Source organism: Aquarana catesbeiana, linkage group LG11, assembly GCF_042186555.1.
Source record: "Aquarana catesbeiana isolate 2022-GZ linkage group LG11, ASM4218655v1, whole genome shotgun sequence".
Taxonomy (NCBI): Eukaryota; Metazoa; Chordata; class Amphibia; order Anura; family Ranidae; genus Aquarana; species Aquarana catesbeiana.
In genome coordinates this window covers 218,015,049-218,087,137 of record NC_133334.1, presented here as the reverse complement: position 1 = coordinate 218,087,137, position 72,089 = coordinate 218,015,049, and the positions used below count along the sequence as shown (strand labels likewise).

Sequence of the window (72,089 nt, the reverse complement as noted above, 5' to 3'; positions counted from 1 at the left end):
AGTGAGGACACCTCCGTGTTTGCAAGCCGCTTACCTTACAGCTGTAAGGTGTACAGCCTGTGTTGCAAATGACCCGCAGGTGTAGACGTTCCGTGTATAAGGTAGTGACAATGATGAACATGCCAAGCGAAATATAAAGAATAAAAAATATACAGCATGTAAAATAACTCTGCGATGACCACAGTGGAGGGGGGGCAAGACACACACGGGGGGAGGTTGCACTCACTTCAGGTTGCATACAGTACGTATGATGTTCAGATGGACTTCCAACAGTACAGCCTCTCTAGACACCTTTACCAATATCATAAAAAATTATTTAACAACCTTGACAATAACACGATTCAATTCATTCCTGAATAAAGCAGGTTTACTAGTTATGTAATGCAGAAACAATATGGACGCATAAACGTGGTACACTCCTCCCAGATGGTCTAAAAGAGAGTATTTATGCATTACAAAAATGTGTGTTTTGTTTATATATTGTGCTAAATATACATTATGGCTTCATGTTATTATTGATACATGGCCAGTTCTGTTATCTGGCCAATTTTGTTGCCCATGCACTGATCAATACTTAGGATATTTAGGTCTTTCAGTTTAGTTGATATCACAGTAGGGTCTATCAGTTTATCTGTGATATACCACTAGAGGGCAACATTTCAGTAGTTGTGCTAAGACAAATGCATGTTGTGATCGTGATGCAATGTTTAAACTTTGTATCACTGTCATAATATCTAGATACAGCTAGTATTGAAAGCTAGTATAATGATACATAAGATAATATAAATGTATGACCTTTTTTTGAACAGTGAATAAGAGGTGATTCAACGAATCCCAACCACGACACTACCTGCTTGGAGTTTGCATGTTCTCCCTGTGCCTGCGTGGGTTTCCTCCGGGTACTCCGGTTTCCTCCCACACTCCAAAGACATGCTGGTAGGTTAATTGGATCCTGTCTAAATTGTCCCTAGTATGTATGAATGTGAGTTAGGGACCTTAGATTGTAAGCCCCTTGAGGGTAGGGACTGATGTGACTGTACAATGTATATGTAAAGCGCTGCGTAAATTGACGGCGCTATATAAGTACCTGAAATAAATAAAAATAAATAAATAATATACTAATACAGTGGAACCTCGGATTGCGAGTAATCTGGTTAACAAGCGTTTTACAATACGAGCAATTATTTTAAAAAGATCCTAACTCGGTTTGCAAGTGTTGTCTCACAAAACAAGCAGGATTCAAACTTCTGCGGTGCGCAGTACCGCATTTGGCCAAAGGCGGGGGGGGTGCCGGAGACACTTGTAGCCATTTGGAAATACTCGAAAACTCTCGGAAATACTCGAAAAGACTTGGAAATACTCAGTTCCTGAGTGTTTCTGAGCCTTTCCGAGGGTTTCCGAGTGCATCCGAGCAGTGTCCGAGTATTTCAGAGTCTCTCCGGCGCCCCCCCCCCACCTCTGGCCACATGCAGTATTGCATGCAATAGAAGTCAACGTGGAACAAATTATCTTAGTTTCCATTGACTTCTATGGGGAAACTTGCTTTGACATGCGAGTGCTTTAGATTACAAGTATTCTCCTGGAACGGATTATGCTTGTATTCCAAGGTTCCACTGTATGTTATTTTAAATGAACACATGATTAAAACTTATTGTAAATTCAATACTATTCTTTGAGAATATACCCCAATATAGTTACTATACGCTGTTTATGATCAATTATTATATTTTTTATACATAAAATTATTATAATGGAAATGATTTAACATACATAATATATTAACAATTTTTTTTAAATGAACGTTACTTATGTAATTTGAGAAACCTGTTTTATTTTTTTTATTCAAGATTTTTTTTAAATGTTGTTATATTTGGATATAAATTGTAGCTCCATCACAAGGTGTACAGATTTTGTAGGCATATCTTTATGCTTTTATGCTACAATATTTTATACTGTATTTTTGCTCTTTGTTTATTGTTTAGTGTGAAGTGAACCTGTGTCAGTCTGGCAACTGTGAAGTTAACCACTTCAATTCCAGGCACCTTCCTGCCCAGGACAATTTTCAGCTTTCAGCGCTGTCGCACTTTGAATGACAATTGCGCGGTCATGCAACACTGTACCCAAACATTTTCTTCCCACAAATAGAGCTTTCTTTTGGTGGTATTTGATCACCTCTGAGGTTTTTATTTTTTGCTAAACAAACTAAAAAAGACCAAAAATTTTGTAAGAAAAAAAGTTTTTCTTAGTTTCTGTTATAACATTTTTTTTCCCCTTCACTGATGGGCAGTGATGAGGCGGCACTGTTGAGTTGGCACTGATAAGGTGGCACTGATGGGCACTGATGAGGAGGCACTGATATGTAGAATTGATGGGCACTGATAGGCAGCATTGATGGGCACCAATAGGCGGCATTGATGGGCACTTATAGGCGGCACTGATGGGCACTGACAGGCGGGACTGACAGGCAGCACTGATGGGCACTGACAGGCAGCTGTGATGGTCGCTGACAGGCGGCTTTGATGGTCACTGACAGGCGGCACTGATTGGCACTGACAGGTGCCACTGACAGGTGGCACTGATGGGCAGCACTGATGATGAGGTACTAATGATGTACTGACAGGTGTTACTGCTGGGCACTGATTGGCACTGTAATGGGCACTGATTGGCACTGTGGTGGGCTCTCATTGGCACTGTGGTGGAGACTGGCAGACTTTATTATTGGGGCACTGCTGGGCACTGATTGGCAGCTGATTGGCACATCTGATGGGGCTGTGCTGATAATCAATGTGCTGATTATCAGCACAGACCCCCCCGACAGAAAGAGCCAACGATCAGCTCTCCCTGTCAGCGCGAACTGAGGAATGCCGTTTACCGCCACTTCCTGGTTCACGTGATGATCAGCTGTGATTGGTCACCGCTGATCACATGGTAAGAAGCCTCTGACCTCTGTGTGTGCGAGCCGGCATGTTATCCTGCTAGACGTCATATTATGCCCAGTCAGGATAACAGAACCACTTCCTGGCTGTCAATCTGCAATCTGCCAGGCAGGAAGTGGTTAAAGGTTATATTACCCCAACATTTCATATTTATGATATGTGCTGTACCCTGTACTTGTTAGAAAAAGTATCCTGTTCTCTTTGTATTGCTTCCTTTGTGTGAAATTTCTGGTGTTCCTGCCAGTCCCTCTGTTTTCCTAATAAAAACTGACCATGCTAGGCATGAAAGAACAGCACGATCAGTTTTCTGGCTGTGCTCAGAACTCAGCCTGCTCTCCTGCAATGATTAGACTGGTGTGATACTGCACCATTGAAGTCTGATGTTTTTATTTTAGGGACCATTACATGTTAAAATTGTTTTTCAGGGTTCCTGGAAGCTCTTCCATCGATTTGACAAATGCATACTGATCTCCAGTCTCTTGGGGGTTTAAATATTTGGTGAGTTACTGATCAGGAAGCTGATTCTGTGGTTTCATTCCTAGCACTGCAATCCTTGTACATTTAAAATCCATTAAATATTTGCTAAAGCCTGATATACAGCATCCTTCTTGTACCCATCTTCAGGCATCTACCTTTCTAGTGCTGATTAATCCTGGTTTGCTTAAAAGGATTGTAACATAATACATATATATATATATATACACACACCCACACAGTATCTCACAAAATTGAGTACACCCCTCACATTTTTGTAAATATTTTATTATATCTTTTCATGTGACAACACTGAAGAAATTACACTTTGCTACAATGTAAAGTAGTGAGTGTACAGCTTGTATAACAGTGTAAATTTGCTGTCCCCTCAAAATGACTCAACACACAGCCATTAATGTCTAAACCACTGGCAATAAGAGTGAGTACACCCTACTTTACATTGTGGGCAAAGTGTCCATTCTTCAGTGTTGTCACATGAAAAGATATAATAAAATATTTACAAAAATGTTAAAGGTGTACTCACTTTTGTGAGATACTGTATATATACAGTGGGGACGGAAAGTATTCAGACCCCCTTAAATTTTTCACTCTTTGTTATATTGCAGCCATTTGCTAAAATCATTTAAATTCCTTTTTTTTTTCCTCATTAATGTACACACAGCACCCCATATTGACAGAAAAACACAGAATTGTTGACATTTCTGCAGATTTATTAAAAAATAAAAACTGAAATATAACATGGTCCTAAGTATTCAGACCCTTTGCTCAGTATTTAGTAGAAGCACCCTTTTGATCTAATACAGCCATGAGTCTTTTTGGGAAAGATGCAACAAATTTTTCACACCTGTATTTGGGAATCCTCTGCCATTCCTCCTTGCAGATCCTCTCCAGTTCTGTCAGGTTGGATGGTAAACATTGGTGGACAACCATTTTTAGGTTTCTCCAGAGATGCTCAATTGGGTTTAAGTCAGGGCTCTGGCTGGGCCATTCAAGAACAGTCACGGAGTTGTTGTGAAGCCACTCCTTCGTTATTTTAGCTGTGTGCTTAGGGTCATTGTCTTGTTGGAAGGTAAACCTTTGGCCCCCTGTCTGCAGAGAAGGGTGGATGGAGGGCGCGTGATCAATTGCTCACATCAAAGTGGGTATAATTTATTCAAATATAATGAAAATAAAAACAAATAAATAATAACAATACTATGTTTCATGCAAACAGGTAACAAAATATGCACAGGCTGCAGCCTCTCCTCCATCCAGCCCGTGAGACAGGTCCACCCCACAGCCTCACATCAACAATTCAAAGGAGAACACACATACTGTTAACATACCACATAGAACGTTTGAATGTGGATTGGTATGGAGCTCAGAAAAACTAACTATTCATCACAGGCTACACCTCCCAACTAGCCATTCCTTTTTATGTACACATGTTGGCCTACTGGCCTATACAGACTGTTCTCTGGTTCTCAAGGCTCTGATAAAGAGGTTATCCTCGAAACGTGTCAGCCGATTTTAAACAAACACTCACCTTAACATGGGCTTGTGTGACTTGTAACCCATTTTTTCCTTTTATTGCATATTTTGTTACCTGTTTGCATGAAATGTAGTATTGTTATTGTTTATTTGTTTTTATTTTCATTATATTTGAATAAATTATACACATTTTGAGGTGAGCAATTGATCACACGCCCTCCATCCACCCTTTTCCATATAGTCTTACTCTGACCCCCCCCCCGGGGTCAGTTTGGGCAGCGGGACACGCAACACCATCCCTTCCAGTTCCTTGCAATACTACCAATCTACACCTAACACACCCTCTCAAGCGCAGGAGTAATCTTTCCTTGTCCATATTTTGCATCGGCCAAGTCTGAGGTCCTGAGCACTCTGGAGAAGGTTTTCGTCCAGGATATCCCTGTACTTGGCCGCATTCATCTTTCCCTCGATTGCAACCCGTCGTCCTGTCCCTGCAGCTGAAAAACACCCCCACAGCATGATGCTGCCACCACCATGCTTCACTGTTGGGACTATATTGGACAGGTGATGAGCAGTGCCTGGTTTTCTCCACACATACCGCTTAGAATTAAGGCCAAAAAGTTCTATCTTGGTCTCATCAGACCAGAGAATCTTATTTCTCACCATCTTGGAGTCCTTCAGGTGTTTTTTTAGCAAACTCCATGCAAGCTTTCTTGCACTGAGGAAAGGCTTAGTCGGGCCACTCTGCCATAAAGCTAAAAAGTGGAGGGCTGCAGTGATGGTTAAAAATAAGTAATAGGTGACTGCGCTTAGGATCCTTACTAGGTATGCAGCCTCCCCTAATGTAGCTCCCCAAAGAGGTCTATAAGTATATGAGTGTAGTGAAAGGGGGTGATGGCGCTCCCTAGTTTGCGTATAGGTGGCCAGTTAGTCGTGTGTGCCTGAAATGGTGTGGTATACCAAACAATAGTGAATAAATAATAGTATATGTGCAGACTAATATCACACCACAAATGAATATAGTGATCAAATATGCTCCAAGTACATACCCAGTGCTTAATAGTGATATACCAATCAGAAAGTCAGCAATAACCAAAAAATAATAACCACACAAAGAAGGCATACATAAACATGGTTGTCTGCTGTAAGTGAAGTGAGCACTGAGCAAGCCCACTTAAATACCGTGATTTTCACTGGCGTGGTTAATATGAAAAAGTGTATAAAAGTGAATAAACAAATAATAGTCCATATGCTTAAATTTTCACTCACAAGTAAGTGGCTCACATATGGTGGCTTAGGTGTTTGTGAAGAAACTTAGTAGGTATATAAGAAATATACACAAAATAAATATATATATAGAAAAGAGCGTTCATAAATAAATGTGCAGCTGGTAGTCCATATAATATGATTAAATCTTCACTCAGAATGAGTAGCACAAAAATGGTGACTTTAGGTGTTTTCAGAAAATCCTCTTGTGACTTTGTGCTCCCCCTCCAAGGTCCCTAATCACCGGATCCACTCACCCCCACAGGGGTAATACACTTGTAGTTGTAACCACTGCGGTCGCTCCACCACCTTAGTTGTTCTGGTGCCTAGGATATCCTTTCTCCATATGTGGTATGATCTGTAGTAGGTTCCTCATAGAGGAAGAGAGATGTGGGCTTCCATAGTGTAGTAAATATTTAAAAAAAACAATTATATAAACAACAACTGGATACAAAAAATGTATTAAGGTATTAAAAATTAAAAAAGTTTAAAAATAGTCCTGGAGAGGCTAGTAAATATCACCAGAGGGCCGCCCACCAGGCTGTGGTATAATAATAGCCGGCTAATGGTGAGTATATAAGCCTATTTAGTGCAGCGAACGCTGGTAACCTGCATTGAAGACAGCATCACCTGCGTTCCACCTGCAACTACACCAGGAAATGACGTAGCGTGCGTGGCGCCCTCGTACGCGTTTCGTCATAGACGTCCTCAGCGACGGTGCCAGCATGCTACGCACCACGTCATTAAATGGGAGAGCCGCCATGTCTGTCCCGTCCTGCAATCCTGGGGTGGCCAATCGCAATATAGGAAGAGGCGGGGTTTTGGAAACAATTTCAGTGCTGTGTCTGCAATGATAGCTCAGTGGGGGATAGCAAACATGCACTGAATTATACTACATAATTTAAATGGACGCCATGGCAGGCTCTCGGCAAGCAATATATATACATTAATGAACCACATGTGACATTAACGGAATTATGGTATACTATACAGGACCTGAGGGTCTCCCATTAAGTAATATATTATAATGTTGCAATGCGGATATTACCTAGTAAACCTCTGCGTTGTGTTTATACATGGCAGCTAGTGCCAGATATAATGGGCATACTGATGCTTATAATTTACCAAAAACCCAGACTCAAACCTGCATATCCGATGTAAATCCTACATACAGGATTCCTTTCTATACTGTGTATCTTGATAAATATAAGATAAAAATAAGAATAAATACAAACAAATGTTAAAATAAAATTAAAATAACATCAAAAATATGCGCCCACATGTATGTAAGTAGCGCCCAGTACCCCTCAAACACCTAGATACAAGGTAGCTACTAGGAACAGATTCTCGCCCCTAAGGGAAAATAGGGAGACGTACTATGGGAGAGACTATAGGGATCTCATAGACTCACAACCAAATAGGAACTTCAGACACCCTAGGGATTTTCCCAGGAGAGGTCCCCGAGACAGACCCCCAGGAGGATGGAGGGCCCGAGGAGCCTACAGGAACCCTGGATGGAGAGGTATGCAAAGAAGCAGAGTAGGACCCCGAGGAGGACAATACAGGACAAGGGAGGAACAACAACCAGAACCTCATCAGTACTATACGGAACTAGGATACCCAAGGGAAGACTGGGACAGACATCCCGAAAGAGAGAGGGGGTACACTCAGAGACTCGAAGAAAGAAGAAATCAACCAGGGGCAATAGAGGAGGGAAGAAGAAAATGAAGAAGAGAACACTAGGAAAGGGCATTTTCAACCTCAGTGATGTTGTATTCACTGAGGAGGAGAGGAAAATCCTAGACTTAGGACTCAAATTTGCCCCTGAAAAATCACTAAAAAAAAACCCCTAGACAAATTTGAAACATATATTGATCTTAAAAAATTTATGAGGAAGCTCAATCTGAAAAAACACTTTTCAACGAATAAGAATCCTAATACAAATGAGGAATCACCATATGTGCAAACCACATTAAAAAACAACTCTACCTTCAACCCCCCAACCTTAGGGAACCAATGTCTGGGAGCTTTCCAAAAAATGATTGAGGATGACCTGAGGAAATTAGAGAAACGGAGAAGTCATAAGACCAAAAATGTCTGGAATACTAAGGAGAGGTAAAAGGAGAGAAGTCGTAATTCGGCCCGCGGATAAAGGAGGTGGACTGGTGATCCTCAATAAAAGAGATTATGAAGAAGAGATGGATAACTTGCTTCGGGTGGAGAACACTTACAATAAACTTAAAAAGAACCCTAAAGGTATATATGAGAAGAAGTTGAAAGCGTATGTCAAGAAAGGAAAAGATATGGGTATTCTTAATAGCAAAGAAGCTGAATACTTGGTATCCAACTCCACAAAAACCCCAGTTATTTACTATACACCTAAAATTCATAAGAGACTTGATAAGCCACCTGGAAGGCCTATTATTAGTGACATTAATTCAGTCTTTTCTAGGTTATAGGTATAGGGAAATCCTATTTATGAGATAGTGCTCAACTCCTAGAAGAATTAGAGCTAATAAATGGAGCTGAGGATTATTTATTAGCCACTATAGACGTAAATTCTTTATACACAAGTATTGTGCAGCAGGATGGAATACTGAGTGTAGAAAAAGCCCTTCATGTGCTCACGTCCATGAAACAAGAACAGATTAATTTTATCCTTGAAGGCCTACAGCTTGCCATGACATGCAACTATTTTTAGTACAACCAAGAGTACTATGTCCAAACAAAAGGAGTTGCAATGGGCGCACGATATGCTCCAAGTGTAGCTAACCTACTTATGACCATGTGGGAAGAAGAGTATATCTATGCTAGGAAAATCCCTCAACTAAAGTTGTACCGCAAATACATAGACGATCTGATTATACTGTGGGAAGGCACACCGGACACGTTTGAAGATTTCCTGCAGAATTTAACCGGTTCAATACAGGGCATTTTCACCCCCTTCCTTCCCAGACCAATTTTTAGTTTTCAGCGCTGTCGCACTTTAAACCACACTTGTGCGGTCGTACGACGCTGTACCCAAACAAAATTGGTGCTCTAATTCTTCTAGGAGTTGAGCACTATCTCGTAAATAAGATTTCCCTATACAGACAAGAGGTTTGAGAAATTTGTCTAGGTATTCACCTAACCTAGAAAAGACTGAATTAATGCCACTAATAATAGGCCTTCCGGGTGGCTTATCAAGTATCTTATGAATTTTAGGTGTATAGTAAATAACTGGAGTTTTTGTGGAGTTGGATACCAAGTATTCAGCTTCTTTGCTATTAAGAATACCCATATCTTTTCCTTTCTTGACATACGCTTTCAACTTCTTCTCATATATACCTTTAGGGTTCTTTTTAAGTTTATTGTAAGTGTTCTCCGCCCAGTGCAAGTTATCCATCTCTTCTTCATAATCTCTTTTATTGAGGATCACCAGTCCACCTCCTTTATCCGCGGGCCGAATTACGACTTCTCTCCTTTTACCCAAAGATTTAATAGTATTCCAGACATTTTTGGTTTTATGACTTCTCCGTTTCTCTAATTTCCTCAGGTCATCCTCAACCATTTTTTGGAAAGCTCCCAGACATTGGTTCCCTAAGGTTGGGGGGTTGAAGGTAGAGTTGTTTTTTAATGTGGTTTGCACATACGGTGATTCTTCATTTGTATTAGGATTCTTATTCGTTGAAAAGTGTTTTTTCGGATTGAGCTTCCTCATAAATTTTTTAAGATCAATATATGTTTCAAATTTGTCTAGGGGTTTTTTTTTAGTGATTTTTCAGGGGCAAATTTGAGTCCTAAGTCTAGGATTTTCCTCTCCTCCTCAGTGAATACAACATCACTGAGGTTGAAAATGCCCTTTCCTAGTGTTCTCTTCTTCATTTTCTTCTTCCCTCCTCTATTGCCCCTGGTTGATTTCTTCTTTCTTCGAGTCTCTGAGTGTACCCCCTCTCTCTTTCGGGATGTCTGTCCCAGTCTTCCCTTGGGTATCTTAGTTCCGTATAGTACTGATGAGGTTCTGGTTGTTGTTCCTCCCTCGTCCTGTATGGTCCTCCTCGGGGTCCTCCTCTGCTTCTTTGCATACCTCTCCATCCAGGGTTCCTGTAGGCTCCTCGGGCCCTCCATCCTCCTGGGGGTCTGTCTCGGGGACCTCTCCTGGGAAAATCCCTAGGGTGTCTGAAGTTCCTATTTGGTTGTGAGTCTATGAGATCCCTATAGTCTCTCCCATAGTACGTCTCCCTATTTTCCCTTAGGGGCGAGAATCTGTTCCTAGTAGCTACATTGTATCTAGGTGTTTGAGGGGTACTGGGCGCTACTTACATACATGTGGGTGCATATTTTTGATGTTATTTTAATTTTATTTTAACATTTGTTTGTATTTATTCTTATTTTTATCTTATATTTATCAAGATACACAGTATAGAAAGGAATCCTGTATGTAGGATTTACATCGGATATGCAGGTTTGAGTCTGGGTTTTTGGTAAATTATAAGCATCAGTATGCCCATTATATCTGGCACTAGCTGCCATGTATAAACACAACGCAGAGGTTTACTAGGTAATATCCGCATTGCAACATTATAATATATTACTTAATGGGAGACCCTCAGGTCCTGTATAGTAAACCATAATTCCGTTAATGTCACATGTGGTTCATTAATGTATATATATTGCTTGCCGAGAGCCTGCCATGGCGTCCATTTAAATTATGTAGTATAATTCAGTGCATGTTTGCTATCCCCCACTGAGCTATCATTGCGGACACAGCACTGAAATTGTTTCCAAAACCCCGCCTCTTCCTATATTGCGATTGGCCACCCCAGGATTGCAGGACGGGACAGACATGGCGGCTCTCCCATTTAATGACTTGGTGCGTAGCGTGCTGGCACCGTCGCTGAGGACGTCTATGACGAAACGCGTACGAGGGCGCCACGCCATTAAGTAATATATTATAATGTTGCAATGCGGATATTACCTAGTAAACCTCTGCGTTGTGTTTATACATGGCAGCTAGTGCCAGATATAATGGGCATACTGATGCTTACAATTTACCAATAATTTACGTCATTTCCTGGTGTAGTTGCAGGTGGAACGCAGGTGGAATGCAGGGCGGTGATGCTGCCTTCAATGCAGGTTACCAGCGTTCGCTGCACTAAATAGGCTTATATGCTCACCATTAGCCGGCTATTATTATACCACAGCCTGGTGGGCGGCCCTCTGGTGATATTTACTAGCCTCTCCAGGACTATTTTTAAAATTTTTAAATTTTTAATACCTTAATACATTTTTTGTATTTAGTTGTTGTTTATATAATTGATTTTTTTAAAATAAAATAATTAATTTATTACACTATGGAAACCCACATCTCTCTTCCTCTATGAGGAACCTACTACAGATCATACCACATAGTACCTGGAGAAAGGAAGGATATCCTAGGCACCAGAACAGCTAAGGTGGTGGAGCGACCACAGTGGTTACAACTACAAGCGTATTACCCCTGTGGGGGTGAGTGGATCCGGTGAGTAGGGACCCTGGAGGGGGAGCACAAAGTCACGAGAGGATTTTCTGAAAACACCTAAAGTCACCATTTTAGTGCTACTCATTCTGAGTGAAGATTTAATCATATTATATGGACTACCAGCTGCACATTTATTTGTGAACACTCTTTTCTATATATATATTTATTTTGTGTATATTTCTTATATACCTACTAAGTTTCTTCACAAACACCTAAGTCACTATATGTGAGCCACTTACTTGTGAGTGAAGATTTAAGCATATGGACTATTATTTGTTTATTCACTTTTAGACACTTTTTCATATTAACCACGCCAGTGAAAATCACGGTATTTAAGTGGGCTTGCTCAGTGCTCACTTCACTTACAGCAGACAACCATGTTTATGTATGCCTTCTTTGTGTGGTTATTATTTTTTGGTTATTGCTGACTTTCTGATTGGTATATCACTATTAAGCACTGGGTATGTACTTGGAGCATATTTGATCACTATATTCATTTGTGGTGTGATATTAGTCTGCGCATATACTATTATTTATGCAGTGATGGTTGACTTTCTACAACTTTCTCCCATCTCCCGACTGCATCTCTGGAGCTCAGCCACAGTGATCTTTGGGTTCTTCTTTACCTCTCTCACCAAGGCTCTTCTCCCCCGATAGCTCAGTTTGGCCGGACGGCCAGCTCTAGGAAGGTTTCTGGTCGTCCCAAACGTCTTCCATTTAAGGATTATGGAGGCCACTGTGCTCTTAGGAACCTTAAGTGCAGCAGAAATGTTTCTTGTACCCCTGGCCAGATCTGTGCCTTGCCACAATTCTGTCTCTGAGCTCTTCAGGCAGTTCCTTTGACCTCATGATTTTCATTTGCTCTGACATGCTCTGTGAGCTGTAAGGTCTTATATAGACAGGTGTGTGGCTTTCCTAATCAAGTCCAATCAGTATAATCAAACACAGCTGGACTCAAATGAAGGTGTAGAACCATCTCAAGGATGATCAGAAGAAATGGACAGCACCTGAGTTAAATATACGAGTGTCACAGCAAAGGGTCTGAATACTTGGGACCATGTGATATTTCAGTTTTTCTTTTTTAATAAATCTGCAAAAATGTCAACAATTCTGTGTTTTTCTGTCAATATTGGGTGCTGTGTGTACATTAATGAGGAAAAAAATGAACTTAAATGATTTTAGCAAATGGCTGCAATATAACAAAGAGTGAAAAATTTAGGGGGGTCTGAATACTTTCCTTCCCCACTGTGTGTGTGTATATATATATATATATATATATATATATATATATATATATATAAAACTGGTGGTAACACTGCGCCAACCCAATGTGAAAAAAACCCAAAGCTGCTACACACAAATATGACCAATATTCAAAGTGAACTAAAGTAAAAAATGTAGCGCTAAAACAAAACAGAAACAAAATGTGAACATATGAATAGAATTCAGTGACCAGTGGATACTGCCCACTGGAACATAACAAGAACAAAAAAACAGATTAAATGTGAATAAAGTTCAATAACTCATGAATGTTATCTACTAAGACATGAGTATGGATAAGTGAAATAGTAGAGTCCCCTAGTGCAATAAATATGAAATCCAGTATGAGTGAAGAATCTTCTGGTATGTGATTCATCAACATGGAAATCTTGAGGTGGAAGTAGATAAAATACTCTTACCAGAACAGGTGGATTTGAATGTCAGTGACACCAAACCCCAATCCTCCACTTCTGGGGTCTCCTGCCTACGCTCCTGCCCCCATATGTCTGAATAGATCTCTTGGATGTTGATTCCACAAGATGACAAAAAAAGCGAGGCAGCATCCAGAAGTCCCAGTATTAGAAGATTCTTGGTTTTCTATAGGATAAAAAGTTTGTACACAAAATTCAGCTACATTTTGTGCTTTTTGAAATGGTAAGGTCACTTTGAATCTCAGACCACACCATAGACTCAGCAGTGTACAAGCTTTCCTGTCTGGATTTAACCATTGCTGTCCAGAACCACTGTGGTCAATGATGAGCTACCAGAGTGTAAGGTTTGTATCTACCAGGACAAAGGCCTTCTCAATCATTTACTCATCCTGACAGCATTGAAACAAGAACCAGCAGAAGTGTTGCTCAGACTCTTCCAAAAAATAAAAAGTCGTTTATTCAGTACAAATGGATTTACATATACAGTCGGATTCAGTACAAATGGATTTACATATATAGTCAGGTCCATAAATATTGGGACATTGACACAATTCAATTTTTTTTGGCTCTATACACCACCACAATGGATTTGAAATAAAACAAACAAGATGTGCTTTAACTGCAGACTTTCAGCTTTAATTTGCGGATATTTACATCCAAATCAGGTGAATGGTGTAGGAATTACAACAGTTTGTATATGTGCCTCCCACTTTTTAAGGGACCAAAAGTAATGGGACAATTGGCTGCTCAGCTGTTCCATGGTTAGGTGTGTGTTATTCCTTCATTATCCCATTTACAAGGAGCAGATAAAAAGGTCCAGAGTTCATTTCAAGTGTGCTATTTGCATTTGGAATCTGTTGCTGTCAACTCTCAATATGAGATCCAAAGAGCTGTCACTATCAGTGAAGCAAGCCATCATTAGGCTGAAAAAACAAAACAAACCCATCAGAGAGATAGCAAAACATTAGGTGTGGCCAAATCAACTGTTTGGAACATCCTTAAAAAGAAAGAACGCACGGTGAGCTCATCAACACCAAAAGACCCAGAAGACCACGGAAAACAACAGTGGTGGATGACTGAAGAATTCTTTCCCTGGTGAAGAAAACTCCCTTCACAACAGTTGGCCAGATCAAGAACACTCTCTAGGAGGTAGGTGTATGTGTGTCAAAGTCAACAATCAAGAGAAGACTTCACCAGAGTGAATACAGAGGGTTCACCGCAAGATGTAAACCATTGGTGAGCCTCAAAAACAGGAAGGCCAGATTAGAGTTTGCCAAACAACATCTAAAAAAGCCTTCACAGTTCTGGAACAACATCCTACGGACAGATGAGACCAAGATCAACTTGTACCAGAGTGATGGAAAGAGAAGAGTATGGCGAAGGAAAGGAACTGCTCATGATCCAAAGCATACCACCTCATCAGTGAAGGATGGTGGTGGTAGTGTCATGGCATGGGCATGTATGGCTGCCAATGGAACTGGTTCTCTTGTATTTATTGATGATGTGAATGCTGACAAAAGCAGCAGGATGAATTCTGAAGTGTTTTGGGCAATATTATCCGCTCATATTCAGCAAAATGCTTCAGAACTCATTGGACGGCGCTTCACAGTGCAGATGGACAATGACCCGAAGCATACTGCGAAAGCAACCGAAGAGTTTTTTAAGGGAAAGAAGTGGAATGTTATGCAATGGCCAAGTCAATCACCTGACCTGAATCCGACTGAGCATGCATTTCACTTGCTAAAGACAAAACTGAAGGGAAAATGCCCCAAGAACAAGCACGAACTGCAGACAGTTGCAGTAGAGGCCTGGCAGAGCATTACCAGGGATGAAACCCAGCGTCTGGTGATGTCTATGCGTTCCAGACTTCAGGCTGTAATTGACTGCAAAGGATTTCAGAAATCATGAAGGGCCCCTCTGACCCCCAGCTGGGGCCCTTCCCTCCGAGCCGATGGCGTAAATGCCAAGGTCCAGTCGCAAGTGTGACATTTGTGATCCTGGTAGTTCTGCCACTGGCGTCTGTTTTTTTTTATTTTTATTGTATTTCTCTACCATTTATTTATTTATTGTTTTACAATATTATTTTTAAAAAATATTTTAATTTTTTTTTCAAGAGTTGGGGGGCTTTGGTGAGATATCAGGAGTCTAAGCAGACATCTGATGTTTCACCTTTGAGAACGAGAAGGGAGATTGAGAACAATTGCACAGAATGAATGGACAGGAATAGCTCTGTATAGAGCTGCCCCTTTATTCGCAACCTGAAGCATAGTAAGTACAGTTTACTATGTTTCAGTTTTGAATGGATTGAGTCCGTGATCGGTATGGATCACTGACTCTCCATGCAGATACCCTACAGCAGCTGGCAGGAGAGGGGAGGGGGAACTCTGCTTAGCTGTGGGGACAAGGGGAGGGGCCAGGAGAGAGCACGGAGGGCCAGGAAAAAGGGGGCTGGAGAGCACACAGGGGGGCAGCAGAAAGAAGCTGCATAGGAGGAGTGGTGGGGGCGGCCGCATATAGAGGAACTGATCTTTCCATTTCCCCCACTTCTCATCTCCTTTCAGCAGCTACAGGAGGAAAATGGAGAGATCAGTTTCTCTGTATCAGTGTTTCTCAACATTTTACCAGTCAAGGCGTAACATATTGCCTCTTCACTGCCTGTCAAATGCCTCTGAAAAGCAATGCAGAATGGTATTTTCTTGTTGGTATTATGAACCCACCCTAAAAAAATCTGTTCTGATCGCAAAGAAAAAGGGGGTCAGGATTACAAGTAATGTGTATACATACACGCATGTAAACACACACGTACACAAATACACACACATATACATATAAATACATGCGCACATACAAACATACATGCACACACTTAAACGCACACACATGAGCAAACACAGAAACATGCACACACACATATAAACCTATACACATGCACACACACACACATGCGCACAAACATGTAAACATATACACATGCGCACAAATAAAGGCACACACATATAAAACACACACACACATGCAGACACACACATGCACACACCCAAACATGCAGACACACACATATAAACACATACACATGCATACAAACATATATAGATTGTCTTTTTAAAAATCTGCAGCTGCAGCACTGTACCTTCACTCTCCATGCCGGGTACTGCACTGTAGGGGGAGGCAGAGAGCACAGCACACACTGTGCTAGACACGTCTCCCTTACTTTCACTTTCATGGTAATTACAGTGTGACCGAGCTCCTGCACTGCCGATTTACGCATCAGCTGAGGATCGGGGAGCTCGGTCCCATATGCAGCCACCGCTCAGGGAGAGGGGGGCACACGGGCCCCCTGCAGCATGGGGCCCAGTCGCAATGGCGACTTTTGTGACCCCTATACTTCCACCCCTGCAACCAAATATTAAAAAGTGAAAGTTTGATGGATGATTGTTAATCTGCCCCATTACTTTTGGTCCCTTAAAAAGTAGGAGGCACATTTACAAACCGTTGTAATTCCTACACCGTTCACCTGATTTGGATGTAAATACCCTCAAATTAAAGCTGAACGTCTGCAGTTAAAGCACATCTTGTTCGTTTCATTTCAAATCCATTGTGGTGGTGTATAGAGCCAAAAAAATTAGAAATGTGTTGATGTCCCAATATTTATGGACCTGACTGTAGCTGTTGAGATTTCAGTTTATGACAGCCACACTTAAAACGAGATCTACCATCCTATCACTGAGTAGTAAAAGCACCTACAAGAATCAGGATCTTCCCTTCAATGTGAATATATCAGGAGGACCCTCATACAGAGCCCTAACACCAGACCCTAGTTTTACTCACAAGTTACGACAGACTAAAGTCTGGTACCCACTAGTAGTATTTTTTTTCGTTCATCCCAGCAGGGCTGAATGAAAACAAAAAACTGACAGCTCAAGAGAAGCCGCTGTACTAACTATCCAACATCGATTTCCCCTGCTGTGCTATTGGGTTCTGACAGAGGGGCAGCCTCCCCTAGAACACTCCTGTCAGAGCTCTAAGCCATTGGCTGAGAGCGCTGATCGGCAGACCTTTTTCAATCATGCCTCTTCGACAGAAGCCGGCCGAACAGCCGCCTTTTGTTGGACCAACTGCTTCTATTGAACTGGCCGATGCTGCCTGACATTTGGCCCATGTGTACTAGGCTTAACAGTAAAACTGATTTTCATGTTTTCAGATTGTAAAGAGTTCAGAAATGTCTTCTTTACCTGTGTATGTAGTAATTGTGTAAATAGGGCCCTGGGCAAGGTAGCAGTTTTGGCTCATCCATTCCTTCTATTGACATTGTCAAGAATTGCAATAGGCACAGAGAATCCACTCAATTTGAACTGTTTGTACTGTCATATTCATCTCATCAGACACCAACTGCAAACAAGTGCATTCTCCATTGTGAAATGACAGGCAGGTGCACAGCTTGGACCAATTGCACTACGCCCATAGTTTACTACAGGAGAATTAAGGTTGTAGTTGAGCTCGCTGGACATCCACCAGGCCCTAGGTTCCTGTCTAGGTTGGCCTATGGATGATCTGTCTCTGGGCAATCCTTTAGTAACTTTTTATTGTTTTTCATTGAGCCCACGGATGTGCCCCCATAGAAAGTGGCTTCCTTTGGTGGCACACTGAAAAGAGGAGAAACTATGGGTGCTGGCAAGGAACCCAGGAAGAGGGTGACCGGGGGGTGCTGCATGTTATGCTTACCTGCAGAGAGCAGGTAAGTATAACATGATTGTTTTGTTTTTTTAATTTAGCCTTTACAATCACTTTGAATTAAAGTTTTGGCCTCTTCTCCTATATCAATCTGCTGGGGTAGGGCAGAACTGTCAGGTAGGCTGCACAGGGCCCGTAAATTTCGAGTAGCCACCCTGATTATACATACACAAGAAGCAGACATGCTGTTAGCTTTTAGCAATATGTATTAGTATGTGTTTCCTGCCAGGAGATCCTGTCAGTAACATCACGTCTTGTTTTGGGCTGACAATGCCAATCTATTGCCTTATAATTAGAAACATTTAAAGTATCAACTGTAATCTGCAGTCATTTGGCCATTGTGTCACCTATTCAGGGCCGGTGCCACCACTAGGAAAACTAGGCAGCCACCTAGGGCACACTGCTGCCTAGGGCGCCTGGCCACTGGTGTTTCTACTCTCTTTTCTTTGCAGGAAGCAACTAAGTCTCAACATCAGCAGGCAGCCGCTGCTCCTTTCGTACATACTGTCCGAGCTGCAGCCGCGGTGGAGGACTGTGTCTGTGTCCCGACTCCCGAATTAATAGAAGCAAGCAAACATTCATTGATGGGCGCTGATGAGGCTGCATTTGATGGGCGCTGGGGAGGCTGTATTTGATGGGCGTTGGTGAGGCTGCATTTGATGGGCGCTGGTGAGGCTGAATTTGATGGACGCTGGTGAGACTGCATTTGATGGGTACTGGTGAGCTGCATTTGATGGGTGCTTCATTAAAATGGTGGGGTATACATGGGCAGGGCATGCAGCCAGGGGTGGAGCTAAGTGGGTCGGGCAGGAAAATTAGGTTTCGCCTAGGGTGTCAAAAATCCTTGCACCAGCCCTGCACCTATTAGGTCAGTAGGAGGCACGTGCAGACCTAATATACAGCCCAATGGTCATTTGGAAGAATGTGCAATTTGCCATGTTGATGCCAGAGTTTGGTTCCAAAATATTGTTCATCTTACCTTTTTTTTGCCTATAGTTCTAGCTGTGAAAAAAACAAACTAAAATTAGAACATGCCATACAAATCAGTCTGACACTTTGCAATTACAGTGGATCTCTACAGTATAGTGGCAATCCTTGTCACAGCCAGCACAAGGCCAGCTCAGGGTTTAGTGGATTATTCATCACTATTAGTCCCTCAATTTACCCATGAATAACCTCAATGTTATGACTGATCAGTTTAAGCTGTTGACAGCAAACCAAACTGGTTTGAAGGATGTTACCCTATTTGTGCCCTATTCACATTGCATATTTTTAGGCATATAGTTACCCACAAGTGCCCAACGCTGCATCTTGGCCTAGGTCGATAAGCCCCAGGCCTAGGGTGGCACATTGGGGGCAGCAAAAAAAAGAGTCCCCACCGGCTTACATAGTTTCATGGTTACATAGCAGGCAAGGTTGAAAAAAGAGAACAGTCCATCCACTTCATCCTGTGTAGGTGCACGTGTGTCAGTGTCTCTAATTATTTCCCATATCCCTGTACGTTGTGCTCTTTTGGATTGCACATCCAAGAGTATTTTAAATAATATCCTTACTCCGTGCTGACGCCACCAATTATGGAAGTGAGTTCCACATCCTTATTGCCCTGACAGTGAAAAATCCCCTGCACAGTTTAAGGTTAAACCGCTTCTCCTCCAATCTCATTGTGTGGCCCGTGTCCTCCTACACTCCTTGAGACTGAATATTTTTTTCCTATGCTGGGATCACCATTGAGATATTTGTAGATTGCTATCAATACATTTTAGTGCTTGTAGTCATTCCTCGTAATTGAGGGCATCCAGTCCCCTTATTAGTTTCGTTGCCCTTTTTTGGACTCTCTCCAGCTCCAGCACATCCTTCCTGAGGACTGGTGACCAGAACTGGACAGAGTACTCCAGATGTGGCCTAACCAGAGTTTTATAAAGTGACAGGATTATCATTTTATCCATAGTTACATAGTAGGTGAGGTTGAAAAAAGACACAAGTCCATCAAGTCCAACCTATGTGTGTGATTATATGTCAGTATTACATTGTATATCCCTGTATGTTGCAGTTGTTCAGGTGCTTATCTAATAGCTTCTTGAAACTATCAATGCCCCCCCGATGAAACCACCGCCTGTGGAAGGGAATTCCACATCCTTGCCGCTATTACAGTAAAGAACCCTCTACATAGTTTAAGGTTAAACCTCTTTTCTTCTAATTTTAATGAGTGGCCACGAGTCTTGTTAAACTCCCTTCTGCGAAAAAGTTTTATCCCTATTGTGGGGTCACCAGTATGGTATTTGTATATTGAAATCATATCTCCTCTCAAGCGTCTCTTCTCCAGAGAGAATAAGTTCAGTGCTCGCAACCTTTCCTCATAACTAATATCCTCCAGACCTTTTATTAGCTTTGTTGCCCTTCTTTGTACTCTCTCCATTTCCAGTACATCCTTCCTTCCTGCTCTAGGTGCGGCCAGACCAGAGTCTTGTAGAGCAGGAGAATTATCGTTTTATCTCTGGAGTTGATCCCTTTTTTAATGTATGCCAATATTCTGTTTGCTTTGTTAGCAGCAGCTTGGCATTGCATACCATTGCTGAGCCTATCATCTACTAGGACCCCCAGGTCTTTTTCCATCCTAGATTCCCCCAGAGGTTCTCCCCCCAGTGTATAGATTGCATCCATATTTTTGCCACCCAAATACATTTTTCTACATTGAACCTCATTTGCCATGTAGTTGCCCACACCATTAATTTGTTCAGATCTTTTTTGCAAGGTTTCCACATCCTGCGGAGAAGTTATTGCCCTGCTTAGCTTAGTATTGTCCGCAAATACAGAGATTGAACTGCTTACCCCATCCTCCAGGTAGTTTATGAACAAATTAAATAGGATTGGTCCCAGCACAGAACCCTGGGGGACATCACTACCTACCCCTGACCATTCCGAGTACTCCCCATTTATCACCACTCTCTGAACTCGCCCTTGTAGTCAGTTTTCAATCCATGTACTCACCCTATGGTCCATGCCAACGGACCTTATTTTGTACAGTAAACGTTTATGGGGAACCGTGTCAAATGCTTTTTCAAAATCCAGATACACCACGTCTACGGGGCTTCCTTTATCTAGATGGCAACTCACCTCCTCATAGAAGGGCAATAGTTTGGTTTGGCAAGAACGATTCTTCATGAATCCATGCTGATTACTGTTAATGATACCGTTCTCATTACTAAAATCTTGTATATAGTCCCTTATCATCCCCTCCAAGAGTTTACATACTATTGATGTTAGGCTAACTGGTCTGTAATTCCCAGGGATGTATTTTGGGACCTTTTTAAATATTGGTGCTACATTGGCTTTTCTCCAATCAGCTGGTACCATTCCAGTCAGTAGATTGTCAGTAAAAATTAGGAACAATGGTCTGGCAATTACTTGACTGAGTTCCCCAAGTACCCTCGGGTGCAAGCCATCTGGTCCCGGTGATTTATTAATGTTAAGTTTCCCAAGTCTAATTTTAATTCTGTCCTCTGTTAACCATGGAGGTGTTTCCTGTGATGTGTCATGAGGATAAACACTGCAGTTTTGGTTACTGAAGCCCCCCGATTCCCTCGTGAAGACTGAGGAGAAAAATAAATTCAATACCTTCGCCATCTCCAAATCCTTTGTAACCAGATGTCCTTCCTCATTCTTTATGGGGCCAATATGGTCTGTCCTCCCTTTTTTACTGCTTCCATACTTAAAGAATTTCTTGGGATTTTTTTTGCTCTCCTCTGCTATGTGTCTTTCATGTTTTATCTTAGCCGTCCTTATTGCACCCTTACATTTCTTGTTGCATTCTTTATAAAGTCTGAATGCTGTTGATAATCCCTCAACCCTGTATTCTTTGAAGGCCTTCTCCTTTGCTTTTATATGTATTTTTACATTGGAGTTAAGCCATCCAGGACTTTTGTTCGCTCTTTTAAATTTATTACCCAATGGGATGCATTGGCTAATGCCCTTATTTAATATGCTCTTAAAGCAAACCCATCTCACCTCCGTGTTCTTTGTTCCTAAGATTTTATCCCAATTTATGCCTTCTAGCAAGGTTTGTAGTTTAGAGAAGTTTGCTCTTTTGAAATTCAGTGTCTTTGTATTGCCCTTATGTTTCCTATTTGTGTGATTTATACTAAAGCCAATTGACCTGTGATCGCTGTTACCTAAATTGCCCCGTATTTCCACATCCGTGATCAGGTCTGTATTGTTGGTAATCGGTAGATCCAGTAATGCTTTATTTCTTGTTGGTGCGTCTACCATCTGCTCCATAAAATTGTCCTGCAAGACATTTAGGAACTGGTGAGCCTTAGATGAATGCGCAGTTCCCTCCGCCCATTCTATGTCTGGATAGTTAAAATCCCCCATTATGATAACACTTCCCATCATTGCTGCTAAACCAAATTGTGATAGGAGATCTGTCTCCCCTTCCTCCCTCAGGTTAGGGGGCCTATAGCATACTCCCAGTATTATTTTCCCCCTAGCTTCATCCCTTTGGAGCTCTACCCATAAGGATTCCACCTCCTTCCTAGCACCCTTAGTGATGTAATCTCTCACATTCACTTGTACATTATTCTTGATATATAGGCATACCCCTCCCCCTTTTTTTACCCTCTTTATCCTTGCGATAAAGGGTATACCCTTAAATGTTTGCCAGGCAATAATGAGAGCTGTTGAACCAGGTGTCTGAAAATCCCACAAAATCCAAATCCTCCTCGTACAACAGTATCTCTAGTTCACCCACCTTGTCCACCAGGCTCCTGGCATTGGTGAACATGCCACGTAGTTTAGACCGGTCGCATATTATCCTCTTAACCGTACTAATACTCTTGGATCTAAATACTAAGGCCCAAAAACAGGACAAACCAGTACATAAGAGAGAGCTGACAAAAATGCCCAATGGTGACCTAGTTATCACTATGAACGAAGAACCCATCACAGCAGTCAGATTTCAAGTCTGTCAGGTCATAGAATGCCCACGCAACTGGGTACTTGTATATAGTGATTACGAAAAGTATATGTGTGCAACTGCCACCTGTTCTTCGTGGTCTGAGGTATGGTGGACTACTGATTTGGATGGTTACCTAACCTCCTCAGCCCAGGTTCCCCAACAAAAGAGGAGTCTAGCCCATCGTTTAAGATTATATAAACTATCACGACGGGGGAAGGGCTCTAACCAACTGTTATTAGCTTTGAGGGATGCAAAGAGGGAGGATTCTGGAACCTATGGGCTAGGAATAAATATACCCCTGGTAAAAGATGCAGTGGGGACCATACGGATTCAAGTACTCAGGAAAGGACAAGTTGTGCCCTCAGTCACCTGCATGCCACTAATAAAGCCACGTCCAGACCTGTTCAAAGCTGACTTCACCTATAAAGAGCAGTTAAGCATAGAAACAAGGTTTGGAGATAAAAATGAGTGGATAGAATGGGTAAGATGGACAACCAAGACCAAGGGGCTGGGGAATTGTATCTCATGTGCCAACTCACGACCCCAGCTAGCGACTGTTCCTTTCCTAACTGACAAAACAAACTTGACATGTATAATAAGAATGTTCAAGGAAAATGTCACAAAAACTGAATGTACAAAAGAGCAGAAATTATATTCAACCACCAAGATGCAAAGTATACCCCCCTCTGTTAGAGCGGTCCCAGGGAATTTCACCTGCTTTGTCAGCACTGAGGATAGTGGACAGCAGGTGAGAGATTTACCCCCAACGTACTGCAAATATATCAACTAGTGAACATACCATACTATACCAGCAGGATTGGTTTCAAAACCAAAAGTAACAATTAGCTGATGTGTGGCGGATGTGCGGGGATATGAAACTTGGGACCAAACTCCCTCCTAAATGGAAAGGGAGCTGTGCTTTAACCCATTTGCTTCTCCCCTTTTATATTATACCTGTAGGTGATGAGATAAAGTTGCCACAGTTGAAGAAACAACATTTCTGAATGAAAAGGAACGCACCGCAAGGATCGTCTGACAATCGAGTCTACATTGATTCCATCGGAGTACCACGAGGAGTTCCTAATGAATTCTAGCTGGACTCTTTGAGACATGGTTCGGTAAATGGGGTGAACTGGTGAGAAATATGTTAATTTCAATAGTGATGGCAGCCACAGTATTGACCCTGTGTGGTTGCTGTTGCATTCCCTGTGTCCAAGGACTCCTTCAATGGTTCATTGACACATCCTTGACAAAGACTATGTTTCTCCAAAAAGATCTAAATTAACTCTATTCTGGACTTCATTTTGAAACAGATGAGGACGAGTACAAGAACTTTACCCCTGACTCTCATGTGTGAACCATATGATGGACCTTGGTGAAATCCTGAAAGCTGAAGTGCTGAAAGAACTGTCATAAATGAGTATAAACAGGGGGGAAATGTTAGAGAATTTAGATTCTTATTTTATAATCATTTATGTATGTTTGCAAAAGATTGCTTAGAAGTAGTAGAATTTCATATTAACCAATATATATTTTATGTTATTTCGTAGATATAGAAAGTCTATATATATATATATATATATATATATATATATATATATATATATATATATATATATATATATATATATATATATATATATATAATAATTGTATAGTGAGAAACATTAAGACATAACACATTTGGTGGGGTTATTGAGAGTTCATTCTCCCAAAGTCGTAAATCTGTTATCCTTGAAGTCTTATCAGGACAAGAAGGGTTTGATTTAACACAGCTGGGTGACATACTGTCTCTACACAGGTGTTTTTAATTGGATAAAACCCTTTATATATATATATATATATATATATATATATATATAATGAACATATAGGAATTCTGGGAATGAATACGTTTGTCTTGTTGTAGAACAGGTGTCATATTTATGGATAGTTACATTGACGTAGATTTTAGCAACCAATCATATCTATTAGAGATGACTAAGATAAGGCTTGTAAAAGGGTATATAAATGCAAGTTTTACAATTGTTAGACAGACAAGTCAGATAGGAGCTCATAAGGCTGAACTCTATGTATGCTGCCCTATTGCACGCACGGGTCATAGAGGTCAGAACCAGTGGGCAAATATCTGTTCAGATAGGCGTCTATCAGGCTGACTGTTTGTCTATGCAGCCCTATTGCACAGGTGACAGGCAGTCAGAACCAATAGGCAAATATCTGTCCTTTTGTTGTAACTTGTCCCCTCATACGAGTCAAATAAAGAAAACTTCTTAACTTGATCCAGAGTGTGGTCTCAGGTGAATTTCGCTCACAGCTGGTAGCTAAACTGGCCAGGTGACCGGACAGCGGCCGACTTGACACCCGGATGGGTATTGCGATCCCTGAAGCGGTGTGGGTCATCTCTGCTGGGTGGCACTGGGGTGCTGAGCAGGGTGCCTGAGCTGAACAGTGGTGAACCGAGTAGTTGTCACTGTTCCTGGCTCCCCTCAGCCATCCTCTCTCCTCAGTCTCCTGTCAGCACTCTCACAGAAGTCTCAGGAAACGTGTGACCAGCAGGTGCTGCTAGACAGTGTGGCTCTCTCTCTTTTAGATGTGTGTCTCTCTCTCCTCAGAGGTCTCTCTCCCCTCAGACATCTCTCTACTCAGCCATCTCTCCTCACTCTCCCCAGTCTCCTTCCCAGGCTTTCTCTATCTCCCCTCCATCCCCGCTGGGCATTCTGGGGCTTGTAGTTTACTTGTACTGTTCAAATGGAGCTGTCTGTCTTCTTTACTGCAAGTCCCGTGATGTTCCATTGGCCTTCTCCCATTGGTTCCCCTACTTCAGCCAATGGGGAAGGAAGGGAGGAATCAGAGCGGGGGGTGATCCCTGCAACCGCCGCTCTGTCTTTGTCCCGCTCTGCTCTAAAAAGAATGACAGCTTGCAGCTCTCCTCCTTCTCACAGTGCCGTGACTCGGATCTGTCTGGCTGACTCAAGCGGAGGGGGGGGTCAGAGCTAGCAGCAGGCGGGAGAGGACACACATGCACGCAGCTCTAGCCTCCTCTCCCCACATGCAGGTCTAGTCTTCTGTTTACAGCATAGCCACTCCAGTGTCCCCCTGTGAGTCTCCCAGCTGTACATGCGGGGGGGTTTAAAAAGTGGGGGTTAAAAAGTGTGGGCAGGGGAGGCAGCTGACACCCGCTACACTCTCCCCCCACCAAAGGAGGGACAGAGTCCACAACCTGTTACATGCTTTAAAAAGTACATCTGGAGGCAAAAGCAGGTTAGTACATATAGGAAAACAAACAATTGGCATGTACATACGAACCTGGCAGAGGAACCTCCCACCATTTGTCATAAGAGGGAAGTTTGTTCTGCCCACAAGCCACCAATATTGGGATGGCCCACCTAGATGTGCCAGGGGGAAGGTTGGAGTCGCCCTCCACTAAATCTGTAGTGGAAGGGGTCGGCAGGTTATGCGTTCTCTGAGATGTGATGATAGCTTCTTCAGAACTTTCGCCTAAAGTATCGTATATCAGCTTTTTTGGTGGGCTCAGGCATTTTGGGTATAGTAGCCTCTTCCTCTGATGCTACTGAAGGTTGAGGAGCTTCTACATCCTCTACCATCAGAGAACTCAGAAAATCTCCTTGGCTTGCCAAGGGTTGTCTCTGTGGAATCAACTCCAGAGCCTCAAGCCTGAGGGTTCCCGCATCTGCTTCTCTGGGAGAAAGGGGAGTGGCAATATCTGACAGCGTAGACTGCCACAGTCAATCCATGCTCATTTCTTCATCCTCACTGTCTTTTGTATCCATGTTTGGTGGCAAGGATTGTGATCTGGTTACTGGAGGTGATTCCTGAGAGGTGGTTTGAGTAGGCTGTTGATTTGGTTGATGAGGTAGACAAACTGCTTCTGATATAGGTAGCAGATGATTCCGGTGGGCCTGTGCTTCCTTCCGGGCAAATCTGGTATACTGGTAATCCTAGCAACTGCTTACATATGAGGTAGGGTTGTGACTTCCAGCGACCAGCCAGTTTGAGTTTCCCAGGGACGTCCTAGTTCCTCAGTAACACTCTGTCACCAGGCTGCAAATCATGTACTCTCACCCTCAGGTCAAAGTTTTGCTTGTTTTGCTGGCCCCAGGTGTCTAAGGCAGCCTGGCTTTTTCATATGCTGTTTTCAGACTCTTCCTCAGGCAGTCCACATATCCTCTGTGTGACACCATTGAGGTATGATCTAGAGAGGTGCCGAATGCTAAGTCATCTGGCAGTCGAGCTTATCTTCCGAACATCAGCCTATTTGGTGAATAGCCTGTGGAATCGTTTTCGGTGCTATTATAGACATGTACAATAGATGCAATGTGCCTGCTCTAATGTTGCTTTTTTTCAGCCATAAGAGTCCCAAGCATATCTAGGAGAGTGCGATTAAAGCGTTCCAGCTGAGGATCCCCTTGAGGGTGGTAGGGAGTGGTTCTTGACTTCTGACAGTCTTTTAATGAGTCTACTCTCAGAGTCTCTCCCATCGTCAGAGTGAATATGCTGAGGTAGGCCGTAGTGGATAAAGAACTTCTCTACCAGAATTTTGGCCACCGTAGGTGCTTGTTGGTCTTTAGTTTGGAATGCCTGGGCATACCGGGTGAAGTGGTCGGTCACCACCAGAACATTTCCCTGTCCACTCGAGTCAGGCTCCAGACACAGAAAGTCAATACACTAATTCCAGTGGTCCTTGACTTTGAAGATGGCCCATTGGGGCAGCTCTGTGGGGCAAAGTCTTCCTCTGTAAACACCGTATGCAGGAGTGACAGTATCCCTCAACTTCAGCCAGCAGGCTGAAGTCTCACACCAGTTTGAATTTCCTCTCAGGCCCTTAGTGGCCATGATTGTAAGGCAGTCAGCAAAGTTTCCCTATGCTTTCTCTGTAAAAATAGCTGCCACTTATCTTCAGGATCTTCTGAGGGGCCCCTTTCAGTAGGCCACCCCTTTGCATAACTGCAGTTGATCCCATGTGCGTTAGTCGTGTTTCTGTTGGAGATTCTGTTAGCAGTAGATCTGGGCGTTGGCCCTCCAGGGCCTTCAGTGTTAAACTACAAAGGGGATCTTCCATCTGGTCCTTTCGTAAGTCCCTATCTGAAAGCTTAGGTTGTTATTCCTGACCTGGGTATTGTGATCCCTGAAGTGGTGTGGGTCGTCTCTGCTGGGCAGCACTAGGTTGCTGAGCAGGGTGCCTGGGCTGAATGGTTTTGAACCGTGTAGTTGTCACTGTTCCTGGCTCCCCTCAGCCGTCCTCCTCCGTCTCCTGTCAGCACTCTCACAGTAGTCTCAGGAAAACCATGACAAGCAGGTACTGCTAGACTGTGTGACTCTCTCTCTCTCTCTTTTAGATGTCTCTCTCTCCTCAGATCTCTCTCTCCTCAGAGGTCTCTCTACCCTCAGATGTCTCTCTCCTCACTCTCCCCAGTCTCCTTCCCGGGCTTTCTCTATCTCTCCTCCATCCCCGCTGGGCATACTGGGGATTGTAGTTTACTTCTAGCTCCGTCAAATGGAGCCGCCTGTCTTCTGGACTGCAAGTCCTATATTGCTCCATTGGCCTTCTCCCATTGGTTACCCTACTTCAGCCAATGGGGAAGGGAGACATGCCCGCAGCTCCAGTGTCCCACTGCAAGTCTCCCTGCTGTCTGTGCAAGGGGGTGGCAGAGATCGCGGGCATGGGTGGCAGCTGACACCCGCTACAGAATTAATATTTAAAGTGGTTATAAATCTGAGACATAAAATATGAACAAAGCATATCCCTCCATGTGTGTACTTGTCTCAATGAAGAGCACTAAGTGAAATTTCTGTCTGCTGCTTCATTCCTCTATCAGCGTGAATCACTTCTGACAAGTTATCCTGACACCAAGAGAAAAATTATGACAGGGAAAGGAAATCCAGCCGATTGGCACCCTCAGCTCTGTTCCTGTGTAGTGTGTAAAGGAAGGCGTGTCCTTTCCCTCCAATCAGCTCTCAGAGCTCTCCTCACTGAGCTCTGCAGAGTGTAATTTCAGCTCTCCATCTCATTTTTTCTGACATGTCAGACAAGCTTTATAAATTCTAGACTTTGAAAAGATGTAGAGAAGAGAAGACTGCAGATAGACAGGTACAGCTTATGTAAGAGGATTTGTTTTATCTCTGTGTATCACCTGAGGCCAGTCAGTTCACCGGGTATATGTAAGGGTTTGCAACCACTTTAAAATGAATTCTATATCTGGTATACAGTATCTCACAAAAAGTGAGTACACCCCTTTACAATTTTGTAAATATTTTATTATATTTTTTCATGTGACAACACTGAAGAAATTACACTTTGATACAATGTAAAGTATTGAGTGTACAGCTTGTATAACAGTGTAAATTTGCTGTCCCCTCAAAATAAGTCAACACACAGCCATTAATGTCTAAACCGCTGGCAACAAAAGTGAGTACACCCCTAAGTGAAAATGTCCAAATTGTGCCCCAAAGTGTCAATATTTAGTGTGGTCACCATTTTTTTCCAGCACTGCCTTAACCCTTTTGGGCATGGAGTTCACCAGAGATTTACAGGTTGCCACTGGAGTCCTCTTCCACTCCTCCATGACGACATCACGGAGCTGGTGGATGTTAGAGACCTTGAGCTCCTCCACCTTCCGTGGATGTGCAATAGGGTTTAGGTCTGGAGACATGCTTGGCCAGTCCATCACCTTTATCCTCAGCTTCTTTAGCAAGGCAGTGGTCGTCTTGGAGGTGTGTTTGGGGTCATTATCATGTTGGAATACTGAGCTGCGGCCCAGTCTCCAAAGGGAGGGGATCATGCTCTTCTTCAGTATATTACAGTACATGTTGGCATTCATGGTTCCCTCAATAAACTGTAGCTCCCCTGTGACGGCAGAACTCATGCAGCCCCAGACCATGACACTCCCACCACCATGCTTGACTGTAGGCAAGACACACTTGTCTCTGTACTCCTCACCTGTTTGCCACTACACACGCTTGACGCCATCTGAACCAAATATGTTTATCTTGGTCTCATCAGACCACAGGACATGGTTCCAGTAATCCATGTCCTTAGTCTGCTTGTGTTCAGCAAACTGTTTGCAGGCTTTCTTGTGCATCATCTTTAGAAGAGGCTTCCTTTTGGGACGACAGCCAAAGACGACCTCTGGATATGATGCTGAACACGTGCACTCAACTTCTTTGGTCAGCCATGGCGAGGCCTGTTTTGAGTGGAACCTGTCCTGTTAAACCGCTGTATGGTCTTGGCCACCATGCTGCAGCTCAGTTTCAAGGGCTTGGCAATCTTCTTATAGCCTAAGCCATCTTTATGTAGAGCAACAATTCTTTTTTTCAGATCCTCAGAGAGTTCTTTGCCATGAGGTGCCATGTTGAACTTCCAGTGACCAGTATGAGAGAGTAAGAGCGATAACACCAAACTTAAGGGTGTACTCACTTTTGTGCCAGCGGTTTAGACATTAATGGCTGTGTGTTGAGTTATTTTAAAGGAGACAGCAAATATACACTGTTATACAAGCTGTACACTCACTACTTTACATTGTAGCAACGTATAATGTCTTCAGTGTTGTCACATGAAAAGATATAATAAAATATTTACAAAAATGTGAGGGGTGTACTCACTTTTGTGAGATACTGTATCTTTGTCTGGAAGGCTTGGACAGATAGCAAGGTCAGGCTGTTGTTACAGTATGCTAACAATGCTTGGATCTAATGTTTGCCAAGAGCTTCTTTTAACATATTAGGAACAAATGCTTTTTCTTAGCTATGTGTGTATATACTGCAAACTCCTGGCTAATTGTGTCTAAGTTTTCCTATTGTCTTCAAAGGGTCTCACCCCACTCGATCTCAAACACTGCCTGATGAAACAATTGGCATTTGTACACTCATCATAAATCGAATGTTTGATAGACAAATACTTGATACTTTGCTGTTCTTTTTGTCTAATGAGTAATTTATTTCTAAAGAATGCATAACCAGCTACACTTGTAATTAAATAGAAATATTCATCTTTTTTGTTGGTATGATGTATTTCCCTGTATTCTGTTCTCTTTTCCAGAAATGCGCCACACGCACTTGCATGGTGCTGCATGTTTGCAGATGTGTGGGGGTACCTTAAGGGCAGTGACGCGTGTCTGCTAAATGGCTGCTAGTTTCTGTGTATGTCTGGAAAGCGTGCTATTTTGCATGCGTTACCAAAACACAGGAGTGTGAATCCAACCTTAAAAGAAAAGTTCTGGATTTGAAAAAAACAAACATTTATACTCACCCAGGTGGATGCAGCATTGATCCAATGCAGTGGTGGCTGGTGGGTTTTTAATTTGGGGGGGGGGGGGGGCAGCACTGCCAGCATCCCCCCACGCTGCTGGCGTGGCAATGACAGCACCCCCCCCCGTCTCTTACTTGATCGTGGCTGTGATCACCTCCTTCTCCTGGAGGTGCGGGGAGTGGCGGCAATAGGTGCAGGCAGCGGCCCGGAGGTGCAGGGATTGGCGGCCATAGGTGCAGGGAGCTGCCTGGAGGTGCGGGGAGCAGCAGCCATAGGTGTGGGCAGCGGTCCAGGGGTGCGGGCAGTGGTCCAGGGGTGCGGGCAGTGGCATATCTGGTGTCCGCATCGGGCTGTGATATCCTTTCCTCCTTCTCCCGGAGGTGTGGGGAGCGGTAGCTCCGGTGTCCGCTCCTCCATCTCCTACAGCGAACTGTTCCTCTTTCACCTAAGCGCTAGGCATCCAATAGGATTGCCTGACGCTTAGGCCAATCGGAAAACAGTTCTCATGGCCTGCCTTCTGATTGGCGGAGAGGAACTTTAGTGTGAAAATAGCGAAAATGAATTTGCTATAGTCACACAACATGGTGGGATCAGGACACAGTGCTCTGCGCCCCAAGCCCACCCTTTTTTGAAGCCTATTAGAGTCTCTGGCTCAAATTACGTGCTTCAAAAATCCATACCCCCCCCCAATAGGAATCCATGCACTCGCCGCCCCTGATATATAGATCAGGGGGCCGGACACATGGATGGGGGGGCGGCACCTGTGCACCCTCTATGGACGGGCCGCCACTAATCCCATACAGCATCTGTCCCCTGACGGCTCTGTAGTGAGATCTGAGGGATCAAACACCACTGATCGCTCAGTTCTCCACCTCCGCTGTGAGCATAGAGCCGTGACTGTCAGTCATCAGCTCTCTGCTCTCCCCTCCAGCGCTCACTGGAGTGCTAGGCTGTGGAGGGGGTGGGAGGGACTGGCTCAGGCTCTCAGTGGATCGCTGGGTGGATCCTGACCATATCGGGATCTTTTAAGAGCCTGCACCGTCTCTGTAATGTCAACCGCCATATAGCAGCTGAAAACGGATCACGGGAGTGCAGAACGAACTGTACTCCCATGATCCATAGGAGAAGTATAACCAAAATAGCTGTGGCCATACTTCTCCTTTAATGTATTTAGGGCACAAGCACTTACTTTGTTTGCCATGCACCGCCAGTTGCTCCAGGTCCTTCAGTGCAGCTTCAGTGAACTTCCTGATGGGGAGAGCACTCACTCACTCAGGTACTGAGGGACAGCACAGACACCATAAGAAATCAGTTTATGTCACAATAAATGATGGTACTTATGTCATATTATTGCCTAGCCAAAGAGGTTGGAGAAGAAAAGAGGTTAAAAAAGAGGTTTAGGCTGGATTCAGAAGTGTTTAGGCGCCTCTGAATGCAGCAAACTATCAATGGCTATTCTGTAGTGTGAAGGTAGCTTAACTGCTTCCGGATGGCCCACGTACATTTACTGCAGCAGGACTGCCCTTCAGCGCGAAATCATGTACCTGTACGTGATTTTGACCTCTTGGTCTGGGGCGTGCGCGCGAGCCACCAGCGACCCAATCCCACTGTGATTGGACACAGCAGGCGCCAATCAGCGGATCCGGATTGTTACCGAGAGAGGCAACAAGCAGGAAACTAAGCAGGAACACACATCTCTGTCTTCCCCCAGTCAAAGCACCCCCCTTCACTGTTAGCAAGTACTCCCAGGGAACACATTTAATTGATCACCCCTGATGTTAACCCCTTCCCTGCCAGTGTCATTAGTACAGTGTCATCAGCCCCTCAGCGAGCCGCTTAGGGGCTGCCGCCCCCTCCACAGCCCGGCGCTCCAGTGAGCGCAGGGGGGCAAAGAAGAGAGCCGGTGACTGACAGGACTCTGCTCGGGTTGCTCTAACAACTGAGTAATCGGCGGTGTTTGACTGCTCGGTTCTCAGTGTGAGACCCAGTAACCTACTTAGGTAAGTATGATTAAAAAAAATATATATATATATTCTCATACTTCTCTTTTAAGTATGTTTGTGGTCACTGTAATATTTCCACTTTCATTCCGCAGAAGTAGAGGTGAGAGCGGATCTCATACACAAAAGGCGCAATGATGTTTGTCCTCTCTCCTCTTCCCATGTCTGTTCACAGAAGACTTTGTATTCTATGAATGGGTCCACAGAAAACAAGATGTTCTGTGAACTGACAAGGGTGAGGAGGGTGGACAAACGTCAGTGCAGCTTCCACTTATGACAGCTGCAGATCTCCCGTCGCATTGTTGGAAGTCATAGTGTGACTAGGGCTTTTGTGTTTTGAGAATCTTAATGGAGGTCATACACATAATGATTTGTGATGATCTATGTATGATACAGATGTTGGCTTGATAAGAATCACTTCGTAAAATTTTGCAATGTCTGCTTGACTTGTAATAATCAAATCTGATCAAAAGCTCACTAAGGACTCATGTACACTACTGCTGGTAAACGGACATTTAGGAGCAGTTGGGCTTTTTTTTTTTTTTTTTTGCTGCCCTGAAGGCCCCTTTCACACGGACGGATAGAATTATCCTTTTAGCTGCGGATTTTCTAGTTTTCTATCTCAGCTAAAAGCACACAATGCTTTCCTATGGCCCCATTCACACACTGCGTTTAGCTGCGATTTAGTTACATGCAGTTTGGTGCGGATAGAAAAAATAGAATTGACTGCATCCAGGGGCGATTTAGCGCAGCTATCTGCAGCTATCTGCACATAACTGCAGGTAATCGCAGTGTACTATTTCTCCTGCGGATAGCAGCGGCAACAAGGAATGAAAAGCAACAGGAAGCACATCAGAAATGGCAAGAATGTTCCAAATGCAGCTAAACGCAGCTAAACACAGCTAAACGCAGCCGCATGTAAACGCTAATAAACTAAGGTAATCACACTGTACAAATGCAGCTGATCGCAGTGCCTGGAGTCTTGAATTTCACAGAACATATTATATGCTTTTAACTGCGGCAGAACAGCCGTCCGTGTGAAGGCGCCGAACTCTCCTCTATGTTATCTTATCAGTACATGTACACAAGGTCGTTTCTAGGCAGTTAAGTTTAGAAGCATTTTTTAAAACGCAAAATAATGCATTCAGGACGGATGTTCAGAGGCATTTGAAACGCCAAATGCCTGTAACAGTTTGTAAAGGCGGTAACTCATGTTGAGCAGTGTTTCGTTTACAGGCGTTTTTCATTTTTTGGCTATTTGAAAAAAAAAAAAAAAAAAAAAGTTAAAAAAAAAAACACTTCTAAAACGCAGCTAAACGCAGCATGTAAATGCGGCAAAACGGACGTTTTAAACGTCTGTTACTATCTGTCAAGTTAAATTGTTCAGGAGAGGTTGTGAGACCCGGTAACCTACCTAGGTAAGTATGATTAAAAAAACAAATATTCCCATACTTCTCTTTTAGGTATGTTAGTGGTCACTGTAATATTTCCACTTTCAATGTCTGTTCACAGAAACTTTGTATTCTATGAATGGGTCCACAGAACACAAGATGTTCTGTGAATTGACAAGGGTGAGGACGGTGGACAAACGTCAGTGCAGCTTCCATGTATGACAGCTACAGATCTCCCGTTGCATTGTTGGAAGTTTAGTGGGAGTGTTACTAGCTACTAGCTACTTAAGGTTACTTTCACACTGAGGCGCTTTACCGGCACTACAGCTCTAAAAATAGCGCCTGTAAAGCGAATCTTCTGTGTCTCCAGTGTGAAAGCCCTCTTGCAGGACGGTACAAAAAGTCCTGCAAGCTGCATCTTTGGAGCACTGTAGGAGCGGTGTATTCACCACTCCTAAAGCGGCCCTTCCCATTGAAAACAATTGGGCAGCGCCGCTAAACTGCCGGCAAAGCGCCGCTGCAGTGGTGCTTTGTGGGTGGTTTTAACTCTTTTTTAGCTGCTAGCGGGGGTTAAAACCGCCCCCCGGTAAAGGCCGAATAGCGCCGCTAAAAACAATGGTAAAGTGGCGTTAAATATAGCGCTGCTTTACCACCGACGCCCACAATGCCCCACAATGCCGTACAGGGCCGGTGCTACCACTAGGCAAACTAGACAGCCGCCTAGGGTGCACTGCTGCCTAGGGTGCCCAGCCACTGGTGTTCCTATTCTCTTCTCTCTGCAACAAGCACCAGCATTAGCAGGCAGCCGCCACTCTATTCGCACGTAGTGACACGGTCTGTGTCCCAACTCTCAAATGAATGGAGACAAGCAAACATTAATTTATGGGCACTGGTAGGCTGCATTGATGGGCGCTGGTGAGGCTGCATTTGATGGGTGCTGGTGAGGCTGCATTGATGGGCGCTGGTGAGGCTGCATTGATGGGCGCTGGTAAAGCTGCATTTGATAGGCGCTGGTGAGGCTGCATTTGATGGGCGCTGGTGAGGCTGCATTGATGGGCGCTGGTGAGGCTGCATTGATGGGCGCTGGTGAGGCTGTATTGATGGACGCTGGTGAGGCTGCATTGATGGGCGCTGGTGAGGCTGCATTTGATGGGCGCTTCATTAAAAAGGTGGGGTATACATGGGCAGGGCAAAGGGGGTGGAGTCAGGGGTGGAGCCAAAGGTGGCTGCAAAATTAGGTTTCGCCTAGGGTGTCAAAAATCCTTGCACCAACCCTGTATAGGTATATAAAAATAGAGCAATATCTGCGCTGGGATAAGGAACAAATGTAGTAATAAGAGCAGCTGGCATAAATATATTGATTGTAATATAAAAAATTGTGTAGTCCAAATGCAGCACTGAAGGTGGAAGATAGATAAGAGCATGGTGCGTGTAGATGGACGTGGAATTGAAATGACCTCACATCAAGTTCAATAATGTTGAAGCAACCACCACCATGCTGACAAAGAAATCTCCTTACCAGAGGTCAGATATTTTCAAGCGTAGAGTATAATGGCACATCCAGTGGCTAATACAGGCAGCAACAGCATCAGCATCCTCATCAGTAGTGGATTAGGAACTCTAATGCCCTGTACACACGAGTAGACTTTTCGACCGGACTGGTCCAACGGACCGAATCCGGCGGACAATCCGACCATGTGTGGGCTTCATCAGACCTTCAGCGGACTGTTTCTGTCGAAAATCTGATGATCTTTAGATTTGGAACATGTTTCAAATCTTTACGTCGGGAACTCTGCCGGACCCAGTTCCTATCGAAAAATCCGCTTGTCTGTATGCTAGTCCGACGGACGAAAACCGACGCTAGGGCAGCTATTGGCTACTGGCTATGAACTTCCTTATTTTAGTCCGGTTGTACATCATCACGTACAAATCCGTCGGACTTTGGTGTGATCGTGTGTAGGCATGTCCGTTCGTTCGAAAGTCCGTCGGAAGTCCGTCAAAAGTCCGTCGAAAGTCTGTCGGAAAGACTGTCGGACCTTTGTTGCTGAAAAGTCTGCCCGTGTGTACAGGGCATAAGGAATATGAAGATCCTCTGCAATATCCCAATAGGCAGCAATGGAACAGCCTCAGACTCCACGGGCATTCAATCAAAGCAGTATGTACCATGAAAGGAAATGAGGAGGCCCATAAAAACAATCCTCACTTTATTAAAAATGAATGGGTACTCACAAACGAAGGATGAATGCAGGCATAAATCATAATGAACAGCGGTAGTGGCGTGGTAGCATCCTCACATCGGCACCTGATGCATTTCAGCCTAAATGGCCATTGTCATTCGTTTGTAAGTACCCATTCATTTTTAATAAAGTGAGGATTGTTTTTATGGACTTCACTATGTGCCTCCTCATTTCCTTTCATGGTACATACGGCTTCCCTTACCTGGAACAAGCCTGTACACATAGCTCTGAATGAGAACATGCCACATAACTGACCTCTAAGGACTCCACCACTCTTGTCACTCAGGAAGCTGCCAACATTTCCTGTCATGTCACTCTGATGAAGTTAATGCGGACCTTCAGTCATTTTCCATCTATTAAATCTTTTTTTTCTGCCAGTAAATACCTTATACAGCTCACTTCCTGTTTCCTGTCAGCTCTGTCTCTCACTCTGGTGAGAGTTTGCCAGGAAAGGAGGGGGATGAGTCATAAGAGGGCCAATGAGAGATATAGGGCTGCAGAGCTGGAGGTGTGCCTCTGTGCACATAGTTGCCAACAGTCCTGATTTGCCCGGAACATTCACAGAATTCAGATCCATGTCCTGGTCTGAGCCTGTACCGGGCAGAATCCAGGAAAATAGGCTTTGTCATGGGCAGGGGCGGACTGAGCAGGGGCGGACTGTGCTGGGATTCTGATCCCCCATAAAAGGCTACACCGCTCTGCCGTCACCCGGTGTGGCTTGCGCATGGTCACCAAAGGTGTCATCCTGGCCCGCCCACATAGTAAGCTGGGTGGGCTGGGAGTCGGAAGATTCTGGAAGGGATGTAAAAGCAAACTGCAGCTACCTATTGGCTGAAGAGGTAGCAGGAAGCAGGCTGCAACGTGTCCCAGCTAATGGGTGCGCTGTCCGGCCTTCCTGTGTTGTGGCATGGAGCTGGTCTACAAAGAAGCTGCATGGGGTTAGGAAGGAGAAACTCTTTTATGTGACCGTAATGACAACTGGCGGTACTTGACTATGGAGAGGATGGTTTATGGTATCCTGCCCTGGTGGGCTGGCGGCCCGCTCACCAACGCCTTGTTAAGACTGCAAAGTCTTGTGGTGGAAGGGGCCCCTTCTTGCACTGGTTCCAATGTGGTGGCCTTTGGACTCTCGGTTCTGTGGGTCTGGCAGGTGTGCTGGACCTATGGCAGCAGCGTGTTTACAGCAGCGTTTCCGATCCCTGGGACCTCAGGCCCACTACTCTCAGTCTCTCTCTCCATCCCCCCCTCTCTCTCCATCTCCCTTTATTTATTTCTCTCTCCCTCCATTCCTCTTTCTTTCTCTCTCTCTCTCCATCCCTCTTTCTTTCTCTCTACCTCCATTCCTCTTTCTTTCTCTCTCCCTCCATTCCTCTTTCTTTCTCTCTCCCTCCATTCCTCTATCTTTCTCTCTCCCTCCATCCCTCTATCTTTCTCTCTCTCTCCATCCCTCTTTCTTTCTCTCTCTCCATCCCTCTGTCTCCCTCCCTTCATCCCTCTTTATTTCTCTCTCCCTCCATCCCTCTTTCTTTCTCTCTCCCTCCATCCCTCTTTCTTTCTCTCTCCCTCCATCCCTCTTTCTTTCTCTCTCTCCATCCCTCTGTCTCCCTCCCTTCATCCCTCTTTATTTCTCTCTCCCTCCATCCCTCTTTCTTTCTCTCTCCCTCCATCCCTCTTTCTTTCTCTCTCTCCATCCCTCTGTCTCCCTCCCTTCATCCCTCTTTATTTCCCTCTACCTCCATCCCTCTTTCTTTCTCTCTCTCCCTCCATCCCTCTTTCTTTCTCTCTCCCTCCATCCCTCTTTCTTTCTCTCTCCCTCCATCCCTCTTTCTTTCTCTCTCTCCATCCCTCTGTCTCCCTCCCTTCATCCCTCTTTATTTCTCTCTCCCTCCATCCCTCTTTCTTTCTCTCTCCCTCCATCCCTCTTTCTTTCTCTCTCTCTCCATCCTTCTTTTTTTCTCTCTACCTCCATCCCTCTTTCTTTCTCTCTCTCCATCCCTCTGTCTCCCTCCCTTCATCCCTCTTTATTTCTCTCTCCCTCCATCCCTCTTTCTTTCTCTCTCCCTCCATCCCTCTTTCTCTCTCCCTCCATCCCTCTTTCTCTCTCCCTCCATCCCTCTTTCTCTCTCCCTCCATCTTTCTTTCTCTCTCCTTCAATCCCCCGTTCTCTCTCCCTCCATCCCTCTTTCTCTCTCCCTCCATCTTTCTTTCTCTCTCCTTCAATCCCCCTTTTTCTCTCCCTCCATCCTTCTTTCTTTCTCTCTCCCTCTCTCCATCCTTCTTTTTTTCTCTCTACCTCCATCCCTCTTTCTCTCTCCCTCCATCTTTCTTTCTCTCTCCTTCAATCCCCCTTTCTCTCTCCCTCCATCTCTCTTTCTTTCTCTCTACCTCCATCCCTCTTTATCTTTCTCTCCCTCCACCCCCCTTTCTCTTTCTAGTACCACATTCACTAGATTCCACTATGTAAGTCAGGGATATGTAATTAGCGGACTTCCAGCTGTTTCAGAACTACAAGTCCCATGAGGCATAGCAAGACTCTGACAGCCACAAGCATGACACCCAGAGGCAGAGGCATGATGGGACTTGTAGTTTTGCAACAGCCGCAGGTCCGCTAATTGCATATCCCTGATGTAAGTCATCTCAGACTCTATTTAACCACACCCCTTAAAGCCACGCCCAATATTTAGCATAATTTAAAGGGTAACTTCACTTTCGTGTGGAAAAAATAGCAAATAAAGAAATAATTATCTTGATTTCAATGAGCAGGGTCGCTGTAGGAGCGGTGTATACACCGCTCCTACAGCGCCTCAAGGATGCTGCTTGCAGACTTTTTTGAGCGTCCTGCCAGCGCACCGCTCCAGTATGAAAGCACTCGGGCTTTCACATTGGAGTGAAAGGAGAGGCACTTTGCAGACACTATTTTTAGCGCTATAGCGCCTCAGTGTGAAAGGGGTCTAATTGAATGTTATTAATAATTACCTTTCCTTTTTTCAATCTGCAGCTCTATTTTTCTGTGAAATGCAATGCAATATGGCAACCTGGAGGTGTTCTGTACACAGAATGTGTACAGAACGCTCCCCGGATATGTCATTTCCTGCTTGTGTGATTAGCTCATCATATTTCCCAGAAGTCCGCTCTAAGATACAAGTCAGATTTCAGGCATCCCCTGCAACAATAATGTCATTTTTGGTGAGATACTGCCAATAGGAAATCACGTCTAAAGGGGTGCAGACCCAGCAGCTTTCCTCATTAGAGCCTTGCAGGTGCTGCAGCTGATTGATCATTATGAAATCACTCCCATTAGATACTTCTGAACATGGACACAAACAAACACTCAGGGATTTCTTCAAAATAAAAACACTGTACCCAAATAAAATTGATGTCCTTTTTTTCCCTCAAATAGAACTTTTTTTTTGGTGGTATTTGATCGCCGCTGCAGTATTTATTTTTTTGCGCTAGAAACCAAAAAAGACAAACAATTTTGAAAAAAAAAACAATATTTGTTTACTTTATGCTATAAAACATACCCACTCAATTTAAAAAAAAAAAATCTAATTTCTTCATCAGTTTAGGCCAATGTGTATTCTGCTACATATTTTTGGTAAAAAAAAAATCCCAATAAGCGTATATTGATTGGTTTGTGCAAAAGTTATAGTGTCTACAAAATAGGGGATATATTTATTGAATTTGTATTTATTTGTCCCTGGAAGGTAGAGGTGTCCCAGATAGAGATGGTGCTGCTCACATTTATTATATAAGATCCCCGGGATGGATGAGAGCCTCTGACACCTAGCCTGTCATACTGTGAGTGTTTGGGGTTGCTTTTCACGCACATTAGCAGTAGGTCAGTATATGAAATAATACATGAGGCTGCCGCCATTTCACACCACACGCCGCCGCCGCCATTTTGTCCTCCTATTAGAGGGTCCTGTGATCAGGGGAGGGGGACTTCTCCGTACACAAGGCGGGCTCATAGAAGACGGAGGAGGGAGGACTGAGGTAATGGAGGGGTGAGCGGTGTGCCCGCCTACACTTTTCATTCAGTCTGTGCAGTGCTAGTATTGTGTGTTCCCTGTGTACTAATGTCCGCTCCCGGATCCTGCCCACACACTGCGTGTCCTTTTATTTATTTCAGTCAGCAGGCCTATGAATTGCAGGATGTGCCGTCTCTGCGGGGATACACAGCCATGTTTTCTTTTAGACTGTTCTTGGCGAATTCCAGGAAGGGAAGAACAGCGGGCTCAGACTTGTTTGTACAAAACCTCCTCCACTCCCAGCCATTGCCTGTCTTCTCCTCCCCCCTGTGATTGCAGTACAAGTCCTCCTGGACACCATCCTCCACCCTAGGCTGCTTTCCATCATAGAGAGAAAAGTTACCTGGTACTGTTACAGTTCTCCCTCTCATGTCACCTGTCGGTCCCGTCATGTTGCTCTCACAGGTCCTTCCTCCCTCTTACCTCATGTCACTTGGCACAGGTACCCCCTCAAGTTGACGTCGCAGCTCTAACCCCCCCCCCCCCCATGTGGTCACCGTCGCAGCCCCCCCTCTCCCCTCTGACTGCCGTCGCAACACCCCCCCCTCTGACCGCCATCGTAGCCCCCCTTACCTCTGGTCGCCCCCCCCCCTCAGGTCAAAGCTCCTCTCTGGTCGCCGTTGCAGCCCCCCCTCCCCTCTGGTCACTGTCGCAGCCCCCCCTCAGTTCGCTGTCGCAGCCCCCCCTCAGGTCGCTGTCGCAGCCCGCCCCTCAGGTCGCTGTCTCAGCCCCCCCCCTCAGGTCTCTGTCTCAGCCCCCCCCCTCAGGTCTCTGTCTCAGCCCCCCCCCTCAGGTCTCTGTCTCAGCCCCCCCCCTCAGGTCTCTGTCTCAGCCCCCCCCTCAGGTCGCTGTCTCAGCCCCCCCCTCAGGTCGCTGTCTCAGCCCCCCCCCCTCAGGTCGCTGTCTCAGCCCCCCCCCTCAGGTCGCTGTCTCAGCCCCCCCCCTCAGGTCGCTGTCTCAGCCCCCCCCCTCAGGTCGCTGTCTCAGCCCCCCCCCTCAGGTCGCTGTCTCAGCCCCCCCCCTCAGGTCGCTGTCTCAGCCCCCCCCCTCAGGTCGCTGTCTCAGCCCCCCCCCTCAGGTCGCTGTCTCAGCCCGCCCCTCAGGCCGCTGTCGCAGCCCGCCCCTCAGTTCGCTGTCGCAGGCCCCCTCCAGTTGCTGTCAAAGCCCCCCCTCCCCTCTGGTCGCTGTCCTCCCCTCTGGTTGCAGCCCCCCTCCCTTCTGGTCGCCCTCGCAGCCCTCCCCTCAGGTCGATGTCTCAGCCCCTCCCTCCCCTCAGGTCGATGTCTCAGCCCCTCCCTCCCCTCAGGTCGATGTCTCAGCCCCTCCCTCCCCTCAGGTCGCTGTCGCAGCCCGCCCCTCAGGTCGCTGTCTCAGCCCCCCCCCTCAGGTCTCTGTCTCAGCCCCCCCCTCAGGTCTCTGTCTCAGCCCCCCCCCTCAGGTCTCTGTCTCAGCCCCCCCCCTCAGGTCTCTGTCTCAGCCCCCCCCCTCAGGTCTCTGTCTCAGCCCCCCCCCTCAGGTCTCTGTCTCAGCCCCCCCCCTCAGGTCGCTGTCTCAGCCCCCCCCCTCAGGTCGCTGTCTCAGCCCCCCCCTCAGGTCGCTGTCTCAGCCCCCCCCCTCAGGTCGCTGTCTCAGCCCCCCCCCTCAGGTCGCTGTCTCAGCCCCCCCCCTCAGGTCTCTGTCTCAGCCCCCCCCCTCAGGTCTCTGTCTCAGCCCCCCCCCTCAGGTCTCTGTCTCAGCCCCCCCCCTCAGGTCTCTGTCTCAGCCCCCCCCCTCAGGTCGCTGTCTCAGCCCCCCCCCTCAGGTCGCTGTCTCAGCCCCCCCCTCAGGTCGCTGTCTCAGCCCCCCCCCTCAGGTCGCTGTCTCAGCCCCCCCCCTCAGGTCGCTGTCTCAGCCCCCCCCCTCAGGTCGCTGTCTCAGCCCCCCCCCTCAGGTCGCTGTCTCAGCCCCCCCCCTCAGGTCGCTGTCTCAGCCCCCCCCCTCAGGTCGCTGTCTCAGCCCCCCCCCTCAGGTCGCTGTCTCAGCCCCCCCCCTCAGGTCGCTGTCTCAGCCCCCCCCCTCAGGTCGCTGTCTCAGCCCCCCCCCTCAGGTCGCTGTCTCAGCCCGCCCCTCAGGCCGCTGTCGCAGCCCGCCCCTCAGTTCGCTGTCGCAGGCCCCCTCCAGTTGCTGTCAAAGCCCCCCCTCCCCTCTGGTCGCTGTCCTCCCCTCTGGTTGCAGCCCCCCTCCCTTCTGGTCGCCCTCGCAGCCCTCCCCTCAGGTCGATGTCTCAGCCCCTCCCTCCCCTCAGGTCGATGTCTCAGCCCCTCCCTCCCCTCAGGTCGATGTCTCAGCCCCTCCCTCCCCTCAGGTCGCTGTCGCAGCCCGCCCCTCAGGTCGCTGTCTCAGCCCCCCCCCTCAGGTCTCTGTCTCAGCCCCCCCCCTCAGGTCTCTGTCTCAGCCCCCCCCCTCAGGTCTCTGTCTCAGCCCCCCCCCTCAGGTCTCTGTCTCAGCCCCCCCCCTCAGGTCTCTGTCTCAGCCCCCCCCCTCAGGTCTCTGTCTCAGCCCCCCCCCTCAGGTCGCTGTCTCAGCCCCCCCCCTCAGGTCGCTGTCTCAGCCCCCCCCCTCAGGTCGCTGTCTCAGCCCCCCCCCTCAGGTCGCTGTCTCAGCCCCCCCCCTCAGGTCGCTGTCTCAGCCCCCCCCCTCAGGTCGCTGTCTCAGCCCCCCCCCTCAGGTCGCTGTCTCAGCCCCCCCCCTCAGGTCGCTGTCTCAGCCCCCCCCTCAGGTCGCTGTCTCAGCCCGCCCCTCAGGCCGCTGTCGCAGCCCGCCCCTCAGTTCGCTGTCGCAGGCCCCCTCCAGTTGCTGTCAAAGCCCCCCCTCCCCTCTGGTCGCTGTCCTCCCCTCTGGTTGCAGCCCCCCTCCCTTCTGGTCGCCCTCGCAGCCCTCCCCTCAGGTCGATGTCTCAGCCCCTCCCTCCCCTCAGGTCGATGTCTCAGCCCCTCCCTCCCCTCAGGTCGATGTCTCAGCCCCTCCCTCCCCTCAGGTCGATGTCTCAGCCCCTCCCTCCCCTCAGGTCGATGTCTCAGCCCCTCCCTCCCCTCAGGTCGATGTCTCAGCCCCTCCCTCCCCTCAGGTCGATGTCTCAGCCCCTCCCTCCCCTCAGGTCGATGTCTCAGCCCCTCCCTCCCCTCTGGTCGCCCTCGCAGCCCTCCCCTCTGGTCGCCCTCGCAGCCCTCCCCTCTGGTCGCCCTCGCAGCCCTCCCCTCTGGTCGCCCTCGCAGCCCTCCCCTCTGGTCGCCCTCGCAGCCCTCCCCTCTGGTCGCCCTCGCAGCCCTCCCCTCTGGTCGCCCTCGCAGCCCTCCCCTCAGGTCGATGTCTCAGCCCCTCCCTCCCCTCTGGCTTCCGTCGCAGCCCCCCCCTCTGACTGCCGTCGCAACACCCCCCCCTTTGACCGCCATCGTAGCCCCCCTTACCTCTGGTCGCCCCCCCCCCTCAGGTCAAAGCTCCTCTCTGGTCGCCGTTGCAGCCCCCCCCTCAGGTCGCTGTCGCAGCCCGCCCCTCAGGCCGCTGTCGCGGCCCCCCCCTCAGGCCGCTGTCGCGGCCCCCCCCTCAGGCCGCTGTCGCGGCCCCCCCCTCAGGCCGCTGTCACGGCCCCCCCTCAGGCCGCTGTCACGGCCCCCCCCTCAGGTCGCTGTCGCAGGCCCCCTCCGGTTGCTGTCAAAGCCCCCCCTCCCCTCTGGTCGCTGTCCTCCCCTCTGGTTGCAGCCCCCCTCCCCTCTGGTTGCCGTGGCAGCCCCCCTCCCTTCTGGTCGCCCTCGCAGCCCTCCCCTCAGGTCGCCGTCTCAGCCCTCCCCTCCCCTCAGGTCGCCGTCTCAGCCCTCCCCTCAGGTCGATGTCTCAGCTCCCCTCAGGTCGCCGTTGCAGCCCCCCGCTACCCTCCCCTCAGGTCGCCGTCTCAGGCCTCCCCTCCCCTCAGGTTCCGTCTAGGGTTGTCCCTTCATCCCTTTAAACCCAAACACATATGAAATACACAGGCTCTAAGGCTAATTTAATGCAGATATGGCACCAAGTGAGTTTAATTACCACGGTAATCAGCCACAGAACCTGTGTAATTAATATGTGTCCAGATTTAAAGGGATGAGGTGATAACCCTGTCGCAGGTCTCCCCTAATGTCACTGTAGAAGCTCACTGCTCAAAAAGGTGCATGGGCTACTTTGCAGTGTTTTGTCATGTATGGGGCAGTCCATTGAAATAAATGGGTTGCCCTGTGTGTCCAGCGCAACAATGCATGACACCTGACATCATAGTGTGACTAGGGCCTTAGTGTTCTGAGAATCTCTTAATGGAGGTCATGCACATAATGATTTGTGATGATCTATGTATGATACAGATGTTGGCTTGATAAGAATCGCTTTGTAAAATTTTACAATGTCTGCTTCGCTTGTAATAATCAAATCTAATCAAAAGCTCACTAAGGCCTCATGTACACTGCTGCTGGTAAATAGACGTTTAGGAGCAGTTGGGCATTTTTTTTCAGCTGCCCCTGAACTCTCCTCTGTTGTCTTATCAGTACATGTACACAGGGTCATTTCTAGGTAGTTAAGTTTTTTTGAAGCATTTTTTGGAGTGCAAAAAAATGTGTTCAGGACGGATGTTCAGAGGCATTTGAAACGCCAAATGCCTGTAACAGCTTGTAAACGTACCACCTTGTAACTCGTGTTTAGCAGCATTTCGTTTACAGGCATTTTTCATTTTTGGCTATTTGAAGAAAAAATTTTTATATATAATATATTTAACCACTTCAATACCAGGCACTTAGACACCTTCCCGCCCAGGCCAATTTTCAGCTTTCAGCACTGTCGCAATTTGAATGACAATTGCGCGGTCATGCAACACTGTACCCAAACAATTTTTTTATCATTTTGTTCCCACAAATAGAGCTTTCTTTTGGTGGTATTTGATCACCTCTGTGGTTTTTATTTTTTGCGCAACAAATAAAAAAAGACCAAAAATTTGGAAAAAAAAACAAGTTTTTCTTTGTTTCTGTTAAAATTTTTTGTAAAGAAGTATGTTTTCTTCTTCAATGACGGGCACTGATATGGCTGCACTGACGGGCACTGATACGACGGCACTGATGGGCACCGATGAGGTGGCACTGATAGGTGGCACCGGTATGCGGCACTGATGGGCACTCGTAGGCGGCACTGCTGGGCACTCGTAGGCTGCACTGCTGGGCACTCGTAGGTGGCATTGATGGGTACTTATGGGTGGCACTGATGGGTACTTATGGGTGGCATTGATAGGTGGGCACAGATGAGCACTGATAGGTGGCACAGATGGGCACTGATGGGTGGCACTGTTGACAGTGGTGGCACTGATCACATTGATGGGTGGCATTGCTGGGCATCCCTGATTTAAAATGGTGCCAGTCAGTGCCCATTTGTGGGCACTGATTGGCACAGATTGGGCACTTTGGGCACATGTGGATGGCCATGAGGTACATGCCTGGCCATCCATATGTTGCCCGGCTCCCTGGTGGTCCTGGCGGCTTCCCTGGTGATCTAGTGTGGGCATCTGAGGGGGGGCTGCGCTGATAAACATTCAGCACAGACCCCCCCCCTGCCAGGAGAGCCGCCGATCGGCTCTCCTCTACTCGCGTCTGTCAGACACGAGTGAGGAAAAGCCGATCAATGGCTCTTCCTATTGACATCGTGATCAGCCGTGATTGCACACGGCTGATCACGTGGTAAAGAGCCTCCGCCAGAGGCTCTTTACCAAGATCTGTGGAGCGGTGTGTCAGACTGACACACCGCTCCACCGATCGCCGCGATGCGCGCCCCTGCGGGAGCATGTTATCCTGCTGGACGTCATATGACGCCCAGTCAGGATAACTGAACCACCGCCGACAAGGGCAGCTCCTATCACCTATCATCTTAAAAGAGAAGTATGGGAGCCTAGATAGCCATGGCAGCAGCTTGGAAGAGCCCTGTAGTCGACTTGGCCCTGTTGAAGCGCAAGTTGACTTGGATTATGCTTAAATTGATACTAATGTCTTGTGTTTATTTAAAAAAAACAAAAAAATAAATAAATCATGTTATACTTACAGTGCATTGAAAAAGTATTCATACCCCTTGACATTTTCCACATTTTGACTTGTTACAACCAAAAACTTCAATGTTTTGGGATTTTATGTGATAGACCAGGGGTCTCAAACTGGCAGCCCTCCAGCTGTTGCGAAACTACAAGTCCCATGAGGCATTGCAAGGCTGACAGTTACAAGCATGACTCCCAAAGGCAGAGGCATGATGGGAATTGTAGTTTTGCAACAGCTGGAGGGCCGCCAGTTTGAGACCCCTGTGATAGACCAACACAAAGTGGCACATAATTGTGAAGTGGAAGGAAAATTATAAATCTTTTTCACATTTTTTTACAAATAAATATCTGAAAAGTGTGGCATGCATTTGTATCTTGCGGAACCAATTGTGCTCAGAAGTCACCTAAATAGTAAAAAAAAGTCCACCTGTGGGTAATTTAATCTCAGTATAAATACAGCTGTTCTGTGAAGTCCTCCCAGATGTTTGTTAGAGAACCTTAGTGAACAAACCGCATCATAAAGGCCAAGGAACACACCAGACAGGTCAGGGATAAGGTTGTGGAGAAGTTTGAAGCAGGGTTAGGTTATAAATATTCCAAGCTTTGAACATCTCACAGAGCACTGTTCAATCCATCATCTGAAAATGAAAAGAGTATGGCACAAATGCAAACCTACCAAGACATGGCCGTCCACCTAAACAGACAGGGCAGGCAAGGAGAGCATTCATCAGAGAAGCAGCCAAGAGGTCCATGGTAACTGTAGAAGCTGCAGAGATCCACAGCTCAGGTGGGAGAATCTGTCCACAGGACAACTATTAGTTGTGCACTCCACAAATCTGGCCTTTATGGAAGAGTGGCAAGAAGAAAGCCATTGTTGAAAGAAAGCCATAAGAAGTCCCGTTTGCGAGAAGCCACGTGGGGGACACAGCAAACGTGGAAGAAGGTGCTCTGGCCAGATGAGACCAAAACTGTACTTTTTGGCCTAGAAGCAAAATGCTGTATGTGGCGGAAAACTAACATTGCACATCACCCTCAACACACCATCCCCACTGCGAACCATGGTGGTGGCAGCATCATGTTGTGGGGATGCTTTTCTTCATTAGGAACAGGGAAGCTGGTCAGAGTTGATGGGAAGATGGATGGAGCAAAATACACAGTAAACGTAGAATAAAACCTGATAGTCTGCAGAAGACTTGAGACTGGGGCGGAGGTTCACCTTCCATCAGGACAATGCCTTTAACATACAGCCAGAGCTACGATGGTATAATGGTATGGTTTAGATCAAAGCATATTCATGTGTTAGAATGGCCCAGTCAAAGTCCAGACCTAAATCCAATTGAGAATCTGTGGGAAGACTTGAAAATTGCTGTTCATCGACGCTTTACATCCAATCTGAAAAAGCTTGAGCTATGTTACAAAGAAGCATGGGCAAACATGTCACTCTCTAGATGTGCAAAGCTGGTAGAGAGATACCCAAAAAGGCTTGCAGTTTTAATTGCAGCGAAAGGTGGTTCTACAAAGTATTGACTTGGGGGGGCTGAATACAAATGCATGCCCCACTTGTCACATATTTAATTGTAAAAAATTTTGAAAACCATTTATAATATTCCTTCCACTTCACAATTATGTAACACTTTGTGGCATATGGTCGAGATCTTTCCCAAGCCTCCATCGGCTCTTTGACGTCAGCCGACAGCGGGCTTCAGCCCGCTGTCTGCTGAGAATGGGTCACAGGAGTGCAGAACCAACTGCTCTCCTGTGATCCATAGGAGAAGTGCAGCAAACTGACCTTTGGCTGTACTTCTCCTTTAGGCCCCTTAGGGTTGGTTCACACTGAGGCAGCACGACTTACAGCGCGACTGCTTCAGGCGACCCAGGACACGACTCAGCTGTGACTTGCAAGACGACTTCTGTATAGAAGTCAATGCAAGTCGCCCCGAAAGTCGTACAGGAACCTTTTTCTAAGTCGGAGCGACTTGCGTCGCTCCGATTAGAACGGTTCCATTGCACAGAACGGGACGCTACTTGTCAGGCGACTAGGTCGCCTGACAAGTCGTCCCAGTGTGAACCGGGACTAAGACACACGGACTGTTTGTTTTTCATCCATACGTTGACGGATGAAAAATGAACATCAGTGCATCTCTATGGAAAAACAGATGTAAATGGATGATCATAGTTTCCATCAACATCTGTTTTTTGGAATAGATCAAAACCCTATTTTTCTTCCTTTTAGAAAATGGAACAGACGCAAAAGGACAATCAGTTTTTGCATGAAAATATGGCTCCAGGACTCAAGTGGTTAAAGGAGTTGTAAGGCTGGGTTCACACCAGTCCATTGCAAATTCCAGCTCCGTTTTCTCTGGGAAGAGAAAAAACAGCTGTTCAGTGGTGCCTCTCCATTCTATCTGCGGATCAGCTGAGCAGGGAGAGGAGGGGAGGGAATTCGTGTTCAGAACGGAATACTTCTGCGAATCAGATGCGTTCCCATAGAAGATAAAGTGCTTGTAATTCGCACCGCAATGCCCAGAAAATGCACACTTTTTTTGGGCAGTGCGCATTTCGAATGCATTGCACATATGTGAACCAGCCTCATTCTAATAAAGGTATTTTAAAATGTCCTGCGGTATAAGCCGCATCTAATTCACAATTAATTCGCATAGGTGGGAACGGGGCCTAAAGGTAGAAGGCATTCTATGCGTTAAGATAAAAAACGTTTTGCAGCACCCCCTCATTACCTACCTGAGCCCCTTCTCTCTCAAGCAAAGTCCACAAATGTCTAAGCCAGGGATATGCAATTAGCGGACCTCCAGCTGTTGTAAAACTACAACTCCCATCATGCCTCTGCCTCCGGGTGTCATGCTTGTGCTGTCAGAGTCTTGCTATGCCTCATGGGACTTGTAGTTCTGCAACAGCTGGAGGTCCGCTAATTGCATACCCCTGGTCTAAGCCACCCGGGACACTCCTCCTGATTGGCTGAGACACAGCAGTGGCACCATTGGCTCCCGCGGCTGTCAATCAAACTCAGTCAGCCAATCGGGAGAGAGGGGGCAGGGTGGGGTCGGGGTCCCGTGTCTGAATGGGTACACAGAGCTCTGACTCTGCTCGGGTGCCCCCATAGAAAGCTGCTGGCTGAGGGGGCACTTGATAGGAAGGAGGGGCCAGTAGCAGCAAAGAGGGACCAGAGAAGAGGAGGATCCGGGCTGCTCTGTGCAAAACCAACTGCACATACGAGGCTAGTATAACATGTTTGTTATTTAAAAAAAAAATGACTTTACAATCACTTTAAAGTGGACCTTCAGTCATTTTTTTCATCTTTCCATCTAATAAATCTTCTGCCAGTAAATACCTTATACAGCCCACTTCCTGTTTCTTGTCTGGTAAAAAGCTTAGGCTTATGACATCATGCACAGCTCTCTCTCTCACTCTTGTGAGTTTGCCAGGAAGGGAGGCGGGATGAGTCATAAGAGGGCCAATGAAAGCTGCAGAGCTGGTGGTGTGTGTTTTTGTAAATCCAGGAAGTGAAGAGGCAAGAGCTTCAGCTGCCCACATTTAAAATGGTTGCAGTCGGACTCAGCGGAGGGAGATTTCTGCAGCATATTTGGCAAGTACAGATTCACAGTATATACAGTTGTGCTCAAAAGTTTGCATACCCTTGGCTTGGTATCAAGAGATCCCCAAATTCTCCACTTCTTAAGTGATTAAACAGTACTGATTGACATATTCAAGGCTTTGGGTATCTTTTTATATCCTTTTCCATCTTTGTAAAGTTTCATTACCTTGTTATGCAGGTCTTTTGACTGTTCTTTTCTACCTCCTCATGACGCAGTGTCTAGCCTGCTTAGTGCATTCATGTGAGAGCTAACAAATTAATTGACTTTTTATACACAGACACTGATTGTCATTTAAAAAGCCACAAATGTGGGAAATTAACCTTTAATTTCCATTTTAACCTGTTTGTGCCACCTTCTGTGTCTGTACCAAGGCCAAACATTCCAGGGTATGTAAACTTTTTATCAGGACCATTTGGGTGATTTCTGTTATCATTATGATTTTAAAAAGGATCCAAAAAACTATGTGATAATAAATGACTTCATGTGATTGCTAGCCTTAAATAAAAGACATTTTTTTTGTCATGATAAGTCATATTTTCAATATTAACTCCTTCCTGCCGAGTGTACACACATATGCGACCTCGGCTTTAAGGGGTTATACTGGGATGATGCATGCAGCTGCCAATGGAGTACAACTGCGTTGTATGCATGTAAGTTACCACAAAAGTTTACATGCGTACATTGTGAAATCCTAGTCCATGTGCAGGACCACAGATGCAGATATTTTCTTTTTGGACCCATAGAAAACCATACTTCTCTGTTTAGATCTGTAAAAAAAGAAAAAAACTGTACAAAGAGGCAAATGCCCATTTTGAATGTGTTACAGAAGTGACGTCCTAACATTTCTGCTAGAAGTTAGCTAATTTTGAAGGCTAAGTCACGGTTTTCCTGCATCCAATTCACATGACAGGAGAGTGTGACCGGCTCTGAATGAAGCCGGGTTCACACAGCTCTGGGGCAGCCGCGGTCCGCATTTGGAAAGGGTTTTGTGCTTCTTTGTATCAGGTGCGAATTAAGGCAGAAATTCAGACCTGATTTGCACCTGAATCTTTGAACAGGGACCCCTGCTATGGGCCTTAGCTAATATGGACCCGGCCTTGGGGTGTAATATGAAGCATGGTTACATGCCTAAAACCCAAACGCGGTACCCCCTTTCACCTGTACTCTTTTGAATTTAGCATAGCTCTGCCTCCACAGCCACATTATCTACGTCTGGGAGAGTTCATATATGTCCTAAATAAATACACATGTTCGCCAGCACACTATGCATCTTGAATTGCAGTCCAAAGCCTTTATTGATAGAAAGATCACATCACAACAGAATAAGTGTAACGTTTCAGTGCCACGCAGGACCCCTTCGTCAGGCATGTTATCGTCAGGCTCCAAAACGTTGCACTTATTCTGTTGTGATGTGATCTTTCTGCAATAAAAGCTTTGGACTGCAATTCAAGATCCATGGTGTGCTGGTGAGTGTGTATTTATCAGTGATATATCCAGTGTCCAGCTGGTGATCACTGCAGCACCCACCACAGATGAGCCTTTAATCCAGGAACGTGCGCGATGGGAATATAAACAAAATTCACCGCAGCAGAGGCACCATGCACAGCATGCAAGCGGAGCCTCCTTCCTGTCCTCATTCTGTAGTTCAAGAAAAACTTTCTCCAGCAGGCCTATATCTTCATACAGACATGAGGCTGGGGGAAGACATTGCAAGTGTCTGTGCACTGCACCAGCGATGCACTGATTGGGGTACAGTGCTCCTGTGGGCTTCGCAGCATCATTAGATCAATGTTACTGTTTTGCAAAAGGTGGACTAAGCCTTTAAACATAAAGTTATTTCTGATTGGTACACAACAACCTGGGCACAACCATCTTTCTTAGTATTGTATCTTATTATAGACTGCCTTGCAATCAGACACGAGTACATTTCAGTGCCATGTTTACTTTCTTTCTGGCAGGGCTCACAGCAAAGCTCAAAACATGTTTATGCAAGATCTACTCTCCTGAAATCTGTACTGAAAAAATCTTGTATAATAATCTTGTATATCCTTCAGAAGCTAGTAAACCTAGAGAGACATGTACTTGTTTGGCACAATGATCTGTTATTTGCTGATCCCATGTAATTTAATTTCTTGAGATCTAAAGTCCACTGAGTACCTGCAAAGTTGTGCCTAGTACACATGATAAGAATATTGGATAAATGATTATCTGTTTTCTTTTTTGCATGCTAGTCTCATATTGGAATCCAATAGGTTATTTCAGTTAAGAAGATATATATACTACCTATACTAATTACACGAAAATCATTCATTCTGTTATCGTACGAGAAAAAATTTCATGCTTGTACCTTCAGATATTTTCACATGAACTGTCATGATTGCTTTTGAAAACTGTGTACTAATGATCAGATTATCGGACGAACACTCCTAGTACACATGATTTTCTCATCATGTGTACTAGGTTGTAGAGTGGACCTCAAGAGATAGGAGTGGTCAGGCGTGCAGGCATGGTTCCACCACCAGAAACCTCTGAGTATACGTACAGTATACACTGCACACATTTGCCACAATCCTTGTACTGCTGGCAGGCTACTTAGAAACTAGTAGCAATTAAAAAAAAAAAAAAACTTTGATCAAGAGTATGTAACAAACAGCACAACATAAAATTGCAGCAGTTAAAATTATGTAACAGTGCCCCTTAAATTACTGGTCAATAGGAAAAAAATGCTGTGGTGTGGGTGGCGAGTGAGAGACAAAAATGCCCAGCATCATTGGTCAGTAAGAGAAAACTAAAAAAAAAAAAAAACCCTGTTGGTGGTCAGTGGGAAAAAAAAAATCCAGGATTTGTTGGTCAGTGGGAGAAAACTGCATGGCACTATTGTTCAGTGGGAGCTAAATGCCTGGCATTATTGGTTAGTGGAAGGAAGGGAATACCCCGATGTTAGGGGGAGGAAAAATTACTCTGTCAGTAGGAGTAAGTAATGCAAAGTGCAGGGGTCAGAACTATCTGGGTAGGTTCAGTAGGATGGTGTACATGGGTCAGGATTAAGTAATGCAGAAGGCAGGGTCAGGACTATATAGGCAGTCTACAGGGGTCAGTATTATGTAGGACAGACTGCAGGGGTCAGCAGTATACGGGGCAGTAGTATGTAGGGCAGAATGCAGAGGTCAGTAGTATGTAGGGCAGAATGCAGAGGTCAGTAGTATGTAGGGCAAAGTATAGGGGTTAGTAGTATGTAGGGTAAAGCAGAAGGATCATTAGTATGTAGGACACACTACAGGGGTCAGCAGTATGTAGAGCACACTACAGGGGTCCGCAGTATGTAGGGCACACTACAGGGTCGGTAGTCATGTAGGGCACACTACAGGGGTCGGTAGTCATGTAGGGCACACTACAGGGGTCGGTAGTCATGTAGGGCACACTACAGGGTCGGTAGTCCTGTAGGGCACACTACAGGGGTCGGTAGTCATGTAGGGCACACTACAGGGTCGGTAGTCATGTAGGGCACACTACAGGGGTCGGTAGTCATGTAGGGCACACTGCAGGGGTCGGTAGTCATGTAGGGCACACTACAGGGGTCGGTAGTCATGTAGGGCACACTACAGGGGTCGGTAGTCATGTAGGGCACACTACAGGGGTCGGTAGTCATGTAGGGCACACTACAGGGGTCGGTAGTCATGTAGGGCACACTACAGGGGTCGGTAGTCATGTAGGGCACACTACAGGGGTCGGTAGTCATGTAGGGCACACTACAGGGGTCGGTAGTCATGTAGGGCACACTACAGGGGTCGGTAGTCATGTAGGGCACACTACAGGGGTCGGTAGTCATGTAGGGCACACTACAGGGGTCGGTAGTGACCGTGTGTCATCACACAATTCCCTGCCAAAAATCCGATCGTGTGTACGAGGCTTAAGAGAGCGTTCACCAGTGCCCTTGCAGTTCACTGAGAACTACAAGGCATCTGCCATGGTGGAAGACAGTACTTGTAGTTTATTCATTCACAGAACTCTGTGAATGAATGATGCAGCTGCATGGGTGTAGTCCTGCACATTGCGTTTTTGAATTGTGACAGCGGCTGCAAGGAGAAGATCCCTGTCATGGGGGAGGGGATCAGGGTGTGTGGACTGTCACTGAGCAGCTATCTCAGCTGACGGTCCAGGCATCTTGGTGGATCCCGACCATAGGGGTGATTTACTAAGATGAATGCGCTGTGCCAGTTCATACATTAATTGGTACGCTGGAAAGTTATTAACCGAATGTGTGAACCGTCGCACTTTAAAGCGCAAATAATGATAATAAATACCTGCGTATGTAAACTGCAACTGTCGCTGGGGTAACTGCGGTTTTCTCATTGATAATAGCGCACGCCCAATCCAATTGGTTAATTTCATCACATTGGATGTGTCTTGTTAGGCAATTAGTAGGTGTTCTCAGTTAATTAACCCTTTTGATGCTTTTGAGGCCATGTTTGCAGGTTTTCCTTCATCTTGCCCAGGTGCTTTAAATCAGTCAATAGCTTGGTATTTTGGACAGCTATTTTAGCTACGATAAATTCCCATAACATGTCCTGTCGGGGGTACTTGAGGACTGAGGCTGAGAACCACTGCACTAAAATGGAAAATTGAATACTTACCGCTCTGTAATTTTCCTTTCCTGGAGACTATCCATGGCAGCATACCCACAATCCATGCATATGCTACAATGAAGGCACCAGGAAAGTAACTTGTAGAGAAATCACACTTTTTTTGTTTTGCCATGCCAATCAGCCTAGTTAAGCTACAGCTGGGAAATCTGTTGCATAAAAATTAATCAAACAGAACAATTTGCTACAAATTTTATTAGTCAACAAAACAGGACTTGGAAAAGAGCAAGGAAAGCAAAAATGAAACACATGTATGTTAATTTGAGACCCTAACAGAATATGGTTTTGAGGTCTGAACATTTTGCAGAGGAAATTAACAGGAGTGCGCCCACAAACGGACATCTATTAAGGATTTAAACAATAATTAGTCACAACATTTTGAGGAAGATTTTGCAAAATAATGCAGCACAGACAATTAAATCAAAGTGAAACAACCTACAAACGACACATTGACAACATCAAAAATATTTCAGGGGAAAATACCCCCCCACCCAAAAAAATACAATAAACCAAAGTAAAAAAAACTTGTTCTAAAACGCATCTGTTTTGCAAAAAACACAGAAGTGTGTGTGTGTGTGTAAACGCACAAATCCATGTTTTGTTCTGAGAGGAATGACAGATCGTGTGTTCCTATTAGCTAGGAACTACTAGTCCATCCACTCCCCCTTGAGTTAGAATTACCTCCCAGGGAACACAGTTAACCCCTTGATCGCCCCCTAGTGTTAACCACTTCACTGCCAGTGACATTTTTACAGTAATCAATGCATTTTTATAGCACTGATCGCTGTATAAATGCCAATGGTCCCAAAAATGTATCAAAATTGTCCGATGTGTCCGCCATAATGTCGCAGTCACGATAAAAATCGCAGATCGCCACCATTACTAGTAAAAAAAAAATAACAAAAATGCTATAAATCTATCCCCTATTTTGTAGACGCTATAACTTTTGCGCAAACCAATTAATATACGCTTATTGCGATTTTTTTTTTTTTTTTACCAAAAATATGTAGAAGAATACATATCGGCCTAAACTGTGAAAAAAATAGCTTTTTTTTTTTTTTTTTTTTAAAAATGGGGATATTTATTACAGCAAAAAGTACAAAATATTGTTTTTTTTTTTTTTTTCACTCTTTTTTTGTTTATAGCATAAAAAATAAAAACGCAGAGGCGATCAAATACCACCAAAAGAATGCTCTATTTGTGGGAAAAAAAGGAAGTCAATTTTGTTTGGGTGCAACGTCGCACGACTGCGCAATTGTCAGCTAAAGCGACGCAGTGCCGAATCGCAAAAAATGGCCTGGTCATTCTGCAGCCAAATCCTCTGGGGCTGAAGTGGTTAAATTACTAACCCAAAAAACACACTCTCTGAGCATGCCCAGAAACATCCAAGTGCTGTTAACACACAAAAAGAAGAAGAAAAAAAAGCAAAGTCCCTGAGCATGCCCAGACCAACCCAAATGCAGCTAGCACAAAATAAGCCACCCCCTGACCAAAATTAAGCACATCATCCAGCATGCTACAAAATTACAGATGGGACAAACACCCCCCGGTCCAGGGGGGCAAACAAAGAGCCTAACATGGGCAAAAGTCATACAACAAATACCATTGCAGTCTATGGGAACTGACTTGTTAATTTTGCTAGTCCCCACTTGACTGGCTTATCTTCTAGTTATTGGCCTTAAAATGGGTATGGGAGCCCAGGACCCACCCTAAGGGACATATATCAATGTCACCAATTTGGACAACCCCAAAAATGAAACCAGGAGAAGTGCTTTTAGAAATTCAAAATTGCTGAAAAGCTAATAACTTGGGGGGAGACTTACACCGCCTGTAAAGTAGTGCATCTGTAGCATGTATCCAAAATGCTGCTTCAAAGATATACAGCTTTAAAAAAAAGTTACAAATCTACATTGCAGCTGCAAGATTTTAACACCAAAAAAAAAAAAAAAATAGCCTGCCCCCCCCCCCAATACATACAAGGCCATTTGGGTCTGTTAAAGCTTAAAATGAGAACCCCCCCACGTGAAAAATCCCACCCCAACCGAAAAAAATATTGTGCCCCTCCCACACACTACCAAACCCCTAGCCAAACACAAGCAAGGCAGCCCATGAAAGGGGGGTGGATGCTTGGGGGCAGGAGGGGCTCAGGCACCCCAAAAGTCAACCACCTTGTTCCCATATTCAGGGGGACAAGGTCCTCTTCCACACAACCCTAGGCTGGGGTTGTGGGGGGCTGCAGACAGGGGGCTTTACGGAATGTGGAAAAAACCTTCTAAACGTACTTGCAGGCACAGCAGGCTTGCTCTGAAAAAGTTACTTTCCAATTCTATTTTGGGCATATTATTTACTTGGCATTTGTTACTAAACTTCCTCACATCACCCCATAATATTGGCACCTCCATCTGTTAATATTGAATTGGAGATGCCGTGTGCCATGTCCATAGTGGCGCACAGATTGCATTCTCCCGTGTGCCGAGATCGCTATAGTAAATGGGGGATTTGCACTCTGTTCCCGGCGCACCGTTTCGTAAATATGAAAATGTGCGTTGCGCCTCACCGTTTGCCTTTACTGATGGCGCACAGCTTTCGTAAATCAGCTCCCATATGTTTGGGATCTTTTCAGAGCCTGGCCAGGCAGTGTGACGTCAGCCGACGGCAGGGTTTAGCCTGCTGTCTGCTGAAAACGGGTCACAGGAGTGCAGAACTCCTGTGACTTGCAGGATAAGTACAGCCAAAACAGCTTTAGCTATACTTCACCTTTTTAAAGGATGTAAAAATGTTGTTTTGTTTTCTTGTTTTTTTATGTCAACTCTTTGAAGGAATGGATAAGTGGTATTAATGTATCTCTGCACTTGTTCCTCTGGGAAGGGCTGGATTTCTGGATGCCTCATTTCTATGGGTGCTTCCAGGTGGCATTATAAGTCTCCCCTAATTTACTATTACCCCGTCTCCAGTTTGGGGTAAACAGAGGTGGGGAGGAGGTTGGGTGTCCTCTGAACCTAATTGTAGCCTAACTCTGACCTTGTGTTTTTTTTTTTTTTTTTTCTTTTCTTAAACTCATTGTAAAGTCTTGTTTTAAGAAAATAAATAAAATAATAAACATGTTATACTTGCCTCCTCTGTGCAGTTGGTTTTGAACAGGGCAGCCTGGATCCTCCTCTTCTCTGGTCCCTCTTCGCTGCTCTTGGCCCCTTCCTCCTGTTGCGTGCCTCGACAGCCAGTAGCTTGCTATGGGGGACCCGAGCCGAGTCACAGCTCCATGTATCCATTTAAACATAGAGCCCTGCCCAATTGGCTCCCCCCACCCCCCGATTGGCTAACTGACTTTGACAGCCACGGGAGCCAATGGCGCCGCTGCTGTGTCTCAGCCAATCAGGAGGAGAGTCCCGGGCAGCTAAGACACTCATGGACATCGTTGGAGAGCGATGGGGCTCAGATAAGTAATTAGGGGATGCTGGGGAGGTTGCTACACACAGAAGGATTTTTTTATCCTAATACATAGACTGCATTAAAGAAGGAGTCCACCTGAAAAAAAAATATTAAAAGCCAGCAGCTACAAATACTGCAGCTGCTGACTTTTAATAAACGGACACTTACCTGTCCAGGAGTCCAGCGATGTCGGCAGCCGAGCAATAGCTCGGCTCTCGGCTGCTGCCGCCGCCATTCTCAGTGAGGGAATAAGGAAGTGAAGCATTGCGTCCTCACTTCCCGGTTCCCTACTGCGCATGCGCGAGTCGCGATGCGAGTCCTAAGTGGTCCCCACTATCTCCTGGGACCTATGTGTTTCCCAGGAGACAGCGGGGGGTGTGGGAGGGGGCGTGACTCCCGCGGGAGTCTATTCCCGGAAGTGGGTGCAGATATCACCCCCCTCCCCCCTGAAAGGTGCCAATTGTGGCACCGGAGGGGGGGAGGAATCAGATGAGCGGAAGTTCCACTTTTGGGTGGAACTCCGCTTTAAGATAAAAAAAAACTTTCTGTCTTTACTATTCCTTAAAACTCCAGTTAGCTGCGGGCTGGGTAATTCCTGCCCTGGACCTAACATAAACAAAAGGGCCGGTTGTGGGGTGGGAATGACTCGGCGGCCCGCAACACATTGGAGTAAAAGAAGTTTGACTAGTTTTGAGGACACCCAAGCTCATCTCTAATGGGTACAATAAAGCCTTGCCGCAGTGTTAAAGGATATGTTCACCTTTGGGAACATGTTACATGTTCCACCAGAGCTGCAGCTGCTCCCTGCTGCCCTCTTTGACTGTGACAGTGGTACTGGGAGAAGTTTCCCATATGGGCTGTCACTTTTTGAAAACACTGCGGCCGTGCGGGGCTCCGCCCACATGGCAGCATTATTCATTCCCAGAGTTCTGTGAATGAATGAACTACAAGCACCTTTTTGCCTTTGTGGATGTTGGCTTGTAGCTTTCAATTAACTCACACAGTGCTAATAAGACCCCTTTCACACTGGAGGCGTTTTTCAGGCGCTTTAGAGCTAAAAATAGCGCCTGTAAAAAGCGTGAAAAACGCCTCATCTGCAATCCCAGTGTGAAAGCCCGAGTGCTTTCACACTGGGGTGCTGCGCTGGCAGGACATCAAAAGTCCTGCAAGCAGCTTTATTAAGGCGCTTTAGGATGTAGACAGCCCCTAAAGCGCTGCTGCCGAGGCGGCGTTTTAGTGGTGCTTTACTGTCGTTTTAGAGGAGCTTCAGTTACTAGCGGGGTGCTTTTAACCTCTGCTAGTGGCCAAATAAAGGGTTAAAAGCGCCTGCAGGCGCTTCGGCGGCACTGCCCATTCATTTCAGTGGGCAGGGGCGCTTTAGGAGCGGTGTATACATTGTTCCTAAAGCGCCTCAAAGAAGCTGCTTGCAGGACTTTTTTGCCATCTTGCCAGCGCAGTGCCCCAGTGTGAAAGCACTCGGGCTTTCACACTGGAGTCTCAGTCTTTTACCTGCAAAAAAAAATGGGCTATTATTATAATAATAATAATAATAATAATAATATTTAATAAGTGGACTTATTCTTTAAATGGCATGTGGCCTGGTATGGTCCTGGAAGAGGGGAGGCTGTGCGCTTGCTGCCCTTTCCTGGGTCTGGTTGGAATATTAAAGCCTAGGCACAAGGGAGGGTACTTGAATTTATGACCTTGTTCACATGGGCGTACGATAGTGTACACCCAGGTGAGGGCCATGTTTGCCCGCAAGGGGAGGCACAGGTATTCTGTGCATCCCTGTGCAGGCAGTCCCATTCATGTTATCTGGAATGCAGCGACTGCATGGACACAGCCGTTGCTCCCAATTTGACAGGTGTGCAGGTGCACGACCCCGAAAAAAGAAATGTTTAAGAGCAATGTAGGGGTGGAAATGGGCCCCTTTACAAATGCAGAAGTTTCTCTTGCCCTAAAACATGCAGCAAAGTATTTTGACAAGGCATCCGATGTGAATGAGCAGACATAACAGGATTGTTACATGTAATTAATAGTATTTCTAGTATCTTACATCTTAAATTGCTCCATAACATCCATCCTGTACATATGGTCTGTTTTAAACTGTGTGTGTATGCATGTGTGTGTATATATATATATATATATATATATATATATATATATATATATATATATATATATATATATATATATATATATATATATATATATATATTATATTTATAACAATTTTTTTTTTCTGTATTCTATTTCTCTGTCTTTTGTAGTTTGCCTGAGAGCAAACATTTCAGTTCCCCCTTAAGAGGACAAAGAGGCTGTGCCTGGAGTAAAGGGAGGGGCAGAGGTTCTATTTAAAGGACAGCCATTCATGCATAAGCAGACTCAACCCTGTCAGCTGCCTGAGAACATAGTACAAACTGGTAAGATAACTCTTAAGTGTGTTTGTTTCAGGCAGATAATTCTATAGTTTGAGTTTACAGGATTGAGAGAACCCATAGTTGGACATATACCTACATTCTCTATAAACTTCTTTGTGTTTATAGGTTTTTTTGTATAGCAGTATACTGTTGTATTATTGATGTATATATTCTACATTCTCTTTATTTTTCTACTTTGTTAGCTTGATCGGCCGCATTAGATATGACACAAGATACAGCGCTAGACATGAAGGACGTGGAACTGAATGAGATTGACCCAGAGAAGCAACCTATGGCCGCAGGGGCTGAAGACCCTCCAGTTGGAGGAGGCGGTGAAAAAAATGGTGTTGTTAAAGTTAAACTGGAGGATGATGATGATGACAGCAACCCAGCCCAGAAGTTTACTGGCCTGTCCAAGGAAGAGCTTCTGAAGGTGGCCGGCACTCCAGGGTGGGTGAAAGTCCGGTGGGCTCTCCTGATCCTGTTCTGGCTAGGCTGGTTAGGAATGCTGGCCGGGGCAGTGGTTATCATTGTCCAAGCTCCCCGCTGTCGTCCTTTACCTGTGATGGAGTGGTGGAACAAGGGACCTCTTTATCAGCTAGGAGACCCTGACACCTTCCAAGATTCAAATGCTGATGGAGTTGGTGATATTGCTGGTGAGTAGAAAAAGAAATCTAGTGATTTTTAGCAGTGAGGATGATTATAAATGAGTTCTGTGAAGTTTAGAAAAACATCTTTCTTCAGGAGCCTAGAGCTTTTCTAATGTGAGTGGACATCTGACCCCTTTTGATGCTTGTTCTGGATTATCACTTCTATTCAGGTCTTTGTCCAAGATACCTATTAACTAGTGTAAGTGTCTTAACCTCGTGTTACTGGCGTGCTGATGTAAGAGTGACACAGCATCATAGGATTGCATCAGAAGACCCGGCATACTACAGGAAGTTGTTCTGTACCAGTTTGAGCCGGTCTGAAAAGCTATTGCATTAGCTTCATTGTACTGTACTTATAATGGAAATCCATGGAATTCATGTAAATTAAAGTCAGCTCTCCCATAGTTAAGATTCAAATTTAAATTTCAACCACTATATAAAGTTTTGTGTCTAATGTGCTACTTATGCTAACAGCTAAGGACAGATATTTTTATACTGGCACAAAATGAAATGTCTAAAAGAGATAAAATGCTCTACACCTCTGAAAATTTTATATAGTACATTTATTATTATTATTATGCTGCATCCAAACTGTACCTGCTGTCTATCCTTTTGAAAACATCAGCACCTGCCTGTTTTATTGATCCAGTGGCTTCATTTTTTTTGTCACTGACCTGGAACAATTATGGAGATCAAGAGTTATGACTTTTAAAGTAACTAGCAACCTGCAGTGACTTGACATGAAAGTTCTGGGGCTAGAATTCTAGTTGCCATGCTCATAGCATTTTCAGAATAAGCTCATCAATGAAAGCCTCCTTATTTTCTAAGTGCATGTTTCTTTTAAATTAAATTTTATTAGTTGATAATTTCAATGGATTGTTAGAGACCCTGCTAACTGGGGAGAAGTGACTGAATCTATTGGTCACACATTAGTCTAGTGTTTGCATTTCTTTAATATGTGTGAAGGTTTCAGGTATTCCAGATATTCTGAAACTCTCAGCTATACTGTGGTGTATATTTGTAGATACTAGAGTTTGGGGCTAATAAGTAAACATGATTTTAACTAGTCAAGTCTTAAGTCTTAAATTTTTTTTACTATGTTTTAGGTATACAAGAGCGCCTGGATTCCCTCAGCACCCTTAAGGTGAAAGGCCTGGTGATTGGACCCCTGCATACTGCTGCAGACCTTTCAGATGCTAAGTTTACAGAAATTGACGGCAAATATGGCAAACATGACGACTTGAAGAAGTTGTTAGAGGCAGCACGTAAAAAGAGTGAGTATGATTGCTCTATAAATCTGTGCTCCTAACTGAATTATGATAAACTACAGACATGCAGTGTCCTTTCATAGGAGTTAAAGGTTTAAGGGGGTTTTTGTATGTTACATATTTACATTGGTAAAATGAACATTTTAGCATATCGCCCATATTTGGCCTATCGCGCAGATGTATTAAACCCCTTTCACACTGGGGTGTTTTTCAGGCGCTTTTGGGCTAAAAATAGCACCTGTAAAATGCCTCCCCTGCATCCCCAGTGTGAAAGCCTGAGTGACTGAGGCGGTGCACTTGCAGGATGTTAGCAAAAGTCCTCCAAGCAGCATCTTTTGGGCGGTGTATACACCGCTCCTGCCCATTGAAATAAATGGGCACCGCTGCCGTAGTACCTGCAAAGCGCTTCGGCGGCGGTGCTACATGGGCGCATTTAGCCCTTTATTCGGCTCCTAGCAGGGGTTAAAAGCGCCCCACTAGCGGCCAAATAGCGTCGCTAAAATGACGGTAAAGTGCCGCTAAAACTAGCGGCGTTTTACCATCAACGCCCGTCCGCCCCAGTGTGAAAGCGCCCTAAAAGAATTTAACGATCTGGATTTTATTTGGGTAAAAGGCAGTAAATTACAGTAAAACTGCCCATACATGCTTTGATGTGGATGCGGAAATCCTCCCCACCATCAGAGTACATAGATCAGCGCTGGTCGAACTGAAATTTTCTAGCAGCCACATTCATGAGAAATCGAATGATAGATCAACTCCTCATGAACAGGAATTCTTAACTGCTTAATGGTATTTCATATGGCTACACTAAAGCTGAAATCTCCTTGCTAATGGATAACTGCCTACATTTTTTCACAGTTATTAAATAACGTCCCTATACCGCATGACCCAGTTAAAATGAACACTTGTGATGAATTAGGAGGCTCTTTTAGGATTAATGTGTTTATTTCCCCACAAACTGTCTGGCGCCTCTGTTTTAAGATGATGTATAAATCAGAGACTAACAGCTGACACTATCAACAGATTTGTCTTACACTTTCTCTTTTTTTATTTTTATTTCTTTCAATTTTAGGTATTCAGATAATTTTGGATCTCACTCCAAACCACGGTGGCAACAGTTCTTGGTTAAATTACAATGTGGCAGCACCAGATAGTGAACTGCTGAACAACATTAAGGTGAGCTTTATTGCTTGTAGATTTTGAAGATGTATGCACTCGGTCAGAAAAAAACATAATCGTATATGGCAGAAAAAAGCTGTTCAGTAAAAAAAAAAAAAAAAACCTCTGTTCTTTCTTTTTGTAGGAAGCCATGAACTTTTGGTTTGATTTTGGCGTTGGAGGAATTTATTTTAACGGGATTGAGAGCATAGATAATGTAAGTAATATTGGAGTTAAATTAGCATTTTACTGAGAAAATGCCTTTTTCCTCTTTCCTCTTCTTTATTCTTCTTCATATGTTCACATCTCTGATCTGATATTACAGCCAGGAGAGGTTCTTGAAGAACTGAGGAACATTACTGCCAACCACAGCTCAGATGGGAAAGCAAGGTAAATATTATACCCAATTCTTGATTAGCATACTTTGCTTATTTCTCCCTGTAACTTTTTTAGAGATAAAAGTATTATCATAATGTTTTATCTTTCACTTTGACAGGGTGCTGCTTACCTCAGCTATTGAACCTTGGCCTGACAACATTCTAACAATCCTTAATGACACTGCCAGTGGCATGTTAACTGCACGCTACCTGATAAACAATGGCAACTTCGGTGACGGCTCCCTAGGAAATCGCATCAAGCAGTACCAACAGGTTGCCATTAAACAGGACTGGATCTTGTGGGCGGTAAGGGCAGCTATAGTAGCATTTTAAGGGAGACACCATGGATACAGTTACAGTACCTACACTAAAGCAAACAAAATTGTGTTTACTACATAAGGAGCAAATTGATGTTCTATACAGCAATACCCTTGTCTGAGAATATACCACCTAAATGAAAAGATGAACAAGCCACACAGATCTTTATATACTCCTCTGAATCCTCAGGGATATAATGTAATCTTTGCATATAACATTCATAACCATCTAGCAGAGATGAAAACATGACACAAAATTATTCTTATTAAAAATTACAATAAAATGCAATTAAAATAGAGTGTTGTATATGGGGATAACAGCATTTACCATATACCCCTGCAGAGTTGGAGTAGTATTTTAAGCCCAAGCTCTACACTGTTTGGCCATCTTGTTAATTTAAGTGGTCAAAATCACAAGGTGAGTTCAATACCATTTGGGTGCCCCTGGGAGAGTAGTGGTACCTGTTTGGAAGAATTGGAGTTAGATCATTTTTGTCACCAACTTATCGGGCTACCTTGCACTTGTTGGGCACTGTTTGCACTATATGATTTATTTGCATTGGATCACTTTTATATCCAAAATTAAAGCGGAGCTCCACCCAAAAGGGAATGCTCTGCTGGTTTGCCCCCCCCCCCCCCCTTCGCTGGCACATTTAGCACCTTTCGGGGGGTAGCGGGTACCTGTTTTTGACTTCACGGCGAGGTACCCCCTTGGTTTATTTAGAGAGCACAGTGCGCTTTGCACATGCGCAGTAAGGAACCGGCTGTGAAGCCGCAAGGTTTCACTGCTGGTCTCCCTTACAAGGAATGGCCGTGGCAGCAAATGAGAGCCGATTGAAAAATTGGCTGGGGTGCCGACGTAGTGGGATCCCTGGACATGTAAGTGTCCTAATATTATAAGTCAGCAGCTGCAGTATTTGTAACTGCTAACTTTTAATTTTTTGGTGGTAGGGGGCTGGAGCTCTGTTTTTAAGGATGATCATTGGCAATATACTAAAACTGGAGCAGGCAAAATCTGGAGCGGCTGTGTATAGTAACAAGCTCTCAGGTTCAGCTTGTTCAGTTAAACTTTGAAATTGAAAGCTAGAACCTGTTTGGGTTCCATGCACAGCTGCTCCAGATTATTTCTGCTCCAGACTTTGTAAATTCTCCTCTGACGTTGAACTGGAAACTTAGGCACCATGGTTCACGACCTATGGGAAGTTTATCTGAAATGCAGTGAGTTGATTTGTGTGTTAGAAGATAAAGGGGTCTTCCAAAAGTGTGTTTTTTAAATGATCAGAAGCCCTTGGTGTACGGAACCCCTGGCCTGTTGATAAGGTACTTGGGTTCTTTGTCTAGAAGTTATGTCAACATGTTATGAATCCAGCATATTGATAATTGTAAATACTTCTCCATTATATTTAAGATAAATCATGTGTAACATCCTTCCCCACAGGTCAGACCACGGTTGGGACACATGGCCTCTGCGGTGCACGAGAAGCTGTTGCGTGTTTACCAGCTGCTGCTTTTCACTCTTAAGGGCACACCTCTCACTTTGTATGGGGATGAAATTGGACTCAAAGATTTGCCTGGACAAGTAAGTCATTTTTGCTAATTTTCTCTGTTTATACGTATTGTTCCTTACTAAAGTCAAGCAGCAGAAACAGGCTAGGTCATTATTTTTATTATAAACTCTGCCATGAGGAAGATTAATTTGCAATGATATGGCAATATATCCTAAGCCTAAGTTTTCTCTCCTCAGCCTGCAGTCAGTTCTCCTTACATGCAGTGGGATGATAGCAAAAACCATGGATTTTCTAAAGGAGAACCAGCAATGAAATCTTATGTCAATGGGAACATCACATTTAAGGTGAGAATTGCTGGGGATAAACAGGGTAAAATACCCAGAGATGTGAAATGTCCGCCTCTGACCTGGGTGTTGGTGAGGGGATTAATAATTAGACAGGATAGTTAACCTTTCCTGATTGCTACTGACCACCCTGATAAACCTGTTCTGCAATTCTTCTTCTCTCTGCCCCTCCCCCCAAGGAATGCTCTGCAAGTGCTCTATGGAAAGCTTTCTTCAGGGGCATATTGGATCCTGCCTGTACAAATGACTGTCTCCAAAATACTCAATATGAGAACCTTTAGGCTGCCCACATTTGGATGATCTAACCACTGCACAGATGTTCAGTGGAATCAATGTTACATTCACATATGCACTTTTTGTGTAATGAATTCCTGCCTCTGGTCTTCTATCAGGAGAATAATGTTTATCCAAGAAAACAATGAACAAATTGTGGTTCTTAAATGCTAGTTCTCCAGGTCGTCAATAGATTTGCACTAGTTTCTTGATCCAACTGTAATGGGCCACATTGGGGAATGATTTATCTTATGTTCATTGGCATAAGTTGCCAGTCTACTGATCTGGCCAAACGAATACCGGTAGTTACTGTCTACGTACCTCCCAACATTTTAAGATGGGAATGAGGGACACCTATTAGCAAACATATGTAGGCATAAGACACTCCCTTTTCCCACAGGGGAAATTCAGCAATTTAGAATTTGGATGAAAGGTTTAGCATTGGGAAACACTTTTTGAAAGATAAAACGTGCATTTTATCTACAACTATATAGATCAGATCAAAATGAGGGACAAATGAGAAGGAAAGAGGGACAGAGGAACATTGCTCCAAATCAGGGACAGTCCCTCGAAATCAGGGACAGTTGGGAGCTATGTGTCTATAGTGCACCTGTCAACACCACAAGCTGAGGTTTACCAGCAAGAATGATCAGACGATTTAGAAAGCTGTGCTTAATCACTATTGCTTTCCCCCTGATAATGCAGGGCCAGGAAGGTGTCTACAGCATACCTTCCCCACCCGGCTCTATATACCTAAACATGAATAGGCACTAGGGTTGGATCATATAAGATTAGCTGTACTATAGCTATGTTGAATGGATTTCTTTCTGTTTAAGGTTTAATCGTTACACATTAAGTAATCAAAAGACACTGCGTACTAACACATTATGACAGGTTTTACTGTTAAAGGAAGCTCTGCGCTGCCAGTGCAGGGGTGCTTCCATCCTCACCAGGTCTCACTTCCAGGTTTACTTTGTCCAGGAGCTTAAATGGCTGGGCCGCGATTATGTCACTCTCACACATGTGCACGGGAGTCCCATTACCACTGCAAAGAGTGGATGCTGTAATGTACCCTGAGCTAGACATGTGTGGCTCAGTGTAGATTACCGCTGACGGGTAGAAATGGGCTCAGGCATGTTCGGGATCCCACCTGCCAGATGCCGTTAGGAAGCCGACACTACACACGGCTAATCACAGACAGTGAGACATTTCCCGATCTGCGCAGCTGTGGACTGGGAAATGTCTCGCTACCTGTGATTAGCAGTGTTGGCTTCCTGGCGGGATCAGGCGGGTGAGATCCTAAACATGCCAGAGCCCACTCCTATTGACAGGCATGAGGGAGCGTTCACAGGAGAAGAGACTGATAGGGTCTCAGCTGACATAAAACCCCCTACCTGTCAGTGTTTTTTTTTTTTTTTGTTTTTTTTTTGTTTGTTTTGTTTTTTAAGTTTAAAACCACTTTAAATACCATTAGAAGAATGATACATGTCAAACCTGCACAAAAGTCCTGGACAGGTAACTTTTAGAGATAAAGTCTAGTATGAGTATTGGAGGCATTTGTCTGTAATAATTTACAGATAACTTCTGATTAGAAAGGTACTAGTGCAACAGCTGAACTTTATTCCCAGCAATAACTCTTTACTTGCATATATTTATTCCTTTATAATCAGTGCCCCCTGCCCCTATACTAAAGTCCATTAGGCAGCCAGTTTTATCTCTGCTGCTTTTAGCATTCCATGCAGCAAGGGCCTTTCTTCCTCCTGACTCAGCGGATTTCATTGTTCTCAGATAATCTGGTGTCAGCAAGTTCTTAGAAACAACCTTTGCCCTACTTAGCAACCAAATTTAAGCCAAACAGAACAAAACATTCCTAAACTAAAACCTCAAAAGCTGGATTATTATTCCAGACCTGTAAAACGTCATTTTTAATATCTGGATTTTTATAGAACACTTTAGCCTCCTAGAAAAGCTAACTTGTTAACTTGTTTTTGAAAATATGCAGAATTATACTGTTAAGTACTTGTAGCATAACAGAGTATCAGAGATTTCTGACATTTTTCCAATGACTTTAGCTAATTTGTATTGCAAAGAGGATTATGTGAGGCTGCCTGAAAATTGGGTTATGTGACAGGAATCCCCCCCCCCCCCCCCCCCCCATACTACCATCCTAAATGAAAATCTCCCACATTCTAATATGATCCAAAAATGTTTACATATATCCCAGTAACTAGCATTCAGACTACATAATCACTTTTGGTTATCTTGAAAAGAAAATCTGACATATTCACTTTGTTTCTAGGGACAAGAAGACAACAAGGATTCAATCCTCAGTGCGTACAAACGCTTAAGTGAGCTGCGTGGAAAAGAGCGATCACTTCTGCATGGAGATTTCACACTACTTCATCAAAGTAACAAATCACTAGCATATGAGCGCAGTTGGGACCAAAATGAAAGATTTGTGTCTGTAGTAAACTTTGACCCAGATGAGGAGATAAGCGTGACAATAACGCATGCAAACCTGCCAGAGCACTGTACGGTGGTGCTGAGCTCAAACTCGGAGAGGAAGGAGGGTAGCAGTATCTCTCTAAAGGATCTGAAGCTAGTGCCAGGAGAGGCTCTACTGCTCAAATACCCCTACAGCGGTTAAATAATCCTCCTGTAAAAAGGGGGTACTTTCACATTCCATATTCTGACCCTATTATTCCACATTAAGAGGCACACTATGTAAGGAAATGGCTACACATGGGATTTTATATTGCACTACGGTGTAATTTAAGAAAAAAAACATACCCGCGGTTAATCACTACCTCTGTGACAGACCTGCTGGATGGTAGCAGATACAATTAATAGCATTTTTGTTGAGGAGTAGCTGGTTTTGTAGAGGTTATAGAGTTGTATGGACATAAATATCATGTGTAGCCACGTCCTTCTTAGTCCTCACCAAATCCCTTTCACTTCGCCCTCCCTTTCTTTCACCATAGCAACAAAAGGGAAACATTTGCTGCAGCAGTATAGATTTTCAGGCAGGTCTACTCTTTATACAGCAAGAGGTTCCTTAAATGTGTTAATATCAATAAATGGAGTGTGTTTTCATTCTATTTTCCTAACATTATGAATAGTGAGTGTGCACATTGCTGTGCTTGTGTGATTTTCTTTTCATACAAATATAAATGTTGGCTGCACAGTGTTTGATAAACAATTTCCTCTGCTGATTTCTGTGTGTTAGGTGAGGGACTAGTTAAAAGGGAGAAAGGTATTAGGGTCAGAATAATATTCCATGAATAAAAATAGCATTTCTGTGATTGCATGATGCTGTGTGGTTATTATACATACTTTATCTGGTGAAATCACAACTTTTGACCACTGAGGACCTTTTATACTATAGCATATGCCACCATACTACCCACTAACTGTTTAATACCATGCCCACAAAAGGAGGTTTTTAAAAATTCTGACTTTTTTGGGATCCACTGCAATGTACAATTTCACATTAACTAAATCATAATAATAAATATGACCTCAAAGAGTTTATTACAGCTAATAAATATTTCACAGGGCTCATTCACACCATACCACATGTGGTATGCTTTGTTACCAATTATTTTAAATGGCATCTCAAAAAGACCTTACCAGTGCACATGCGCTGCAACTCTCTGAATCACAAACTGTGGTGTTCTGTGCATTGCGATGGGAAAAAATGCAACCTGCCCTATATTGTGCAATGAGACCATTCATTTTGGCAGTGCACTGCCTTCTGATGTGAATCAGCCCTTAAAAATGGCAAATCTCATAGGGCTGGTTCACACCTGCCCGGACCCACACCTGCAGGGTCCGTGTTCCTGTGAGTGCAATTTTCAGCCCCTTTATTTGAATGTGCTGAAATCACACTGGATCGCACAAAAGATAATGTGCTACTGTTCAAAAAGTACCTTGCAATCCGGTGCAGGCATGCTCACTGCGTTGGGGGTGGTTAGGAATATATTGGAAACAGCAGATCACACAGCCAGTGCGTTTTGAACGTGGTGTGGGAAAAGTGCAGGGAACATGGTTTTCCTGTACCGCGTTCTGGTGTGAACAAGTCTTTAGGAATGGCAGCTGTTCCATACTAGCATATTGCTAATCACCAGTAGATGATTTAGAACACCTACTGTACAGGTTAGGCTAGGTAAAACCATAATTAGAAGTAATATAAGTAATTCAAAGATAGTGTGTCAATATAGGGCTTTAGGGGCCTGTATTGACAGCCTTTTATTTGAGTAAGATGGGAATACAAAACTCGCTTAACCACTTAAGCCCCGGACCATTTGGCTGCCCAAAGACCAGAGCGCTCTTTGCGATTCGGCACTGCGTCGCTTTAACTGACAATTTTGCGGTCGTGTGACGTGGCTCCCAAACAAAATTGACGTCCTTTTTTCCCCACAAATAGAGCTTTCTTTTGGTGGTATTTGATCACCTCTGCGGTTTTTATTTTTTGCGCTATAAACAAAAAAATAGCGACAATTTTGAAAAAAAGCATTACTTTTTTTGCTATAATAAATATGCCCAAAAAATATATGAAAAACATTTTTTTCCTCAGTTTAGGCCGATACGTATTCTTCTACATATTTTTGGTACAAAAATCAAAATAAGTATTTATTGATTGGTTTGCGCAAAAGTTATAGCGTCTACAAAATAGGGGATAGTTTTATGGCATGTTTATTAATAATTTGTTTTTTTACTAGTAATGGCAATGATCAGCGATTTTTTTTTTTTTTTTTTTTTTTTTTTTTTATCATGATTGCGACATTATGACGGACAGATCGGACACTTTTGGCACGATTTTGGGACCAATCACATTTATACAGCGATCAGTGCAATTAAAAATGCATAGATTACTGTGTAAATGTGACTGGCAGTGAAGGGGTTAAGTGTGTCCTAGGGAGTGATTCTAGCTGTGGGGGGGCGTGGCTATGTGTGACATGACACTGATCACCGCTCCCGATTACAGGGAGCTGTGATCAGTGTCCTGTCACTAGGCAGAAAGGGGAATTGCTTGTTTACATCAGCATTTCCCCGT

General features: G+C 44.8%; 1 protein-coding gene across 2 annotated transcripts; it reads left to right on the top strand.

Moving 5' to 3' along the window:
- The first annotated feature begins 40,802 nt into the window (after nucleotides 1-40,802).
- Nucleotides 40,803-70,335, top strand: LOC141112453 (amino acid transporter heavy chain SLC3A2-like). 2 transcript variants are annotated; one of them, XM_073605313.1, is made up of 11 exons: nucleotides 40,803-40,933; nucleotides 60,989-61,141; nucleotides 61,342-61,794; nucleotides 62,895-63,062; nucleotides 64,129-64,232; nucleotides 64,360-64,431; nucleotides 64,540-64,604; nucleotides 64,711-64,897; nucleotides 66,347-66,487; nucleotides 66,653-66,760; nucleotides 69,333-70,335. In XM_073605313.1, the coding sequence occupies exons 3-11, from the start codon at nucleotides 61,362-61,364 to the stop codon at nucleotides 69,678-69,680; spliced, it is 1,626 nt and encodes a 541-aa protein (XP_073461414.1). In that variant the 5' UTR covers nucleotides 40,803-40,933; nucleotides 60,989-61,141; nucleotides 61,342-61,361; the 3' UTR covers nucleotides 69,681-70,335. The 2 variants fall into 2 exon arrangements, with proteins under 2 accessions (XP_073461414.1, XP_073461415.1); XM_073605314.1 differs by lacking the exon at nucleotides 60,989-61,141 and having other exon boundaries at nucleotides 40,804-40,933.
- The last annotated feature ends 1,754 nt before the right edge of the window (nucleotides 70,336-72,089 follow it).

What these genes read in the sequence shown, in the direction of transcription:
- LOC141112453 (XM_073605313.1), top strand. Translation starts at nt 61,362, where the DNA reads ATGACACAAGATACAGCGCTAGACATGAAGGACGTGGAACTGAATGAG. An exon ending in AGCTCAGATGGGAAAGCAAG is followed by an intron (nt 64,605 to 64,710) that starts GTAAATATTATA and finishes TCACTTTGACAG; the next exon opens with GGTGCTGCTTACCTCAGCTA. An exon ending in ATGGGAACATCACATTTAAG is followed by an intron (nt 66,761 to 69,332) that starts GTGAGAATTGCT and finishes CTTTGTTTCTAG; the next exon opens with GGACAAGAAGACAACAAGGA.